This window comes from Gossypium raimondii, chromosome 12, assembly GCF_025698545.1.
Source record: "Gossypium raimondii isolate GPD5lz chromosome 12, ASM2569854v1, whole genome shotgun sequence".
In the NCBI taxonomy this organism is placed as follows: Eukaryota; Viridiplantae; Streptophyta; class Magnoliopsida; order Malvales; family Malvaceae; genus Gossypium; species Gossypium raimondii.
Genome location: NC_068576.1, coordinates 15,409,058 through 15,481,146, shown reverse-complemented (window position 1 = coordinate 15,481,146; position 72,089 = coordinate 15,409,058). Strand labels below are relative to the sequence as shown.

Here is a 72,089-nt window from a genome sequence, read left to right as displayed (position 1 = left end):
TAATAACCTGCATGTGTTCCCATAACCCCTAGAATTGTGTCCTATTTGGAAGAGGAGACACCACACACGTAAATAAAGTTTTCTGTCCTCTCTTTATCAATCTTGTTGACTTTCAACTTCATCTTTTACACCACGTTTGATTGGGATGAATGAAATAGGATTATAATGAAACAGAACTATAACCAGTAATTTAATTGTTTGGTTCAATGAAACGGAATAAAATTGTAATAGTATTCTTATGTTTGGTTGAATGAAATAAATATTGTAATAGCATAAAAAAAGAGGTTTAAATGACCAGTATACCCTTAGCAGAATTTTTTTAGGTAGATGATTATTGTTATTGTTATTAAATTTTAATAGGATTATTGTTAAATATAATTTAATAAAAATAATAAATAATTTAATTATATTTTAACATAATTATTATTAAATATAATTTAAGAAAAATAATATATAATTTAATAACATTCTTAATATAATTATTATTAAAATATAATTTAATAAAATTCATAATATATAATATTTAAAAAATAATATATAACCTACTTTATTTTAATTTCTTACAATGGTTCTAGTTAAGACTCCGCAAATATAAGTTAAGTCTAAACTGCGTAAATAATTCTCATTTGTTTTAATTTCTTACAATGGTTCTAGTTCTCGTAAATAATTCTCGTTTGTGGTTCAATAATTCGATTGCAAGAATAGTTCAACACAGAAGGCAGTATTGAATAAAGAATAGTTCAAATATATAAAAACATAAGATCACACACTTCAATCAAAGTGACCAACCCCAAAATATAAGTTTACAATCAAAGTAAAGGAAGCCATAATAGTTTAGGTACATAGAATATAAGTCCAGCATTACACTATAAGAAAAATAGTATGTAACGTCTTATTGGATATCAGATTATATCAGAAATAACACTTGATCCTAAAAACCTTTAATGGGAAAAATAATCAATAAATTACAAAATACCACTAAAAACACTGTAAATAGATGACATCTACAAATCAACACGCTACTGCACTCATTAGAAGTATTTCATTCAAAAGAAAAGTCACATATGCAGAGTGAGATGAAGAGAGCAAAAGTACCATTTGTGCATATATGCAGCTTTAAGTTTATCTTTAGGAATTCAACATCAACAAAATGTTCTTAAAGCAATTATAAGCTTAAAAATAAATCTTTATTAGTAAATTGGCCCCTGAACTATACCCCAATTACCATATTGGTCTTTAAAGTCGTTTTTGGTAAGTGTTAACTAAACTATCAATTTTATCTCATTTTGCCCAAAAAGTGTATGACATTCAAATGTCATATTTTTTATTATCAGGTATTGTTTTTTGGGGTAAAATGGGACAAATTTAGGTGCTACTTTTGACCAAAAATAACTATGAGGATCAATCAGGGGATTGGGGTATAGTTTAGGGGCCAATTTACTAATAAAACCTAAAAATAATCCTACCACCCTCCAACTTCAACCCACTTCTTCTCATTTAACTTTTAGCTTCCTATCACAAACCATTTTTGCAACTCTTGGAACTTGGTTTAAAGTAAAAGAAACATACCAACAGCATCCCCTCTTGGAGTTTGTACTGCTATATATGAAAACCCAACATCAAGAAACAAACCAATTCCATTTTCTGGCATAGCAAAAATAGTCCTCTGAGCCAGATATACCGAAAAGTACAGCATTATAGAGAGAAATTGAGAAAGATATTATAATTTAAAATGCAAGATAAATATTTCTCGGCGCAGCAAGGAGATTAGTTTGCACTTCAGTTATCACTCTGTAGCGACCGTGGCCAAATAGGCCAATTCTAAAACCCATTGTTATGCCATCCATGAATGATATATAAGGCTTCTTGTAATCTGAAATTTTGCATACTAGAGAATATTCTGTGACAAAGACTTGGAAAAAGAACAAAAGATAAAGATATTAACTTCAAATAGCACAGTAATATGCAACATGCAGAGTTAATTTCATCCGATAACCAATAGAGGCAATATTATCAACACATTATGTAAGTTGTATTACACGCGCAGTCAAGAATTTCCTTTCCCATCTCTCTCAAAAGAAGGGGGTTCACATTACATACAACTATTTGATCCCAACCATCTCGAATGTTTGTGTTCACAAGGGATATCATAATTGCATACAATTAGTACTAGGAGGAAAAAGAACATAGAAAACGGGTGAGGGTTTCAAACTAAGAAGCATGCAAGTAAAATCGGACTCATTTTCTTTTTTCCAAAAATGAGAAGGATAATTCTTTATTGTCACTGATATGAGCAATCATAAAGGTTTCTAGAAGGTTAATTGTATCATAGTCACAGCAAGAGTATATTCCAAGTTTGGGTAAACATAATAGACGTCTTGTGTGTTGGCTTGATTTTAGCAAATTACAAATGTTTGTGATATCTATTATAGAGAAAAAAAAACAACTAAGCACGGCAAGTTTGTAGGTTAGATAGTATGCATTTACAAATGGAAAGGAAAAAGAAAAACCTTTGGCACAAGAGGAGGGTTTATGTCCTTCTGAATTTCAACAACACCTTTAATATCCATTCCTACGATACCCGTGAATGGTTAGCCCCAAAAACTCCCTTAACACTAGCAAAACGAAACATAGCCAACAATGATATGTATACACATTTTTCATTACAAACACGAAAAGCTATTTACAAGTATCTTTTCCCAACAAAAGAAGAAGGCGTAATGGAAATAAAGTAATTTGGTTTAACTTTAAATCCTATTATGTCTGTATGTAAATTAGGCTGAATACCTCCAATAAGTGCTTTTATTGGATTTTCAAATCTTTTATCTAAAAGGACAGCTATAATAGGAATATCACGACCTCTTCTAAATAAAGCTCTAATAGTAATCATGATTATACCTAAATGAATATATCTAACTTGAAGATATTTCTTTCTAATCCTTTTGATTTTTCTTTAGTAAAGAGAGGATTTACATTAATCCTCCTCTTGTATCTTTAGCGATTGTGTTACCGCTAATTTTTTCTATATGTCTTTGAGTCCATATTTTGAACTTAGAGATCTTATATATTTCTTCTTTAGAAATATGATTTTATTAATCTTTTCTATCATTTCATCGAAAAGTCCTTTTCTTCTCCAATTAAATTTCCTAATTTAATATCCTGTTTTTCGAGATTCGAATTTCTTCTAATTGATTATTAGAACTACTTCCTATATTAAACATAAATATATATTCATCGTTACTATCGAATCATTTATGATATTAACTCATATAAAATTTCTTGAGATTTGTTTCCTTTTGATAACATATTTCTAAATCTTGTTCTTCAAGACTTTTTATCATTTTTCTAGCATTTTTCCCTTTATTAGGACAATTACTAGCTATATGACCATCTTCATCACAAATAAAACATTTACAAATTTGTTTCTTTGGTTTGGAAGTCTTTTCCTAACCACTTTTTGATTTTACCGAAAATTTTTATTACACGGTTTCCATTTTCTTAATTTATATTTTTACGTTTTTTATAAGTGTTGGGATATATTTGTTTACGCCAAATTCCCATTCATTTTCTAAGATTTTAGAACAATATTTATGACTTAACTTATTTTTGACTTGTTTAGCCGCTTTACTTTGCAAACAATGTAAAGTTATTCTTTCTTTTGCAAAGTTAATTCTATTACCTATAGTATCTATATTATCTCTTGAAAGCCACGAGTTTCTCTGGTGCTTATCTAAATAAGATACGTATTTGCTTATACATATCTCATCCCAAGGTGGGGTAATTTATGAAAGTATTGGTTTTTCTAAAACTCTATATTTTCATTTTTTAGTTTTGATATTCATGAAGGAATTTTTTAGAAAATTCTTTTAAATATCTAATATCACATAATTTTATTTTTGAGAGAGTGTAACTAGCTACACTATCTTGATCTTTTTTTATCAAAATAACCACAAAATTCTGTTTTTAGAATTGAGGTTAAACTTTTTAAAAGGTCTTTAGGAGTTCCTATTTGACTTAATAAAAGTTCCTTTTGTTCTTTTCCTTTCTCAGACTCTTCCCATCGTCTAAGAAATTGAAGGACATCACCTTGAAAAGTTCCTACAAAATAATTTAAGAATTTTTCTTTTGACCATGTGTTGTTGTTTACAACAATAGTCATAGACTGTGCCCAATCTTCTATAGTTTTTTCATAATTTGAAATAGGAGTATTAGATAAATCTAAATATATTCCTCCTTGGGCAACATTTCTTTTATTTAAGTCATCTATTCGTTGTTGAACAAGTTAACTTGATGTTTCTCCTGGATATTCAGGCTTAACATCATTAGTGGCTATATTTTCAGTTTTGTTACCAAAAATCCTAAATTTTTCATTATCAAATTCAAAGTCTTTATTAGAAAATCTAAGATAATCATCTGTTTGACTATCTGATTCTATTTTTCTTTTTCTATATGGATCTGGTGGTTCAGTATCCATAGGGTCTGGGATATCTATATCTTCGTCTACTTCTTCAGATGAAGTGGTTTCTTCATCAGAATTATAAGTTGAGACTTTTATGTCTTCATCCTGATCTGTTGAAGTTTTTTCTTCATCAAATTGTTTCTTATATAATTCTGTTTTTTCAGAATTACTTGAACTACTACTATCATCATATTTTAACATATAATGATAATTAAACATACTAAAAAGATCTTTATGTTTTTCATAAAGTTCTTCTATTAGTTTTAAATATTCAACTCTTTCTAGTTGATCATTACTATTAGTAAATTTTTCTTTCCAATGTTCTATAAGGGTTTTATAGATGGAAATCATATTCATTTTGTTTATCATCTTTTTAAGTTTTTATGTTTTTATAATTTTTAACATAGATGACGACTCATCGATGAAGTGTTTTCTTCATCGAAAAAACAAAATATGATCTTGACCATTACCATAATATAAAGGACCTAAATTTACATCGAGTCGATATTATTATTATTAAAACCCGATCTAGTTTATTATTAACACTAGTTAATATTTCTTTAGACTCATGGTTTAAGTCTAAATCTTTTATATTACCTAAGTTATTTATTTTTCTTCTCTGAACCGACTTTACTAAATAACCTACCAAAATAAAAAGAAGTCATATCAACAAGACTATTAATACCCTTACTCAGAGATGAAACGTTGTTTTCATTTCTAGAGTCTATATGTGTAATATGATCACAAGTTTTATCTTTAAACTGACACTCGATTTGCTCCATAATGTTTGTCTCGGGTACCTAAGACCGGCCTGTTATCCTAACGTCTTCACACAACGCCTAACGTCCTCCCTAGACTCAACGGCAACAAGAAGACAGATAAACAGATATAGGTTTTGAAACAAACAACTGTGAAACAAATAGAAATGCAAATCAAAGATAAAAACTTACAATGAATATTACGATATTATTTCTCTAGAAACTCGTTACACCGGCACCTCTAATACCAAGCGGGGGAGTTTAAGGGATTTGAGAGTATGAGCGGAAGGGAATATAGACTCTTTATAAACAGAAGAAAAAGGTTACAAAAGAGAAAACTAAAAAGTAAAGTATTTGGTAATTTACAAGATGCTATACAATTGAGCTTTCCTCCCTATTTATAGAGGAATTCTAAAAATTCTATACAATTGTATTTTGAATCCCGAACAGTGTTTCTGATAAGGACTCGGCTTCTTTGTTAGGACAATTACTAGCTATATGACCATCTTCATCACAAATAAAACATTTACAAATTTGTTTCTTTGGTTTGGAAGTCTTTTTCCTAACCACTTTTTGATTTTTACCAGAAAATTTTTTATTACCTGGTTTCCATTTTCTTAATTATATTTTTTACGTTTTTTATAAGTGTTGGGATATATTTGTTTACACCCAAATTCCCATTCATTTTCTAAGATTTTAGAACAATATTTATGACTTAAATTATTTTTGACTTGTTTAGCCGCTTTACTTTGCAAACAATGTAAAGTTATTCTTTCTTTTGCAAAGTTAATTCTATTACCTATAGTATCTATATTATCTCTTGAAAGCCCCGAGTTTCTACAATGCTTATCTAAATAAGATACGTATTTGTTTATACATATCTCATCCCAAGGTGGGGTAATTTATGAAAGTATTGGTTTTCCAAAACTCTATATTTTCATTTTTTAGTTTTGATATTCATGAAGGAATTTTTAGAAAATTCTTCTAAATATCTAATATCACATAATTTTATTTTTGAGAGAGTGTAACTAGCTACACTATCTTGATCTTTTTTATCAAAATAACCACAAAATTCTGTTTTTAGAATTGAGGTTAAACTTTTTAAAAGGTATTTAGGAGTTCCTATTTGCAAACAAGCAAATTCAAGAAACAGAGTAATGAACTTCACTATTGTTAAAATTTAACCTCAAACCCAAAACAAACAAAAAAATCCAAAATAAAAAATTAAACTTACCAAAACAAGGAAGCCCTAAATCAAGAGAAGAATCCAAAGGGAAATCGCTAATGCACTGATAGAGCAATTAGCGAATAGAAAAAAAAATTGTAGTCTTTGCAGATACAATCCCAACAAATCCCAACCTAAAATTGAAATCCCTTACCATCTACAAAAAAAAAAAAGAAAATCATGATGAATCAGTACTGGCCATGATCATCTATAGAAAATCAAGGAAGAGAAAAAGAAAGGAGAAATTACAGGGTATTGGCGAAATAAATATTAGCTTCAAGAGCCTTGAGAGAATCCTTGAACGATTTCCTCATCTCCTCTATCTATGTTTTCTTTTTCTTTTTCTTTTTCTTTTTCTTGCTCAAAAACTCTATAACTGATTTAGAGCTCAATCAAAAACTCTATTGTGGGATGAGAATAATCGAACGGGAATAAGGAGACAGGGTTGGGGGTGTGGTGGCTTGAAGTGTTTGTTGAGGGAGAATGGTGAAGGGCAAGGATGGGAGGTTATATTTTTTTCTTTACTCGGTGGAGGCTCTTTATTGCTATTCTTTGGTTCTGGTAAGGAATGGCTATTACGGGAGAAGGTGGAACAGGGGATGAATGGGATTTTGAGGAATGAAGGATTCAGTGAACCAAACTAATGAATGACTATTCATCACTGAATTAACTAGGAACCGTTTAATTATTCATATCAACCAAACGTGGAGTTAGGTTCTTCAAGGAATTCTTTTAGGATATGGTGGATCAATCAATTCTATGTTTGTTCTTATCTAAAATTTCTCACTTGGAAGAGGAGACATCACACGTAAACAAATTTTTTATAGACCTCTCTATTATAACTAGTGAATTCATCATCTAAAATTTCATCCCTCTTCCGTAATATGGTAGCAATTGCATGGGAACACGAGATACTTGTTAAATCCCAAGCCTTACAACTGCAATACCATTTTTCACGGTCAATCACAGACATCAGTCCAACATACTACTTCAAACCTGTTAACCCCATTCTATCTTACATGATGGTAGGAACTATGCTTTTTATTTTGTTCTAATTTTGCAACAACTTTAGTGCAGAATACACCCACCTATTCTTTGGAATTTTTCATGTTTTTCTCTACCCTACCCATTATATAAACCCTCATAGCCTCTAGCCAACTAATAAAGGACACTAACCTTGTTAGAATTATTATAGTGTTAAAAGCTTTAGAGAAGTTGTTGTCCACAACATCTGAGTGGCATCTAGTGTCAAAATATGCCCTTGACCAGTGTCTTGGGGTTATTCCCAATAGACTTACATGAGCTTAATGATAAATCTTGTTAATTAGTTCAACATGCCTTTGAAATTTAGTCTCTATTATAACTTTATAGAGCTAGCTTTAATTCATCACCAACATGAACTTTATAGAAATGCCTTCCACAGGTTTTTTATAAAAATAATACAAAAACATAATTACGAAAATTGTATGAAGTACAGATTAATCATATAAATGAGCCGAAATCTACAGCGAATGTGGGTGCCTCCATACTGTTAGGCAGCACCATCCAAACTTTACCATTAACTATTAGTTAATCATACCATGGGAACAAAAGTACTTTTTTAAGTGGTGTCACTTGATATATTGGCAGCACCGGTATAACATTATTCAAAAATATCAGTATTTCCTCCTAAATACACTAGAAACAGGATACTGGATAAAAAAATATTTTTGTTGGTTTGAACATTTCTCTCCCATTTTATTAAACAAGCTCTTTTTTTTCTTTGTTGTTTTGTTAAACAATCGAAATTTTTTTTTTGGCCAGGGAAGGGGGTATATATAGGGTGTTGTAGTGCTTGGTAATGTGGCAACACCTATTAACAATCAATTTTTAAAATTTTCAAATCGGTGTCCCCTGACACGTTGGCAACACCATCTTACATCAGGTTTTTTTTTCTCTTTCTCAGTTTTTTGTCAGGAATTTTTTTAATAAAAAAACCCCACCAATGTCGCCTAGCGACACCACTGTAAAAAAATATTTTTTTCTATTTCAACTCTTTTTTCCCTGTAAGACCTTTTTAGAAGAAAAACATCAATGTCGTCAATGTGTTAGGCCAAGCCCGACGGCCCGCCCGAAATATGGAGGGTTTGGGTAAAAATATAGGCCCGAAATATGGGCTTGGGCAAAAAATGAGGCCCGTTTAGAAAACGGGCCGGGCCTCGGGTACCACTTATTTATTTTTTTAATTTTTTTAATTTTAAAATATTTTTTAAATACTTTTTTTAATTTTTTTAATTTTAAAATATTTTTTAAATACTTTTTTTAATTTTAAAATATTTTTAAAATAATTTTAAAATACTTTTTTTAATTTTTAAAATATTTTTTTAGTATTTATTAAAAATGGGCCGGATCGGGCCGGACCCGGGCTTATGATTTTTTTCCCGGGCCGGGCCTAGGCAAAATTTTAGGCCCATATTTCGGGCCGGGCCAAAATTTTTTTATGGGCCCGGCCCGGCCCATGAGCACCTCTAAGCAGCACCACTATAAAATTTTTTTAGATCCATATAGTTTATATTTCATATTCACAAAATATTGGTATTTTTTGGGTGTCGCTTGACCACTTGGCTTTTTTTTTTACCTCATTAAGATTGATGGCAACAATGAGAGAAAATCTAGGGTGATGTTGCCTAACAGTGTGGCGACACCCATGTTTACTGTAGAAAATACTCTATTTTCGTAAATAATCTAGGTACAATACAATTTTTGTAATTAATTTTTTATATTATTTTAATTAAAAAAAAACCCATCTTGCATAAAATATATGCTCAACTTTCAACAAGTATAGCATCTCTTCTAGAAATCCCTAATACATAAAAAGGGTCAAGTGGTTATACCAAAATATTAGCAACCATGGGTTTAAAAATATAAGAAATTAAATAAGTATTTTAATAATACAAAAAAATAATTACGAAAATGATATTGCACCCAAATTATTCATGAAAATGGGAGTGTTTTCTACATTAAACATGTGTGTCGCCACACTGTCAGGTGGCACCACCCTAGTTTTTCTGCTCTTGCTTCCATCAATTCTGGTGAAGTAAAAAAACACAAATTTTTAACTGGTGTCACCAAGTGGTCAGGTGACATCTAAAAAATACCAGTATTTTATAAATTTAAAACATAAACTATACGAATACAAAAATATATATTTTTATATAGTGGGACTGCTTGACATATTGGCGGCATCGGTGTTTTTTTTTTAAGAAAAAGGGCTTGACAGGAAAAAAAGAGCAGAAATAAAAAAAATTATAGTGGTGTCACCTGACAAATTGGCAACACCAGTGGCTTTTTTTTTTAAAAAAGGCCTGACAAAAAAAAAGCTGATGTGAGATGGTGTCGTCCACATGTCAAGTGACACTGATTTGAAAATTAAAAAATTACAATTAATAGGTGTCGCCACACAACCAGGTGGCACCAACACCCTATTCATACCCACTTCCCCGGTAAAAAAATTGGATTGTTTAACAAAACAAAAGAGAGAAAAAAGTTGTTACAAATCAAAATTGAATATTAAAAATATTTGCTTTTCATTTTGACCTCAAAAATAAAGTTTGAATTAATAAGGTTAGTTTGTAATTATTTTTATGTTTTTTAAATTTATATTACTATTATGTATGGTTATGTGACTATTTATTGATAATTAATAGTGTCGAAACCATTTTATTGAAAAATAAAAGTTTAGGTTGTCGACTTTTAAAAATGAAAATTGGGAGTCGCCACCAATCTTTTAGTAAGATGTGATTGGATCACCTAAAAAAACGGCTTTGGTCTACGAGTTTTAGAAAAATCGGATCCGGGAGTCAGTTACGTACGAGGAAGGATTAGCACCCTCGTAATGCCCAAAATTGGTGCCTAGTTAATTAATTAGTGTCTTAAGGTCGAGAATTTGGAAAAACGTAATTCTTAGCAAAACTTAAAAGGCTACGTATTAAGACCTTTATTATTTCAGAGAAAGAAGATACCACACCCAATGCGTTAGGGCACAGCATTCTAATTTTCCCCCAAAAATGAATTGGGCCAAAATACTTATACAATAAAACTTTAAAAGAACATCCACTTATCCAAGATTTAAGAAATCACACCCAATACGTTAGGGCACGATTCCTTTAGAATCCCAAACTCGGAATATTTCCTTTACTTTAAAAGAACGTCCGCTTATCCAAGATTTAAGAAATCACACCCAATACGTTAGGGCACAATTCCTTTAAAATCCCAAACTCGAATATTTCCTTTATGATTTTAAAAATCTTCATTTCGAGAAATCAATGCGTCACATCCAATACGTTAGGACACAACGTGTTGAATTCCCAATAATGAGTTCTTATTTTTTAATTAAAGAGAAATGCTCGGTTGTTAGATTTAACGAAGAAAATCGGAACCCAATACGTTAAGGCTCAATTTCCTTGAAAATCCTAAATACAAGCACTATCTCAATTTTGAAAAGTTTGAAATCGAGTAAAAAATGATGTGATGTTACATTAAATATACAATGCAATAATAAATAAACAAACAAGTGAAAGACATAAGCAAAACTATAAAATATAAAAAAAAAATAAAGGATATAAAGTGTGCTTATAATAAGTTCATTGAAGTTATGGAGAATACAAGACATACATGGATTTATATGAAGATATAGACTATAAGATTCATACAAAATATAATGCATTTATAACAAGAAATATATAAATATATATATTATAAAATTTGAGTAAAAAATAAATAGGTAGTTAAACATTTTCAAAAATAAATAAATAAAAATAGATATATACGTGTATATATATAAATATAAAAGAACATTCATTAAGAAAAAATAATATGTATACATGTACATATAAAATATCTATAGATTAAAAATAATTAAATAATATCTACATTATCAAAATTGAATAAAATAAATAAATATGTGGATATATATAAATATGAGAAAAATATTAATTGAAAAAATATAATATGTACATATATATATATAATAATTATATACATATATAGATTATAAAACGATAATTACATATATACAAAAAATGATAATAATTAAATTAATTAATTTAAAAATATTTAAAAATATGAAGAAAACATGTACAAGTATACGTGTACATATTTACAAAAGTAAAAATAAGTTTTGAAATAAAAATATAAAAGTATATATATATATATTATAAAAATGTTTGTATGTACATAAAATAATAATTAAATAATAATAATAATAATGATGATGATGAGGAAGATGAGAAAATAAAATTAAAAAACGAATTGCAAAAAACAAATAGTTAAAAAACTAAAATAACAAGAAATAAATGAAATTTAAGTAAAATAATCGTGAAATCGCGACACGCGAATTACATGGAGGGCCAAATCGGAAATAATCCGCCTCCCAAAACGGTGTCGTTTCGCTAGCATGATTTAAAACAGTTTTTTTAGAAAAAAACACTGTTTGCATCATAGAAAAAAAGAAAACAAAAAAAACAAAGGCTCTCTACTAGGTTTTAACCCCACCCCGACGCCACCGTTCACTCTTGCCGATGTCTCGATTATGACGAGACGGCACAAATCCGCGATTCCAACTTGAGGAGTAAGCCCTCTCCTCCTTTTTTTATATTTTAAGTAAAAATAAATAAAGAGATAAAGAAACTAAAAATATATATATGTATAAATGAAAAATAAAAGAACGATAATCCTCAAGGTAATATAGAGAAAAAAACCTTTGTATTCAAAAGAAAATTTTCCTTCTCTCTTTTCGTCTCCTCCTTTTACAATGTTTCAATGGCTTTATATAGCCATAATAATAAAAAAAATATAGAAATAAAATCTTGTTTACATTGATTTTATTCTCAATCTTTTGATTTCTTTCCATTACATTGATTTGATTCTCAATCCTTTGATTCCTTTCCATTATTGTTTTGCTTCCTTTTTTTTGTGCTGATTTGCTATGCAGGTGAAGATTCGGCTGAAATTCGGAGGGCAAGGCTAGGTGGCTGCGGCGCAAGACTCATCCCAGAAACCCTAGGATTTCTGATATTGTGTTGGGCCATTGCTTTGGGCCTCTGCTTATTTCGAGTTTTGGGCTACATAGGCCCGTTGTAATTTGGGCCCTTTAGACCCAGGCCAAAAATAGGGTATTACAGCTGCCCCTCTTTGCCCGTTATCGTGTAACGAGAACGGAGCAAAGACTTTAAAAATGCCCAATTTTGCCTGGTCTTGCTGGAAAATGAAACTCTTTTTCTTCAAGTAGCCTCATTCCTTCCTACTGCATCTTCAGAAGTATAGGAGCTAGTGCTTTCAATCTATTCCACTGCAACTGCAGGGAGATAAGACTTACAATCTTCAACCTATTCCACTGCTTACCAGGGAGATAGGATTACTGGCTTCAATGTACTCCACTGTAACCACAGGGAGGTAAAATCCACCATCTTGATCTACTCCACTACTGCTTAGGGAGATAAGATCTAAAATCTTCAATCTATTCTACTGTTGTCCAGGGAAGTAGAATTACTGGCTTCAATGTACTCCACTGTAACCACAGGGAGGTAAAATCCACCATCTTCGATCTGCTCCACTACTACTTAGGGAGATAAAATCTGAAATCTTCAATCTATTCCACCGTTGCCCAAGGAAGTAGAATTACTGGCTTCAATGTACTCCACTATAACCACAGGGAGGTAAAATCTGCCATCTTCGATCTGCTCCACTACTGCTTAGGGAGATAAGATCTGAAATCTTCAATCTATTCCACTGTTGTCCAGGGAAGTAGAATTACTAGCTTCAATGTACTCCACTATAACCACAGGGAGGTAAAATCCGCCATCTTCGATCTGCTCCACTACTACTTAGGGAGATAAGATCTGAAATCTTCAATCTATTCCAATATTGTCCAGGGAAGTAGAATTACTAGCTTCAATGTACTCTACTATAACCACAGGTAGGTAAAATCCGCCATCTTCGATCTGCTCCACTACTGCTTAGGGAAATAAGATCTGAAATCTTCAATCTATTCCACTGTTGCCCAGGGAAGTAGAATTACTGGCTTCAATGTACTCCACTATAACCACAGGGAGGTAAAATCCGCCATCTTCGATCTGCTCCACTACTACTTAAGGAGATAATATCTGAAATCTTCAATCTATTCCACTGTTGCCCAGGGAAGTAGAATTACTGGCTTCAATATACTCCACTATAACCACAGGGACGTAAAATCCGCCATCTTCGATCTGCTCCACTACTGCTTAGGGAGATAAGATCTGAAATATTCACTGATCTGTTCTCTGGGGAACATGACCTGTATAATGAACCTAATTATGCCTAATGATTAGGATGACATGATCAAAATACATCAAATGCTCCTAACTAGACATGTGTGAATGGTGTTTGCATGAATGCAAAATTTTTCGAGAATGATCCCGCTTAGGTTGTCATTACTCGAAATTTATTAAGGCTTTGTGACTGACGTGCTACAACGCCTTCTTGCTTGACTGGCTTTTCTGAAGAAACATTTTGCCAGGTTGCCCTCCACTGTGAACCTCCAAGTTTAATCCATTGGGGCGCAAAAAATTCATACCATCGTTCTCCCACTGTAACCCAAGAGTATATGGCTTTTCTTCAATCCTCTCCTATCACAATTCAAGGATACAGGATCTAAATATTTCTAGTCTCTTGCACCATTCCAAGGGCGTCGTACCAAAGGCTCATGCGCAACTGAAGGCTCTCTTCCCTGAGTTAACCTCTTTCTATTGCCTGGTGATCATTAATTGCTTGTTGACCTAGGCTTTGTCATCAACACGACATCTAATTTTTTGACAACAAAATCCAAAGAGAAAGTCCTAGTTTAGACTGTTCCTTTTCAGATTTCCAACCTTTAAACCCGGTGCGTTCTAAATAATAGTCCTGTTTCAGGCTCTTGTATTATTTAGAAACTTCTAGAGTAATATGCAAAACTTCCTTCGTGAAAGTTTTATTAGTCCATTGATCATTATTCTAATGCAACATGCTTGCAAAAAGAACAAAACGATGGATGAAATAGAGATAATTCTGAGCATAGCTTGAAATAAATAAATTATCAAAGATAGTAAAGAAGAATAACAAAGAGATTAATTGGGAATACGTATCTTGGAAACGAATGAAGTGTTCCGAGAATAATAAATTTAGTATAAATAATATGAATATTGGGTGCCCCAGATATCGCAGCTTGAACTTCTCTGTACAAACTTTTTTTTGAAGATCCATCTGAGTTTGACATGTGTTTAGGAGATCCACAGTACTCTGCCAATGCCCCAAGATGTTGCCTACCTTTTCTTGATAATTCTGGTATAACAAGATCACCACATGCCCCAATCTGGTTAAACTTTGAGTTGCTCTAATCACTTCGTGCCCCATTCTGATCAATATTTGAGCCGCCCTTTTCGGGTTTTCAACTCAAATCCCCTTTGGTCTCAAAGTGCCCTTTGCGGGTTTTCACTTTGGCCTCTCCATTTTTCCTTTTTTTTTTTTGAATCTGAACTCATAGGATTAGACAAGTCTTCGTTATCCCTTTCGATCAAAACCAATCCAAGATCTTCTTTGTGATCAAATTTCTTTCATAGAGTTTTTTTTTTTGGCAAAATTTAACTATGATGAAAACTTTGGATCTTCCTCTTCAATTAGGATGAAATCCAACAACAGAGAAATGGCAACTTGACTTCGACGGGCTAAACCCTGATGAGCCAAAGAAGAAGGCATTGCCCCGACAAAGAATTCTAAATGCATCATTCATGATGTTAATCTTGAACATACTATAAATTCTTGATATTGTATTGTTGTTCCGATTACAATATCGGTGCTTACTCAAGCATATCCTGATATGAACATATGAAGACATCTTTAAACTCTTTGAAGTAACTCAACAAGGTCATGCTTCATTTCTTCGGTTATGCACGCTATCTTAAGGTCACAATCTTCATTGTCCCCTCATGAAGTAAGATTTTATTCCTGTTCTACCATCCTCAACAAGTATGAAAATAGGCTACAATCTATGTCATCTTTAAAGTTATGAGATCCCTCTAAACACGATCTCACTCAAAAGAAACTTCGAGTCCGTACAAGATCACTCATGTCGTTGATATCCGGGGACCCATAGTAGGTACCAAAGAATATACAAAAGAATGTATGAATAATCATTTGTACAATTATGAATGAATAGAATAATATGGAAGAAGATCCGAAAGAATGAAAGTATAATTACTCGAAAAAGAATGAAAGAATATTGGCTTAAAAAAATGAATGCAAAGATGTATTTTATTAGAATAACAACGTTCAGACATGAGCCTATTTCATAAAGGAATTCTTATTGCCTCTAGGCTGAAGGCAACAAGTGTGTTTTAAATATTACTCTGAGTAATCTCTAAATACTACAGGGGCTTCTTCTGCAGTCTAATTATTTAAAACACTCCCAAATCTATAAGGGCAAAAATCTGACAAGGTCTCTTCTTTAGTTGTTTCATCGTGAACACTTCTCAACACCCCTTCATATTCAATCATGATTGGGTACTAGATGAACCATCTATCTTGACAATACCCATGTTGATGAATTTTTCAACTAGCTTTTTGAAGGTAATGCAATTTTCTATAGAATACCCCGTAATGCCTGCATGATAATCACATTGTGCACTTGCATCATACCATTTGGGATACGGGGGCTGTGGAGGCTTCACATGTAAAGGAGCAACAACATGCGCATTGAATAAGCTTTGATACTGACTCCTCAGATGACATTGGAATTGGTGTGAATCGGAGCTTTTCAAGACTGCTTCACACCTAATTCTTGTCTTGATGAACCTGTTGATTAGCAATCGATTTGCAGACGTATTCACGCTGCACCTCATTTCCCTTTTCTTTTGAGGCACGCTTACATTATTTCCACCAAGATCAATCTTTCCGCTCCTTATGGCGCTTTCAATCATTTCACCATTCATGATTATGTCGAAAAGCTTTTGTTGCACTCCCTAACATATGTGTGATGAATGGTACCTTCAATGTGTTGACGAAAAGCATCGTCATCTCTCTTTCTAGCAGAGATGGTGAACTTGGACAAGAACCTCCCTCCATCTCTATGCGCATCGCTGAAACTTTCACTAGGCTTCTTCTCCATGTTTTGCGAGTAATTCTATCAGTACCATGTCGGTCCACATGATCTGCATCGCTTTATAAACGCTTGCCAAATCTCTCCATGAGTTAATATGGGTATGGTTCAATCGATTGTACCACTTGGATGCTGCCCCTGCGAGGCTATCCTGGAAGCAATGAATCAAGAGTTGGTCATTATTGACATAACCGGTCATTCGTCTGTAGAACATGGTAATATGAGCTTCGGGGCTACTGGTTCCATTATATGTCTCAAACTCTGGCATTTTGAATTTGTAAGGGAGCACTAAATCCGGAACCAAGCTCAATTTTTTAGCGTCAATTCCATGGTAGCCCTCAGTACTTTCCATCGCTCTAAGTTTTTCCTCCAGCCACTTGTACTTTTCCTCTAGCTGTTTTGGCAATTCATAATTCATTTTCTCCTTTCTAACCGTCTCATCAAAATCAGGGATAGCAGGATTAACAAAGTTGGCTTCGGGGTTAGAGCCTGACCCCGCCTGGAAATTCATTTGCGTTGAAACGTCACCCGGAGGATTAATGGTAACAGAGGACCTACGCGGGTATATCTCAACTTGTTGGGGTGTAAAGTCCGGAGGATAGACAAGTCCCTCATTGTCACCTTCTTCATTGTTGAGCACCAATCCCTTTCCTTTGTCAACTCCTCCAGCCAATAACTGAGTCAACTTAGCCATCATACTCCCTTGAGATTCCATTATCTTTTCCATCATCTTTTGTTGAATCTTTTCTAATTGCTCATTCATTTGCTCTTGCATTTCTTTCTGCTCTAGTTTTGGATCGAGTTCCGTAGCAGTGTTTGATAGCTTGATTGGTTTCCAGATTAACTGATGAGTAATTTAGATTAATTAGAATCCCTTAACATATTTATTAATGCATATGAAACAATGCAATGCATGAAATGAAATGCCATGTCATGCAAATAAAACACCAAAAGTCAGTATAACATAGAAACACAAGATATAATCAAGAAATAGTAAAGATCCCTAATTGGATATCTACTAGGGTTTAGTATAATTCTACCTAGGGTGGATTCCTAAGGTTCATTATATGAAGTTTGGCTTCTAGAGTAAAGGTACCCGAACCAGCAGATTCCTCAATCCTCACCCATTATAGGCTCATATGGACCAAGTTCAGTTCAGGGGAATACATTTCCCTTTGGCTGCACGGAGATGAAAAATCTCACGAAGACATAGGTACGAATGTATCCCGAAAGCAATCCACTACCCTACACGGAGGTAAAAACCTCACGAAGGCATAGTTTCTCACTCCCACTTAAAAGGGTAATGCAAAAGGATGTCATGAGTTTTTTAAAAAAATATTTTCTCGACCATAAGACAAAAATTAATCAACTTTGTGGCTCGACTCTCTTTTTAAAAAAAAATTGTCCCCAGTGGAGTCGCCAAGCTGTCGAAACCATTTTATTGAAAAATAAAAGTTTAGGTTGTCGACTTTTAAAAATGAAAATTGGGAGTCGCCACCAATCTTTTAGTAAGGTGTGATTGGATCACCTAAAAAAACGGCTTTGGTCTACGAGTTTTAGAAAAACCTGATCCGGGAGTCAGTTACGTACGAGGAAGGATTAGCACCCTCGTAACGCCCAAAATTGGTGCCTAGTTAATTAATTAGTGTCTTAAGGTCGAGAATTTGGAAAACGTAATTCTTAGCAAAACTTAAAAGGCTACGTATAAGACCCTTATTATTTCGTAGAAAGAAGATACCACACCCAATGCGTTAGGGCACAAATTCTAATTTTCCCCAAAATGAATTGGGCCAAAATACTTATACAATAAAACTTTAAAAGAACATCCACTTATCCAAGATTTAAGAAATCACACCCAATACGTTAGGGCACGATTCCTTTAGAATCCCAAACTCGAATATTTCCTTTACTTTAAAAGAACGTCCGCTTATCCAAGATTTAAGAAATCACACCCAATACGTTAGGGCACAATTCCTTTAAAATCCCAAACTCGGAATATTTCCTTTATGATTTTTAAAAAATCTTCATTTCGAGAAATCAATGCGTCACATCCAATACGTTAGGACACAACGTGTTGAATTCCCAATAATGAGTTCTTATTTTTTAATTAAAGAGAAATGCTCGGTTGTTAGATTTAACGAAGAAAATCGGAACCCAATACGTTAAGGCTCAATTTCCTTGAAAATCCTAAATACAAGCACTATCTCAATTTTGAAAAGTTTGAAATCGAGTAAAAAAATGATGTGATGTTACATTAAATATACAATGCAATAATAAATAAACAAACAAGTGAAAGACATAAGCAAAACTATAAAATATAAAAAAAAATAAAGGATATAAAGTGTGCTTATAATAAGTACATTGAAGTTATGGAGAATACAAGACATACATGGATTTATATGAAGATATAGACTATAAGATTCATACAAAATATAATGCATTTATAACAAGAAATATATAAATATATATATTATAAAATTTGAGTAAAAAAATAAATAGGTAGTTAAACATTTTCAAAAATAAATAAATAAAAATAGATATATACGTGTATATATATAAATATAAAAGAACATTCATTAAGAAAAAATAATATGTATACATGTACATATAAAATATCTATAGATTAAAAATAATTAAATAATATCTACATTATCAAAATTGAATAAAATAAATAAATATGTGGATATATATAAATATGAGAAAAATATTAATTGAAAAAATATAATATGTACATATATATATATAATAATTATATACATATATAGATTATAAAACGATAATTACATATATACAAAAAATGATAATAATTAAATTAATTAATTTAAAAATATTAAAAAATATGAAGAAAACATGTACAAGTATACGTGTACATATTTACAAAAGTAAAACAAGTTTTTGAAATAAAAATATAAAAGTATATATATATTATAAAAATGTTTGTATGCACATAAAAATAATAATTAAATAATAATAATAATGATGATGAGGAAGATGAGAAAATAAAATTAAAAAAACGAATTGCAAAAAAACAAATAGTTAAAAAAAACTAAAATAACAAGAAATAAATGAAATTTAAGTAAAATAATGGGCGAAATCGCGACACGCGAATTACATGGAGGGCCAAATCGGAAATAATCCGCCTCCCCAAAACGGTGTTGTTTCGCTAGCATGATTTAAAACAGTTTTTTTAGAAAAAAATTGTTTGCAAGATAGAAAAAAAAAAAAAAAAAAAAACAAAGGCTCTCTACTAGGGTTTTAACCCCACTCGACGCCACCATTCACTCTTGCCGATGTCTGATTACGACGGAGACGGCACAAATCCGGCGATTCCAACTTGAGGAGTAAGCCCTCTCCTCCTTTTTTATATTTTAAGCAAAAATAAATAAAGAGATAAAGAAACTAAAAATATATATATGTATAAATGAAAAATAAAAGAACGATAATCCTCAAGGTAATATAGAGAAAAAACCTTTGTATTCAAAAAGAAAATTTTCCTTCTCTCTTTTCGGTCTCCTCCTTTTCACAATGTTTCAATGGCTTTATATAGCCATAATAATAAAAAAAATATAGAAATAAAATCTTGTTTACATTGATTTTATTCTCAATCTTTTGATTTCTTTCCATTACATTGATTTGATTCTCAATCCTTTGATTCCTTTCCATTATTGTTTTGCTTCCTTTTTTTTGCTGATTTGCTATGCAGGTGAAGATTCGGCTGAAATTCGGAGGGCAAGGCTAGGTGGCTGCGACGCAAGACTCATCCCAGAAACCCTAGGGTTTCTGATATTGTGTTGGGCCATTTCTTTGGGCCTCTGCTTATTTCGTGTTTTGGGCTACATAGGCCCGTTGTAATTTGGGCCCTTTAGACCCGGGCCAAAAATAGGGTATTACAAATAGTATGTGATTCAAATTATATTGTTTGATAATATTTTTTGTTGCTTTAAAATGGTATGAATTGTTTTAATAAAAACTAACGTTTTTTTTTTACTTTTAATTTATTTTATAGATTTAGTATCAAAGATAAATAACCAATTCTTCGTATACGTCCATTATGATAGGGTAATTTTCCAAACAACAATTGGTGAAATGAGGTTTAACAAGAGTGTAAAACATGATGAAATGAAACAAAAGATTAGTGAGAAAATTGCTCGATGTCGTGTAAGGAAGATTTACAGACTATTGTACAAATTTCCAATTTCGTCAAATTCGTGCAAATTTAAGGAGATGGAACTTGTAGAGGATGATGATGTGGAGACTATGATCGCACTGTATTGCTCATTTGGGAATGTTGAACCAATTGAGTTGTTCACTGAGTTAGCAGATGTTGAGCCCGTCCAAAATGTCATTCCGTTAAATCAACAATATAGAGTTGAATACCTGTATATAAATGTTCCAAGAGCCTCTGCAGATAGGCAATCTTTTGTACACAGGTTTGACTTTTATTTGAATGTTTGGTGGGTAGAACCATGCGATTATGGAGGGATATCGACATAGGGCCTCAATCCACACAATGCTCTGATTGTGTATAACAACCCTAATCCGAGTTCCCATTTATAGATACATCCATTGGTGACTGGTACTGATGCATATGGTGAGGAAGGACCCGATAATGATGGTGGTACTAATCACCAAAGTGAAGATTTTAGTGACCTCAATCTTGGTGAGGTATTAGATGATATTGACGAGGAAGACGCAAGTGATGATGATAACGTATACGCCCCTTCACTCGAGAACTTAACTCGTGGCATTGTTATACGGAATGATCTTTCAACCCACATGTTGAGCATAAATCTCGATGTTGCGCATGCATCTGAGTTCCCTGAATACCTAGATGTAATATATTCTCACAAGTTGGTGTCAGATTCCGAACCAGAAGAGTTGGTTGTAACTCAACAATTCGTAAACAATGAGGATTGTGTATTTTCCATCAAGAAGTATAGCATAGAAGTGTCAGTGGGCTACAAAATCATTGTATCTAAACCGACATTACATATTGGGGAGTGTTGAAGGTCTGTAGAAGGTTGCAACTGATTGGTATGAGTTGCATTGATGCAAAGGTCACGACTATAGAAGACTCAGAAATATGTTGGGCCTCATTCATGCACTGTTACAAAGATGACACAAGACCATCAGAAACTTGATGCAAAAACAATCTGTAATTGCCTCTTGCCACTGGTGAAAGACATTCCCACCATTCTTGTATCGGTCTTGATTGTTGACATGTAATCCCGATTTCAGTACGGAGTGTCATCCATGAAAGCATGGTAGGCTAAACAAATGGTAATGACATATTTGTACAAAGATAGGGATACGTTGTACAATAAACTAAAAGGGTGGTTAGTTGCAATACAGGAGTACATGTTAGGGATTTTGGTTGACTTACAGACACTATCAACTTACGGATCAGGTGACCAACAAAGATTGGGATGCGTTGTACACTCGATCCATGTATTAGAACCTTTACCCATTATAAAACACTTATACATGTTGATGGAACCTAATTGTATGGGAAATATATGAAAATCCTCCTTATTGTGATTGTACAATATGGCAACTGGAACATACTACTAATAGTTTTTGTCATTCTGGAGGTTGAGAACATAGAATCAAGACAATTTTTCTTGGCAAACTTTCGGAGGCATATTGTTAGATAAGGCAAAATTTGAATTATTTCCAATTGATAGAAAAGGCTAATTGCAATGATTAGGCATTTTGTTGTTCCATGGAGATATCTGTATTGCATCCATCACATTGCGTAAACTTTCACAAGGACTTCAAGAATGTAGATTGGCATAAACAATTTGTGAACATGGGTAATTCAATAGTCATATTTTTCTTTATCTTTTGAATATATTTAGAAACTTAAAGTATTGATAACATGTATTATGGAAATCTATATGCAAGGTACAAGCTGGAACAACACCATTTTAGACAAAGGATGGTGAGGCTTCAGGCTGAAACGAACTGTGATGTACATAACTAGTTCAATAGTATGGAGTCATACCAATAGACTCAATGTTTTGATGACAGGTCTCGCTATGGTCATATGATCACCAACCTTGTAGAGTCTGTTAATGTCGTGTTGAAGTGTACACGACATCAAGCGGCACTGGGCTGACACATTGTTGTCTAACGTGAGCAATCAATCACTGGCTCAGCCCCCAACCCTTTTTTTTTTCTAGCTTTCGCCTTTTTCTCCTTTTTAGCTTTTTTTTGCCAACCACCTCTTTTTAAATTAATACCGGTACTACCAATGTGTCAGGCGATATAAAAAATATTATTTTTATCATGTATCATATTTCTAGTTTCTTTAAGACGAAATACTTGTATTTTGGAAAAAATTATATCGGTGCCACCAATGTGTCAGGCGACACCACTTAAAAATTACTTTTTTTCCCACATCATAATTAGCTAATGATTTGTGGTAGAGTTTGGGTGGTGCCGTCTAATAGTGTGGCGACACCCATGTTCAGTGTAGATTTCAACCCATTTTGTAATTAATTTCTATTTCATACCATTTTTGTAATTATTTTTTATAAAAAAACTCAAATTAAAAAAATAAAAATAATAATTTTTTTTCTATTTAAGATTATTATGAAATTGCCACCATCAAATACTCCAAATTCAGCTTGCAAATTCTCAATAAACCAAGTTTATGTTGTTGGAAAAAATGGTTTAGAAAACAATGTTTTTAGGCAAAACAAAAGTTTAAGATTTTTCTTAAAATTGAGCCTTGTGATATTTATAACAATAAATTCTAAACCAAAATTATACATATGCTTTGTACGAGGTGGTTTAAAGTTGATCCCGATTTTCTATAAGACGACCTTCTCTGCAATTCTCGAACCCTAAATTGCTTTGAGTGTGAGTCCAAACAACATGAACCAAGTACAAAAAATGAAAACATTGATTAACTTTCAGTAATTCTTTTTATAACTGAAAACTATGAGCTTTTTCCCTGAAAATAGAATTTATTTTAAAAATAATATTTTACAATTTTTTGACAAAACAATTACACTAGCTCAATAATGTAAGTAAGTAGTTTAGTTCCTATTTGTAGATATAAGAGTTTTGTGTGAATAAGGTCTAATTAAATAATAATATTTTAATAAAAATATAAATTCTACTCTAAGTATAATAGATAAGGGCAGCGACAACTCAAAGGGAACTAGGGTTTGATGACCCTTATATTTCAACCGGGCCTACTTGGACATTTTGTGTATTGGATAATATTGTATGTGTTATCCAGACTTTTATCCAACGCTTATAATTTATCCAACCCAATAATTATTTTCTATTTTCAAAATATTAGTTATTTAATAAATTAATTTAACTAAATTAAATTTTCAACCCAATTCTAATTTCGTTAAGTCATGACAACTTTACTTCATTAAAATTTATGAGAATATATATTTGTCTTACTCAATAAATTCACGAAAACTAATTAATTTAATTCTTACTTTGAACTTCAATCATCTAATTACAATTAATTAAATAACAATTCAAAAATTTAAATTAATTCTTAAGTCATCTTTTGTATTTAGCGAGAAAATATATTCAAGATTTAATAATGATACATGTGATATATTTCTCTTAGTTCATCGTTTTCATTCATTCCATATTAGTTCTATGTACAATTCATTTTTGGTCATCTCAAACTACCAAGGGGACCGGTTAGACATATATAATTAGGGCTCAAATAACTTGTAATTTAGTTTTGGTGCCTATTAATTACAACATTATTTAATCACATAGTCATTTCACTAAAGTACCATGATCGAACTCTCTCTTATCATATATCATTACGAAAGTTACTTATTAAGTGATCATCCAATGGCCTTGTCATAAGTATGTTACCCTCATAGGATATCTTTAATCTTTTTGGGATAATTTTGTTATCCAAATTTGATCATATTTTATCTCATGGTAACCATTAAATCTTCCTTAATAAAAGTCAATTATTAACAAATAGTAATTAAATCATTTATATTTAAGATAAATAACTCATGATCACATTACTTTTCATTTATCATGTAATGTCAATAAAATGATACCATTTACCCTTTATTGGGTTATGAATTCCACTGTTTTGGAATGATGCCACATTATGCAGAAGTTGTAGACCCAACATTTCAGCTTTCAGTTTCTTATCTATTTGAACTTCAGCTTTCATTTGCATCAAATTATACAAGTCACACATACATAATTCATCATCCAATTAAAATTTAAGATATACCACACTATGAACGTCACATGTGAATAAATCTATAAACAAATTTAAGATCTATTCTATTTGCTTCTATTCGATGTACTGTTAGTCCAGTCAGTCACATTTATGATTTATCTTCTGGGAGTCACCTAGTCTGATACCCAAGATAAGGCATGTCCCTATTTTATCTTGATAGATAACATATTAGTCTTTCAATCAATTTGCTTAATTCTGATAAGTCTAAAAACTTTTTTAGATAATCTATTAATAAAAGTTGTCTTCTCGCATTACAACCCGACTATGTAATACCGCTTAATATTAGTTTAAACGTTAGATAATCAGTGATTTAATATTTATTTTCATTTTAATTTGCATGCAAAAACCATTGAAGACATTATTCAAAAGGTATTAATTATAATGACGATTTTTTATTAAATTAATTTATTCAAAATTACAAATCTATAGATGAAATCACTACATTAAAACATTATATTCCAACATATGTATCCTTAGTTTCAACTTCCATGATAGCCCATGAAAAAGAATATAGTTGGTCATTTCCATATCAACAAACAACGGACAAAATTTCACCCTCTTTTAAGAAGCAACAATGTAAACTGATAATTGGCCTACAATTCATTAACGCGATTCATCATTGAAAAGAAAATATAAAATTTCTTAAATCTTGGAGTATGGGCACTGGTGGCTCATTCAACCATCAATTGAATATTGGTAGTAGTTAAACAAGCAACTAAATTCAAACTTAAACCTATATTGAACTTGTTTGACCGTCCACTCACACAAGTACTTTTCTTTTGATGGACATTTAACTCCTCCTTCTCTAGCTTTTGTATCTCCCCCAACTTCAATCTTTGAAACACTCTGAAGAAAGTGTTTCTGTATGTTAGAGTACATCATTTGTAAAAGAGTTTGTTAGGTTGTTAGTATTTTTAGTGAGCTGTTACTCAGGTAGTTAGTAATAGTTATTTCTCAATAATTGTGTATAAATACACTTGTTAAAATTGTAGCAAAGCTAAGCAATAGTAAATCATTTCAATTCATTTCAATCATTCCAATTCATTTCTACTAGTTACATTGTATATACTTACATGGTATCTTTCGCCTAAGTCCTAGAGTCTTTCTCTTGTTGTGCATTCATGGCTAATTCTACTGAATCCATCTCTGCAAACACTGGTAATCCATCCACCATTTCATCTCAATTAGTTCAGTGCTTCCCTCGACATGATACTGTCAAATTAGATGAAGGTAATTTTATTCAGTGGCAACAACATAAAAAATTGATTGTTGAAAGATATGAGCTTACTGGTTTTATCGAAAGAACTTTACCTGCTCCACCGCGATTTGTTCCATCTCCAGAAGGTCAACTGGTACTGAATCCAGAGGTTTCGTTGTTTCATCAGCAATATAGTTTGCTCGTGTCGTGGTAACTATCCACGATTAGTGGTGCTCTCCTCTCTTGTTTCACAGATGCAAAAACTTCGTGCGATGTGTCGAACATTGAAAATTGCTTGTTAGTGCCATGATCGGAGCCAAGTTATCCTGCATCAAGCATGAGTTACATTCAATTAAAAAAGGTAATATGACAATTAAAGAATGTGTCTAAAATTCAGAATACCTGTGTCTTGATTGAAGTGTCTAGATCTCGGATCTCAGAGGCTGAGAAGGTTAAGATTGTTCTTACGAGGTTATCATCGGAGCATGATGTCGTTCCTACCCTTATGTCTTTCTCCTCTGAGCCCCTTCCCATGCAAAAGCTTCTAGATGTTTTGTTGGAATATGAGAATCGCCAACATCATGTGGTGCAGGATATATAGTTTCAAGCTAATCTAATAGAAGCGGATCTACTGTTGGTAGTAATGGAACCTGTGTGGATGGTCGCTCCTTTTCTGGTGGTCGTGGGAGGGGTTTTCGATCTCGGGTACAGTGTCAGATTTGTGGCCGATTTGGAAACTTGGCGCAACGCTACTATTATCGCTTTAACAGGGAGTACAACGACCCTTCTACGTTAATGGTGGCTCAGGCTTCGCCTGCGTGGGTTGCGGGTGCGAATGATGGACGGGGTTCCCATGATTTGGCCGATTCCAGTATTATAAAGCGGTACGAGGCTGCTGCCCATGGTGGTTTTTACTCTCATCCAAAGGTTCCAAGTCTATTTGGGGTATCTCTGACTGTGACTCCAACGTGGGTTCCTCATATGGTCGATGGTGGGATTATGTGCCACCAGATGTGGCCGTTTCTAATGAAGGAGCATTTAGGGTTTCATATAACCCTTATGTTGATATGGGTATTGGGTTATAAGACCCTCACGTGGGCCATTATATTGATATGGGTATTGGGTCACAAAACCCTCACGTGGGCCTTACTAGGCCTAATAATGTAGGCCTAAGTTTTGGGTCAAATGATGTTGGCCAAAGGTTTGGGCCAAATACACATGATGCTGAGCAAGGGTTTAGGTCGAATGCCAATCTTGTTAGCTTTGAGGGCCCAACTGGTCATGGAAAAAGTATTAGGCCATTGGGTGTTAAGTCTACTATTAACGATGTGAGCCTTCATAGCTGAATGGTAGGCTAAACAGTGGGTCAAGAGTCTCGTGGCTAACGAAGCCTAGGGCGTGTGTTCTTCATGGGTCAACTGCTAGGGTTAGGGACTTGGATCTAAATTTTATTTTTGATTATCCACCATGTGTTGGGTTGCCATGGGTCCCTGATGCGCCTAGGTCGGATTTCTCAAACGCTATTGGGTCCAATGTGAATACGACCTAATATAGGTACAATTTTGATAATGTTGATTCCTATGTTCCTATGCCTGTGGGAACTTCGTCGCGGTATCCTGATTTGGGAACTACGCATCATGTCTGCAAAGAGGCCTCTACCCTGAATGAATCTACGCCATACTCATGCATAACTCATCTTTTAATGGGTGATGGGTCGCATGCGAAAATTAAATGTGCCAGACATTCTACATTGACTACAAAGAATAAGTTGCTTCATTTTTCTAATACCAAACAATTTTAAAGCGATTAGGGTGGCAAGTTTAGGGCATTCACAATGATTCTAGCTCAGCATAGTATTGTTCATCAAGTCTCGTGTCCACATACGTTAGAGTAGAATGGTATGGCCGAATGAAAACATAGATATATTTTTGAAATGGGTCTTACCCTTTTGGCTCAAGTGAATCTGCCTATGAAATTTTGGGGTTATGTTTTTACCTATGCTATGCATTTAATAAATAGACTACCTAGCTCAGTCTTGAAAGATCATTCTCCTTACAAGATTCTCCATGGTAAATACTCAACGTATGATCATCTGTAAGTTTTTAGATGTTGTAGTTTTCCATATCTGGGCCTAGAATTTCAATCTAAGTCATGCACGTTTTTAGGATACAGTCCTCAACATAAAGGATATTAATGTCTTACACCAGATGGTAAGGTTATTATTTCTTGACAAGTGTTTGATGAACATCAGTTTCTATATCTTGAAAGTTCTGTGGTTCCTTCCTAGTCCGGTGGGTGTGTCTCCACGTATGTTCCTATTATGCAGTCTCTATCTAATAGGTCGACTGAATTCTCAAGTTCCAGTCCTCTGTCTCGTGACTCGTCTGCTAACACTAATTCTCATGCCACAACAAAACTGACAGATTCACAGATTGATTTAGGTGTTGCTGATTGTAATCAAAACACTCTGTCTACTACACTGAATGTAACACCCCTAACCCATATCTGTCGCTGGAACAGGGTTACGGAGCATTACTAGAATTTACAAATTAAATGCAGACATTTCATATAATTTATCATTCATATCAGAAATCAATCATATACAATGATATTTTCCTTATATGAGCCATCGAGGCCCATAATACATATTAGTGGGATTAAACCGAAAACTCAGAGAATTTTTCGCAAAACTTCAAAATTTTTTCTAAGTGTAAGGGACACACACCCGTGTGGCCAGACCGTGTGGCTCATAGGGTCAAGAGACACAATCGTGTCTCAGGCCATGTGGGCATTCAAAATAAAGGCATGCGGCTGTGTCCTAGCCTGTGTCTAATTTAGGGTGCTCACTGACTTGGGTCACATGGTCAAGCCACACGCCCGTGTGTTAGGTCGTATGAGCAATTTGACTTGCATGAATTAGGTGCAAGGGCCACACGATCAAGTCACACGCCCGTGTGCTAGGCCGTGTGGATTATTTTGATCATTTTGTTTCTCAATTTGTAATATGCAGGGGACACATGGCCAATTCACACGCCCGTGGGCTAGGCCGTAAGTCACACATGGCTGAGACACATGCCCGTGTCTCTGCCCGTGTGGACGAAAATAGGTCATTTTTCAAGGCCAGTTTTCTCACCCAAATTGTCTTCCACCTACATCAATACTTTAACACATTCACAAGGCAATACCAATCATTCAAATCAAGTTTAAACCAAGGTTAGTACATGTTAGAACACCCCATATGTCCAAGTATTCAATTTCACCTAATTACCCAAATTCACATTCATGCATATCTTAATAATTATACTAACTCAAATCAATTAGTAATAAGTCTATATGACTTCCATCATTTAACCAATTCAAAGACTCATCAAACACAATAAAACCATATATAAACACATCAAAACATGACATTCACTAGTCATTCCAATGGCTAGTCATAACCAAACATTTACATTGCCATAATTGGTTATATTTAACCTATACATGCCATTGTAACCAAAATTAGTTTGCTATATATACCAAAAAAGTTCGAAGGGTAGTGTGATGTGGCTCCAACAAACTTCCAACCTTTACGAGCTTCCGAGCACTATAAGACAAAATAAGCATTTAAATGCTTAGTAAATTTGTATAACGGGAAGTTAACTTACCATTCATTTAAATTTAAGGTAAGCATGCAAAATACATCTAGAGCAATTTGGCAATTTTCCTAAACTCACAACTTCGTCCAACATGTTAGTCAATTATTTCTCATGAATATCAAGAATCACATATGAGCTCATCAATATCAAATTTCCATGTATTTCGTGTATACACAGGTAACAATTCACTTTGAATTTATTTATTTTCTCATATCAGGATTTAGCCCGTTGAATCATATAAAATATCGATAGATAACCGGGTAGTACACACAAAGTGTACACATCTACAATCTGTCAACTTATATTCGGGAATGCTCATACAAGCACATAATCAAGAAGCTCTTTCGAGCCTTATAACAGGAAGCTCATGTGAGCCATGTAATGGGAAGCTCCAGAGAACCATTAACGGGAAGCTCATATGAGCCAGTATTGGGAAGGTTCAAGCAAGCCAATATCGAGAATCTCTGGAGATCCATTAATCGGGAAGCTCATGAAAGAGCCTTTAATCAGGAAGCTCCGAAGAGCCATATATCAAGACGCTCATAATAGCTGCGGTGTGTCCACAACATATGTAGGATCACAACCAATCGAGATGCTCCGAAGAGCTATTAACGGGAAGCTCGCAAGAACCATATAACGGGAAGCTCATAGGAACTAATAACGATACACTCTTTTGAGCTGTGGTGTGTCCATAACACATCCAGGACCACAACCAATTTGGGAACCCTATATCCATCGAATTTCGTTTATTCAAATAGGACTTAATACTTATCGATCATCATCGGATATGTGATTAACTTCATATACATGGAAATAATACAATCACATACATACAATTCAATTAATACATATAAATTCTCAATTTAGTTACACGAACTTACCTCGACAATATTCGTGTATGCAAAATCTACTAATCTGACACTTTTTCTTTTCCTCGATCTAACGACGTATTTTGGTCTATCCGGATCTATATGAATGAATTTAATATTAATTTAACACAATTCATACTCAATTTTATCTAATTCACATCTTTGGAAAAATGACCATTTTGCCCCTATACTTTTAATCAATTATGATTTCGTCCTTAGGCTCAGAAAATGAAATTCATGAAATGTAATCTTCATTCTAAGCCTAGAAATTTTCGTATATAACAATAGCAACCCATGAATTCTATAAAATTTAGAATTTTTCCATGAATTCAAGATCTTTTCAATTTAATCCCTAAATCATGATTTCATCAAAATTCTTGAATAAAATGCTTTTAAATACCCATAAACATCTCAAATTCATCATCTAATAACTAAAATCATATGAACTCATCAATGGTAACTTCCAAGATTTTCAATAAAATCAAAAACTAAGGTAAAGGTTAATTGGACCTAATTGTAACAATCTTAAAAACATAAAAATTTCAAGAAACGGGTAAGAATTGAACTCACATGAAGAAAAAATTGAAGAACCAGCCTAAACCCTCTTCAATGTTTGCTCTTAGAACCGAAAATGATAATGAAATGTCTAGAAATCTTTAATTTTCCATTTGTTTTAGTTTAATTTGGCCATTAATTGATTTTTATTTTATTAATTTCCCAGGTTATGCCGCCTCATCCACCTATTTTTCCTTAAGTCCTCCCCTATTTAGTAGTTAAGCTATTTAATCACTTAACTACCATAATTAGCAAGTTTTGCACCTTTTTCAATTTAGTCCTTTTTAACTAATTAGACATGTAATCGGTAAAATTTCTTAACAAAATTTTCATACGACATTCCTATTATACCATAGACTAAAAAATAATATTAAAAATAAATTTTTCTTCTGACCTTAGATTTGTGGTCCAAAAACCACAATTCTGATTTTATTGAAAACAAGTTGTTACACTAAAGGATTCAAGTCATACCACTACAACTGTTCCTTCCATAGCTTCGCCTATGGGTAATACACATCACATGGTTACACGATCCAAAGCAAGAGTTTTTAAACCCAAAGCTTTGTCTGTTGAAGTACTTGAACATGAACCGCGCACGATTGCTGAAGCATTTGCCAGTGAAGAATGGTTGTTGGTAGCACAGGCTGAGTATGATGCATTGCTTAAAAATTCCACTAGGAACTAGTTCCCTTGCCACCTGGATGAAAGGCGATTGGTTGTAAATAGATGTTCAAAGTAAAAAAGAATCTCGATAGTAATGTGGCTCGACGAAAGGCTCGATTAGTAGCAAAAGGGTTACTCTCAAGTACCATGGTGTGATTTTAAAGAGACGTTTAATCCAGTTGTTAAACCTACTACTGTTCATACTATTTTATCTGTTTTTGTGTCCAAGAATTGGCAGCTGAATCAAGTTGATGTTAACAATGCCTTTTTGAATGGTAATCTTACTGAAGAAGTATACATGCAACAACCCCCAGAATATGTTCAATATGGTGTGAATGGAGAGTCTTTCGTACGTCAGCTGACTAAAGCTTTGTATGGGCTACACGAGGCTCCACGAGCATGGTTTGATAAGTTGAAATGGTTTATTGTCTCACTAGGTTTTGTTCTATCAAAATCTGATGCTTCATTATTTGTTTAGGTTACTAATGAGTTGAGAATGTATGTGTTAGTGTATGTGGACTATATTATCATTACTAGAGATGCACCTAAAAGTATTGATGAGTTTTTTCCAACAGTTATACGAAGAATTTTCTCTTAAGGATGGGAACCCTTCATTATTTTTTGGGCATTGAGGTTACTCGGTCAACGAATGTGATTCTTTATCTTTGCGAACGTAGGTATATCATTGATCTTCTTGATAGAAGTTCTTTAGCTAATGCCAAGGGTATCCACACACTCAAGATTAGTTTTCCTATGTTGTCTAAGAATGAAGGAATTCTTCTTGATGATCCTACTAAATATAAGTCTTACTGGCACATTGCAATATGTGGTTTTCACGCGGCTTGACATTGCTTATGCAGTCAATCGTATTTGTCAGTTTATGCATGCACCCACTAATACTCATTTGATTGCTCTAAAACGTATTTTACGGTACTTATGTGGCACAGTTGATTATGGGTTGGTTTTTCGACCCTTTGAAAGACTATCACTGGTTGGCTACACTGATGCTAACTGGTGCTTGGACTTTGATGATAGATGATAGACTACTGGCTATTGTGTGTATTTTAGAACTACCCATATCTCTTAGTATTCTAAGAAGCAACAAGTTGTGTCTCACTCCACTGCTGAGGCTGAGTGAAGAAGTTTGGTTACTGCAGCTTCTGATGTTACTTGGTTAGTTTCTTTATTGAAAGAATTACGGTTGTGCTCTGCTAATGCTCCGATTGTTTGGTGTGGCAACTCCAATGCTTTTGCAGTAGTTGCTAATCCAATTATGCATTCTAAGTTTAAACATGTTGAACTTGACTTATTCTTTGTTCGGGAAAAAGTGGTCAATGGTTCTCTTGTTGTCGATAAAGTTCCAGCGTCCGATCAAGTTGCAGATATTCTCACAAAACCTTTTTTCGCGTCCAGTTTTGCTCGTTTTCGTCATCTTTTTCAATTCTTACTGGTTGGGAAGTTAGGTGAATGTTAGAGTACATCATTTGTAAAAGAGTTTGTTAGGTTGTTAGTATTGTTAGTGAATTGTTACTCAAGTAGTTAGTAGCAGTTATTTCTCAATAATCAACCATTTCAATTCATTCCAATCATTCCAATTCATTTCTACTAGTTACATTGTATAGATTTACACTGTACAAACTTATAATTGGTGCTTCTATTTCTAAAAGTGACAAAACACTAATAGTAATTAACTAATGTCTTAATCTTGAAGAAACCATTTTTGTTATCCCTCAGCTTTACAGCTTGCTCAAGTCCTAATCTTCTTATTCCTTTCATACTTAAAATCGAATCTCTTCGCCGCAAGGCTTTCTTGAATTATTGAGAACTATCAAAGATCATCCCAAATCAGAAAATATGTGTTGGATCTGATAAATCGAAAAAGACATGTTTGGATTTCTTGTAGACTACCCATACCAAGAAGGCTATCGAAATCAATTTCAAGAGGTATGTTAGAAGCCAAAACAATTTTTTTCTCTAAACTCTTTATATTTTACCCTAATTTCTTGAATCTCTTCATCATCTAATTCATCTTCTTATAAGACTATTTCACTACCACCCACTTCTACCTTATTTTCTAACCCATGAAACCCACTAATGTTGACTTCATTAACCCCACTAGGCCCACCTACATACTTACTCCCACCTTCCTCTACCTCCACATTATATGTCCCACAAAAACCTCTTGTATCATTACTATCACTTCCCCCAAAGTTCAAATCACTTATTTTGTCCATCTATGCAAAATATAACAATAACAACAACTTAATTAATTTCAATCATGTTTAATTTTTCAAATATAAATTATTTCTATTTTTTATCTCATTGCTTATATCTATTTTCAAAAATTGTATTAGGCCCATAAATGGAACACATATAAAAATATGCATTTTGCCTTCATGTCAAGTACTTTATATTGGAAAGAAAGGTGAACCAACTCAAAATATTATGACAGTTTGTGACTTTCAACATGTGCTTTATTTTTGCATTTCCTGGTTGAGAAGAAACAACACATGACATTAATTTTTTTTGTAAACACTTAAAAAGCAAGAATTAAAATTTTCACACCCTAGACTAGGTTGAAGTTTATTTTTTTTAATTAATCATTACATAAAATATTATTTTAAACCCAATTGAGTGCAAAAAAAAGGGGGACTTAATTGCTTTTTTGAAAATATTTGAAGTTTTATGCATTTTGAAAGTTCAAGTACCCAAATGAATGAAAAAAAAAGTAGGAGATTAATTTATTTTTTTTGAAAAAATTGAGAACTTTTGCACCCTTAAACTAAAAATTATCTAGGTAAATACTTCAAAATTTGATTCAAATTTAATGTTATTATTTGTGAAAATAATATTTATCATTGTTATAAAAATAAATAACTATAAAATAATAATTAAAATAATTATCATTTTATCTAGTAAATAATTTAAATAGATTATATAAATAATTAAAATATTTATAATAAAATACGGGAGATGCTTTTTAATATTTTATTAAATGAATTTATAAATTCACATATTTTAATTTCAGAAAGGTAAAATAATTTTAAAAATTCTATTATATATTATTTTCAATCTAATGTACTTAAAAGTCATTTTTTATTTTCATCTCAATGCTATAAGTGCGTTTGAATCTAAACACATACTTCATTATCGTTTCTAATCTCACTACTATAGTATCTAATCTCATTGTCGTTTGAATTCACTATTTTTAACCTCACCCAAATTAAACGTACCGCAGATTAATTCTTAGTCAATTCAATCCGAGCATACACATTGGAAGGTGAAAGGGAAGGGATTTCATTACCTGGGTTTAGGTGCACATGCACAAGTTCGATGATCTCCTCTGGTAGCACTGACAGTGAAGGTTAACTTTGATGCAGGCTTTAAGAAGGCTACAAAAGAGTTTAGTTCAAGTGTTGTGGTGAGAGACGATGATGGTTTGGTTCTGGGATCTTGTGTTCACTTTGATTAGAACATTTCGAACCCTTTTGCTGTAGAGGCCTCGCATGTGTCCATGTCGTGCGTTTCGCTTTGGAGTTGGGCTTTTCTAATGTGTTGGTCAAGGGTAACTCCAAAACGGTGATTACTAAACTCACCTTAGAACAAGAAGATGGATCCAATATTAGGCCACGTTTGGTTGGAGTGAATGGAATAGAGTTGTAATGGAATAGGGTTGTAATCAGCATTTCAAGTTTTTTGTTCAATGGAATGAAAGAGAGCTATAATAGTATTATTCTCTTTGGTTGAATAGAATAGATGCTGTAATAGCACAAGGAAAAAGGTTTAAATAACCAAATTATCCTTAGCAAAATTTTTTGTTTGGTAAATGATTATTGTTATTATTATTAAATTTTAGTAAGATTATTATTAAATATAATTTAATAAATAAATAATAAATAATTTAGTCATATTTTAACATAATTATTATTAAGTACAATTTAATAAAATAATATATAATTTAATAACATTCTTAATATAATATTTAATAATAATTTTAGTATAATATTATTATTAAGAATATTTCAATGTCTAAAATATTTGCTTCAATCTAGCCTCTCACATCGTCTCTTACAAACAAGTCACAATCATGAATATAGAAATGGGTTTTACATATGGTATGATAATCCTTTAATAATATTTTATTTTAATAGTCAATTTTAATAGAAGGCAAATTTTTATATTTTATTTTATCCTTTATAATAACATGACAACAACAATTAATTATAAGATATACTCTTTAATAAATTAATTATTTAAAGCAATGTTCGGTAAAATAAAAACCTTCAAAGAATAAATGCTAATGATGCATTTTCTTAGCCCCTTCTTTAATGCTTTAGCTATTTTGAATAAATGCTAAAACCAGAAGGGAAAAAGCTGAGTGAAAAAGAAAAAAATAGCAAAAGCAACAATCAAATTTGACTTCAATTAATACGACTTAAGACTACAACAATCTTTTTTTTTGGTGAAAAAACAATAATAACTAACTAATTACAGCCGAATGATCTGAAAAGGTAAAAGAGCCCCTAGACTACAACAATCTTTTCTTTCGCAGTCAATCATGTTTTTGGTTTCTTCAGTGTAAGAGCAGCATATTCAATAGTGGTCTCTAATGCAAAAGCGCAAATCAGGTATTATATGCAAACTGCCTCCATTAAGCAGCTGGCAGCAGATATCTAAGTAATTCTTCAGTTGCACTTAACAAAGACATAAGGCATTAAGGTTATTTTACATTTCTCCAAGCTCAAGCACGTTGAATACTAAACTACAACAAAAACTAATAAACATGAAATGACAACAAGGAAAGAGCATCACCATTGTCAATGGAGATTCCCATTATATTTGTAGTTTCTAAAGGTCACTTTCTCAATACAGGAAAATTCTCAGGACATGTATCATTCTGGTGATTTCAGCTCCACCAAATCTCTAAACTTGTATCTACAATAGGTATGCTGGAGAAGTACTCACATGCATCTCCGATTATGCACTTATCAGCCACCAAGTTGAATTTTTATCAGTATTGCCTTCTTGCTGTGCTTTAGAAGAATATTCTTTTTTCTCCATGATCTGTTGGATACCTTCTTGATATCCTTCCATGAAACTCTTAAGAGCATCTCTATATCCTTCTATGAAACTCTTAAGAGCATCTCCATGATCTGTGCTTTAGAGAAATTTGGCCTAAAAAATTTTAGTTGAAAAAGAGAAGCTGTACCAACAAGGTAAATGATGACAGAATAAGTAGAAAATTATCATGAGTTAAAAATTTTCTTTCTAAAATCAATTAAAGAAATAATTAACATGTTCAGAAAATAGAATGTTGGCAGATGGCACATCATGCTATCATTCTTCAGAGTGATACCAAAAAGAAGAAAAAAAGGTACCTAGGTAGCATAAGATAACGGTATGATCGTCACGGTAATGGCTCTAGACAATGAAACCCAGATAATTAAGACTGCTTGGAGATAACAGTAATTTAATATCTTCCTTAATAACTGAACCTTGGCCAGGTGAAGAAGGGATTCACCAAAAATATGCCAATGGAAGTGTAAAATATAAGACTTGAACACAGGTGCCAACAACATAATAAAACAAAATGCAGTCACAGATGACTCTGAGCAGCAAGGGGAAAAAGAAATCAAAGAATAAATTCCATTCTACCTCCAGACAAATTCTACTGAAAAAGGAAATTGAAATGAAAACCTAACTGAACTCTAGCATTACGGGACTTTGTTCCTTGACCTCCATAAGGTGTCTCAAGCACGAATCTAACGGTTTATTGCACATATAATATGCCGCATATTTTGCAAGTCATGCTATATACTTCTTGATTCATTACAGACAACTTATACATTAGAACATTTCAAGATAAGAAACCACAAAGTAAAGTTCCTCACCAATATCATCCAAGGTCAAAGGTTCTATCTCTGTACTCCTACTCTTATCTCCATTGGATATACCTTCAGTCCCATCATCCTTCTTATAATCGTTTGGTCTAAGATCAGGACCAATATCCCCTTACCCAACTTGCAGCATAAAGCCTAGAGGCCTCCTTCAAGACCTAAAGAAGGATGACAGGTTTTTACTAATTATATACTAAAAATAAATGCCTCTTATTCCCTAATGCATGGGCAAACAATAGGCTCTTGAGCATTATTTGACATTCAAGTGGTTAAGTTAACCATCAAGTAAGCAGAACAGTACATAAAAATCATTTGATCATTTCAATATCCCAATGATGTAATTTTCACCCTGATCACCAGCTAGCATCTGTGAGATTTCAAATTTCCATTATGCTTCTTTAAAATTTGTTAAATGGAACAAAAGCAAAAATATATATTATAGAAAGGAAGTGGCAAAATCATCATATTTGAGTAGAAATTGCTAATAGTTAAAACGTAAAGTACTTCCAAACATACGTTCTTGATTTAAAGTAAAAAAAACCATGCATTTTTTTCTTCCAAAAAAAGGCTTCAGAATTCTGAAATGTTTTGCTTACAGCAATAGCAACGACGCAAAAAAAAAAAAAATACAAACCAAGCTCACTATAATGTTTTACCATGATGGAGAAATAAAAGAGCCATGCTCTTTAAACTGGAAGTAATATCTAAACTACAATCCAGTACTAATATAGCTTCTCCATCATAAACCATCAAAAAATACAATTATATAAAGGAAGGGGGGAAACCCAGAATCTAACAGCATTCATCATTAAAACCCAGAAAACAATAAGCAAAGAAAACTCTTACTGCGGAAGAGAAATTGGAAAAGAGAAGTACCAAGAAGTGCTCGTGCCAAGTCAATTTGCGGCGCTTTTTTATGTGGGGAGGACCAGGCAATGAAGAAGGGAAAGCTATTTCTTTGAGATCGTATCAGACGTAGTCATACAGCTTCTTGCACACAACTCTTATTTTAGGTTGATATAAGAGATACCCAATTTGATTAAGCTAATGAATTATCTTTGTTGTTCCACGGTATAAATATTTAGGGGAAGCAGGCTATTAACAGGGTTCGGTGGTACTGAGGCCTGAGTGCTTTTGATTTATTTGATTTTCTTTTTCTAACCTTTTCAAGGTTTTCAGGCGCTAGCTCGGATTTTGGAAGGTAAGCTGTTTGGTCCTGCTTAGATCAAAGTTAAAGAAACCAAAATTAAAGCATGAAAAATAAACAAAATTCAAACAAAGAAGAAAAAGAGGTAATGCTTTCTTCAATATCAAAAGACGATCGTAAAATAAATAGATGAGGACTTTGATTCATCACAGCCAGAAAAACTGGAGTTACTAAACTAAACTTTAAGAAGGAAGAAAATGAAAAACAAAGTAAAAGAATTGCAGACAGTTGGTGAGGGGCAATGGTGTTTAGGGCTTTGTAAATGGAGAAGGTAGTGAACATGGAGGCTGTAGTTGAAACTGCAGAATGGAGATGATGATGATGAAACAATGAGGGCAGAAATGAAAAAAAAAATCTTTCAGCATTCCTACCGTGCTCTGAATGGCAATTCAGAGGGTGAGGCAAAGAATGCTATTCAGCCTCTATTCAGTGGTTAGTGGGAATAGAAAACTAAACAGCAACATCCGTAATAAACATTTCATTGAACCAAACAAGGGTTTGTGGTGGGCTTACATTGAACCAAACAGGGTGCTTATATTGCAGATGCACAAAAGTATTTCTGAGAACTTTAGCAGTTGTAGATTCCACCATATTCACAGAGAAGGAAATCGAGTTGCTCACCTCTTGACTCTAGAAGGCTTCGACGGAGGGAAAGGGTTTTCTGGGTCGAGGAGGTCCATCCTGGTGTGGAACCGGTGGTGGGTGGACCCACCTGATTAGCTGTGAATAACATTGTTGAAGCATGAAGGAGATGGCGATGTTGTTTTCTGAGGCCCATCTCTTCCTCCTTATCCCTGCTCTTTTTGTTTTGCTGCGTTTGAGCCAAGGCGGTGCTGAGTGGGATTCCGGGGGCTACTGGCGGGATTAGCTGCAGGCACTCGTGGATTCTTGAGCTAGGATAGTGTGTTGAGCTGACTGTTCCTTTTTCAGTTGTAGCGTAGCTGGTTTCTTTTATTTTAATTTAACTAACTTTACCATCAAGAGATGATTTAATAATTTTAAAATTTACATAATAATAAATTTCGGACTCAATGTTTATTTATTATATTAATTTGATTATTATTTATAATAATTTAATTTTTAATATTTACGCTCTCTAATTTAATCTTAGAAAATATTAAAATCTATTCAAAAGTAAAAGGTTATTCTAATAATATTAAATATATAAATAAAAAAACCATTTAATTTTTTTATAACTTTGAATAATATCATTTTACATCATCTCTTAAAAGTATATACTTACTTTCCCACTACACCTAGCGTGATATTTACTTTTTGTGTATTTGACATGGCTTTATAATCTTTTAGTTGTGCCTTTTTCAAGCGTTATTTTGAGAAAATTCTTCTTGAGGTTTTAAAAGTTTAAATTCTTATATTTTTCAAATTTTAAATATTATTATAGGTGTAATATCATATCAACTTATAATGTTCGCATACTACTCATTGAAAACCTAGTTAATGGATAGTGATTGTATTTGCTTCAAAATTGAAATTTAAATCTTTAGAAAACCTACAATTGTGCGCATAACATAATTGAAATTAACCAAACAACTTTATTTGTTAAGACTAAAATTGTTGTTTTTGAATTACTCTAATTATTAAAAAAATATATTTGTAAATCTTTTTAAATTACATTCTTACTAGTTCGAATTTCAAATTTGCAGGAACTGAAAACTAGGCCTAAAGTTGCCATGTGTAAAGCAAGTCAGCTCATGAAGAAATTGCTTGGGGATTTTAATTTTTACCTTTACATTAAGCAAAGAACAAGGTAGAAAAAGTGAACACAATGTTTAAACCATTACAAACCATATCCAATTTCTGTGTTATTCCAGGACTACAACATTTACTATAACATAAGCAAAGTTGGTCAACATCACGTGTTGATCTAACATCCCTCACTTCGATTAGGTTTGGATGAAACAAAGACCTGATCAAATGTACATCATTAAACAGATGGCCCTTTTAATTCTTTCTATTTGATAGAATTAAGCCCTAAATGAATACCTGATCATCTTCCAGGGTCGGAATCCAGTCATTAGTTGCTGGGTTGCTTTTGAAGATAGGCTTGCTGATTGCATCCTGCCCACTTTCCAGTTGAATATCATATCCATTTCCTTCACCTCCTTCTTTCATCACTCTTATGAACCCACTTCCTGTCTGTCATCCATAACCAAAAAACAAAACCCAATGAGAAATACAATCACAAAGACACTGCAGTGTTCAGACAAAAACAACAACCGTGTGATGCTGTTTGTCAATGGAATTCATCTCCCTGTAATACTGTGTCTCCACAAACTCCTCTTGTTCCACTGTAGCTCCCCCCTCTGAGATCTTCACCTATGAAAGCAAAACAAAGAGCTGAACCCAAAACTTGAAAGACAAAGATGAGGGGGGACAAGGTTAAGGAATTGCGTACCTGAGATTGAGATTGAAGGGACCGTAACTTGTCAAGCTCGGGTATGTTTTGGTCCACATCTGAAGGGGGATTGGAGGATGTCAAATCCGGTTCACTCCGGTTGGGTTTGGTGGGTCGTTTTGGGACCATCGAATAGAACTGAGCTCTGACCTGATTGGTGATTCGTTGCTGTTGATCCGAGTCCAAAACTTCATCGCTCCGGCTTGGTTTAGTCGCCGTCCATTGACCCACCATCTTGATCTTTGATTATGTTTACTGCTGATGTTATTGATTGAATGAGAATGAGACTGTTTGTGGTGGAAAGGGTCAGCAACCTAATTAATATAGAGTGAATATAAAAATCGAAACTATGGGCTATAAATACCAGGTACATCTTTCTTACTAGATCAGGCCGAATGTTTAAATTTACCTTTTCTTTTATAATATCATTTTCATTTGAAAATTAAATATTTTAAGCAAACGACACCTCATCTTGACAATTGTGAAGGATCTCTTTGATCCTAAACACTTCACCAACAATCATATAAACTCTTCTTCAATTTCATCGGTCAAAGCTTCAGCTTCTCCATAGCTATAATTTAAAATTTGTTGAAAAGAGAGAGAGATTGAGGATTTTCATGAGATGAGATTGTGTTTTGTTGTAAAAATATATAAAAATAAAAATATTTATGTATTTATATATTAATTTTTTTAAGAATTAGAATCAACATGATTAATTGTAATTTTGAGAGTTATTTTTTAAAATTATGATTAAATCAATATAATAAGTAAAAGTTAAGAGCTAAATTTGTTATCATATCGATTTTATAACTGTTACGTCATACTCCAATTTTCTAATAGCCGAACCTGTAATTGAATCAGTCTGACCATTGGTTCTCGATCCAACCACTTTGATCGGTTCAACTACTAGACTAAAAATACTTAAATAAATAATTAAAAATTCATAATTTTTTTAAAAAAATTATTAAATTGGTTCAGCCTGTTCAACTACTAGTTTTTGTCCTAATTTTCAATTTTACCAATTTTGAGCAATTTCTGATTCAGTCAATTCAACCTATTTGTTTGGACCAATATAGGGATCAATTCTCGGTTTAATCGATCTGGCCGATCAATTCAGCCATTTCCAAGAATACTAGTCACATCATCAAATCTTGATGGAATCCAAGTCCAAGGATCAAAATGGATCTAATTGTCAAGTTTGGGGGCAACTAATTATATTATCCTTTTTTAATTTTTCAAGAAATCAACTTATATTCAAGTTTGACATTTTTAATATGGTATTTGTGTTCTTTTATTCATTGTGGTACTTGTATTTTCAAAAGTTATATATTTAATATTCAAAGATAACGGTGTTAATATTTTACTGTTCAATTGAGTTTTAAGATTAATTTGATGAAAATAATTGTTAATATTATTATGTTTGATTTTTATGATTTTGTTAATAGAATAAATTAAGTGTTAATTGTGATTTTTTTATTTTGTTCAATATAATATGATTACCACAACTTTTCAAGTTTTAGGTAGATTTGATGAAAACTAATTGCTAATATTATATTAGTTAATTATGAATTTTCAATACATCAACCATAAAGCTCAATTAAACACTAAAAAGTCAATGTTGTTATTTTCAAGTATCAAAATGTATACCTTACGTGAAATACATGCACCACATTGGACCAAAAACACATATACCACATTAGAAAAAAATATCAAACTCAGATGCCAAATGATGTATTAAACATTTTGAATTTAATAGAGCATTTTAACCATTTTCTTAGAAATATATATTTAATAAAAAGATTAAACATCTAGGTCACATTTTAAATACAAAAACCCTCATTAAATAATTAAAAGAAAACATTTAAGTCTCTAAACAAAAATCGTAATCAATTGAGTCCTTAATCGAAAGTTAAAAATCAATCAAGCCATTGAAATTTAGTTTTTTTCAAAACCTTTACCGAACAATTCTTATCACCTCTCCTCAATCTATTCTTATCAACTCCTTTCGCATCACCTCTCCTCAACTAAAATCATTACTCATCACTTACTTTATGTAACAACTCGTTTTCAGTGGAACCAGAACAATGGTTTTGGGACCACAAATCTGAGGCCGGAGGAAAATTTATTTTAATATTATTTTATAGTCTACAGTATGATAGAAATATCGTATGAAATTTTTGATAAGAAATTTTACCGATTTCGTGTTTAATTTGATAAAAAGGACCAAATTGCATAAAGTGCAAAAGTTGAATTCTAGTAGCTAAAGGTACCAAATAGCTATGGAATTCAAAATTGGAGGTCCTTATATGGAAAATAGACCATTTAGTGGAGTTAGTAGATAAGGATGATTATTCATCATGAGAATTTAGTAAATTATTAAGGGCTAAATTGGAAAGATGATAAAATAAAAGATGATAAATGAATTAAATAATGAAATATCATCATTTTTATCATCTTTCCTAAAAATAAAACATGGAAACCCCAGTCATGGAAACCTAAGTTGAAGCAAGCTTATTTTGCTTAATTAGGTAAGTATTTTGGTCCTATTTTTAACGATTTTTATGTTTCTGGGATCGTAATAGCTTAATTTAGCTATCTCGGGGATTAATTTGCAAAACTACTAAAGTGTTAGGGTTTTTCCATTGATGGGTATGTACAAATTTTGAAGTTTTGTGGTAGAAAATGAAAGGTTGTTGATAGATAAACAACTTTTGTAAAGAGAATTTTGATGAAACCATGATTTAGGGACTAAATTGAAAAGATGAAAAACTCACAGAAAATTATGAATTTTTATGAAATACATGGGCTGCTGTTGTTATATATGAAAACCGACTAGGCTTGGAATAAGGATTAAATTGCATGAATTTTATTTTCCGAGCCTAAGTATAAGGGCAAAATAGTAAATTTTCCAAAGATGTGTATTGGATTGAATTGAATGTGAATTGTATTAAATTGAGCTAAATTCATTCGTATAGATTTGGATAGACCTAGTACGGAATTGGATCAAGGAAAAGAAAAAGTATTGGATTAGTAGCCTTCGTATCTACAAAATTTATTGAGGTAAGTTCATGTAACTAAATTGTATGTTTATATGTTTAAATTGAATGATATGTATGTGAAATGTATAATTGTCATGTATAAGTATTGATCACATATCTGAATAATTCTGAAAAATACTAAGTCTCGTTTGAATCTAAGAAATTCGATGGATACAAATGGCATTGTCATTAAGGGTTCCCGATTGGTTGTGGTCCTGCATGTGTTGCGGAAAAACTACAGATCTCAAGAGCATCCCGCTATTTAGCTCTTATGAGCATCTCGTTATATGGCTCTCACGAGCTTCCAGATTAATGGCTTTTCGGAGCTTCCCGATATTGGCTCTCACGAGCTTCCTGATAACTAGCTCTTATGAGCTTCCTGATTAATGCTCTCCAGAGCTTCCCGATATTGGCTCGCATGAGCTTCTCAATTACGACTTTTATGAGCTTCCCTTTATATGGCTCGGAAGAGCTTCCCGTTTACATGTTTGTATAAACATACATGTACATGAATTGATGGATTACATTTTTGTACACTTTGTGTGTACTACCCATGTATCCATCGAAATTACAAATGATTCAACGGGAAAAGTTCTAATAAGAGATAATATGAATTCGAGATGAATCATTACGGGTGAAAGCTCGTTAAGGTTGGAAGCTAGTCGGAGCTACATCACACTAGCCATTAGACTTTTCGGTATATATATATATAAATATATATATATATATATATATATATATATAGCAAATTAATTTGGTTGTAATGGCATGTATAGGATAACTTGGACAATGTTGGTATGTAAATGTTTGGTTGCAACTAGCCATTGGTATGGCTTGTGATTGGTATACTTTGATATGTATATATATGACCTTAATATGTTTGATGTGTGCTTGAAATGGTTGAATGATGGAAATCATATAGGCACATTGATGATTGGTTAAGGTAGCATATTTGGTAAAATATGCTTATATGTGTATTTAGTTATTTTAGTAAGTTTGGATACTTGAATATATATGATAATATGTTATGCATAAAACTTGATTTTTGCTTGAATTGAAGGTCTTGTTGTGACTTGTGAATGTACAAATTTTTATGTTTAGGTTGATACCAAATTTGGGTGAGAAATATGGCTTGATAATTGCCTATTTTCGTCCACAGGGGCAGAGACACCGGCGTGTGTCTCAGTCATGTGTGACACACGGTTAGGTGTCACGGGCGTGTGTCCCCTGTATTTGAAAATTTTGCACAAGTCAGTATACTCAAAATTGATCACACGGGCATGTGGTTTGGCCGTATGTCCCCTGCATCTTATAAATTGCAAAACAGAATGCTCAAATTATTCACACGGCCTAGCACAGGGGCGTGTGGCTTGGCCATGTGACCCAAGTCAGAGAGCTCCTAGGTTTGGACACGGGCTGGGACATGACTGTGTGTCTCTAAATCGAATGCCCACACAGTCTGAGACACGGGCGTGTGTCCCCTGCACCTTGAAATTTTTTTTTGATGTTTTTCGAAAAAATTTCTGAGTACCCAGTTTAGTCCCGACCTATTTCTAATATGTATTTTGGGACTTGATGGCTCATATAAGGGACTTTATGATTGACTTCTGATATGAATATTATATGATGTGAAATATCTGTTTACTTGATTTGTAAATTCTGGTAATACTCCGTAACTCTGTTCCAACGACGGACACGGGTTAGGGGTGTTCACTTTAAGCTACCAAACACTAACAACAAGTTTAGTTCGCTCTAGTTGAATAGAGTCAGAACTGAATAGCTATTCGATGTGAATGGAGTAGAGAAGTAATAGATATTTCTTTATTTGTTCGGTTGAATAGAATAGACGACAAATAATATTACAGAATAGTAAATGACAAATGTGATCTTGGATTAGAAGTAATATTTTATTTATAATATAATATCTTATAGATTTTTTAAAAGCATAATATTTATTAATAAAATGAAAATATTATGATTAAATTATTTATTAAAAATTAAAAATATTTTATAATTAAAATATATTAAAATATTTTCAGAATAATGATATGTAGTAAATAATAATTAATATTTAAAGTGACAAATATAATATTATAATATAGATAAATATGATTTACACTATTTATTATTTATATAAATATTGTTTTATTAATATTAATGTTAGCTTTTTATTTTCAAATATTCTCGTATAATAAAAATAAATTCTTAAAATTCCTTTAATTAAATTAGCAACAATTAATTTAATTACTTTAAAAAAATTTCAGTGTTTTTAAAGTCAACAACAAGTTTATCTATGCCTTAGAAAATATACAAAAGGTTTTTAGTACATTTAATTTCTTTAAAATAATTTAGAAGTTAAAATATTGCAATTTTTCAGCAATTTCTTGAGATATAGGGCTTTATATTTTGCTGCGAGGGTGCAGTGTCTTAAGACACTCCTTTAAATTCTTGAGACATTTTTCTCGATCTCTCAAGACATCTTCTTTAATGTCTTGAAACATTGAGTTGCAGGCTAAATTAAATGCACGAAATCACTGTCTCAAATTATTTTTCTATGTAAAATGTGAACCAAATATGCCCTTTACTAAGTGTACATGCCTTAATTGATTTTGAACATTTGGTTATTTGGTTGAAAAATGCATTTATGCCTACTTTCACAAGTCGCTTAGTGATTTTGATTTTTAAGCATGTTTGTAACTCTTTAATTGTTTATATATATATATATATATATATATATATATATATATATATATATATCTTATGCTTATTAACATGTTATAATACTTATATAGATTGTTTGTCACTATTTTTAAATGATTTTTGTTCAATTTGTTTTTGAGTTTTTAATAATGTCTTAGAACTTGAAGAACATGTTTCGAGTCATTTGCTTAGAAAAGCCAAAGCATACTTTCGATGTTTCTTGTCTTGATTCATTTTTCAAATTGACTCTGTAACGCCCTCCATTCGATTTGATCAACCAGATTTGAGTATTGGGTGTTACCTCCTAAAACAAATATAGCCTAGACTTTTGTATTTGTCGATGAACTAGACAAGTATGACTTGATAAAATTTCTTTAATCTCCTTTACTGAAATACCTCATTTTACTTATTATGTATAACTCCTTGTGTAGTGTAAAATCATGTTTAAGATATGAATAATACAATCATTGTTTTCGCCTCACTTCCATCACTAAACAGAGTATTACATTTTCTGCGCAAACTTAATCTTCGCCATAAGACTTCTCATATAAACTCGTATGTTATCAATACTTCTAACTAGTCATATGACTTTCTTAGTTCTTCCTTGGGTGTGGATTGTAACCCTGTCACAATTTTTCTCTTCTCTGTATGCATATCAACACGAGTCGCTACTCCTCTAACGTAGCCTTGGTATCGTCTCTCTCGCCTTCTATCTTTCTAACATGTTCTACAATAAGAGGCATCCATAATAAGTTCACAAGAACTTATTGAGACATTATCATGCATTCATTTATCATAACATATGAAAACTAACTTCGCACTTCATTTTATAAAACCAGACGGATACTTACTAAGATCAGCACTACATATATTATACATTTTCTGTAACACCCCTAACCCCTCTCCATCGTCAGATTAGGATCACGGGCATTACTAACAAATCAAAACAAATAATTAATCATAATTAAACATGTAAGGCAACCATTAACATTATAGTAAACAGGGGCAGGTCACGTCAACTTAATATTTTCATACTAGAATCTTATAAAATCGAATAGTGTATCATGCTATGCAATGCTAAACTTGGTCTTCCACTGTCTACACTCTTATCACTTTTTATCCCTTCTTGAATGCTAGAAGTCGAATACATACAAGACTATTCCAATTATTAGCATTAGAGTATTGGTCCACACTCTGACTATTTTTTTTTATCTTCGATGATGTTAGTAGAATGCACTTAATTTAGGTTTGCTAATTAATTCATTCCAAATCAGAGTAAAAGTTACTCTTACAGCCCCTATTTCGAGTCTATGGGACCCTAAAAATAGTTTAAAAATAGGATGAGACTACTTTGAAACAATTCTGAAAGTTTAGGGCCATTTTCAAAAAATTCCTAAAAACAGAGGACACATGGCTGTGTGGAATGCCCCAGGCTGTGTGACTTTCGAAGTTGGAACACACGGCCGTGTCCTAGGCCATGTGTTAGCCCCTGTGGAAACCAACCCTATACTATTTTTCAACACGCCCATGTGTGTTACCCGTGTGTGGCACACGACCGTGTGCACTTAAATGTACCTTAAAACTCAAGTTTATCATTTCCTACTTACTTGGACACTAAGCAACTCAATTTCCAATCATTTAACCTACTCAAAACACGATTAAACATGCTCAAAATATACCAAATCCATCACCTAATATGCCTAACCAATGTACCCTCATTGGTACCACATTTTATATGTTCAAACATTTCAACAATGCATCAACCATTCAAGACTTTCATCCATACCAAATTTACCAATATTGAACTAAAACCTAGCTACTTAGGATATCAAGCTTTAAAACTAAATACACATACCAAAACCTAACTTCAACCATAACATATATACATATAAACATTAATTCACTTGAAATCCAAAATATCATCACACTATTAACAAAAAGACCTCCTAGGTACATGCCATTACAAAATATAACATCACCACACTTGAGCTCGGGATTTTTCGTTTGATATTGAGACAGAGATGAGTCGAAGATTACCTAGCTTGATTCATCTCTTTGATCAATACTTGAATTCATTTCAAGTTTCACATCTCATTTCATCATTTCATATCACATTTCTCATCTCATATTCATTTCTCATCTTTGCCAATTCAACATTTCTCATCTCATATTCATTTCTCATCTTGGCCATTTCAATATCAATCACATAAATTATTATTAAAAATTTCCCTATTAACACGACTCGAACTTGGACGGACACACAGATCGAACCAACACACCAGTATGGCACCCAGTGCCTCATTGGATAAATTCGAAGTAATAACTGCTCTCAGTGCTATATAAATTGACACCCAGTGTCTTATCGGTTAAATCGAAGCAAATTAGCACCCACTGCCTCATCGACTCGAGGTCGAAGAAATCCCTGAACTGTTCCTATCCTATGGCATGCCATCTATATTCGACTCAGCTCGATACAGTTAATAGGGTTCCATTTCACTTTTCAATACAACCAATGTCTCAAATTCACATATATATACATTATCACATATAAACATATATTAAATTCAATCTTCATATTTTTAATAAATTCATAATATACCAAATCAATCCATTTCAATCGAATATGAATTCAATTCAATTTCAAAGTACAAAAGTCCTCACCTCAAATGCTTACCATATACAACAATTCAAAATGCAATAATTTATGACTTAGTTCGAATTATAGAAACACAAATCGTGAATTCTGAGCTATTCGACGTCGATTTCATCCTTCCCTTTTTTACTTGAGGATTTTGATATGACGTTAGCTACGGAATAAAACAATTAAAATACATTAATATTGCACAATTCAATTTCACATTAAAATTTTAATTTTCACACTATATTTTGCTTATTCTTCAATTTAGTCCCTAAATCGAGACTAATTTTAACCTCCACATTTAAACTCAAAATTTTATACTAATTTCACTCTAAACTAAACTTAGCTTCCTCCTTTCCAGTTAGAACCCTTAATTTTGATTTTTCTCAATTTAGTCCCTATTGCTCAAAATCAACAATTTATTCCACAATTTAGTCATTTTCCATTTCTAACTTAAAAATCTATCTATTTAATCCTTAATATTTAAACTTTTCAACAATGTTAGCATCTAAAATCTAGAACAATACTAAAAATTACAACATGGGTCGAGTAGCCTTCGGTACCAGGATTCCAAAAACGTAAAAATTACAAGAAAAAGACTAAATTGCACTAACTAATTTGGGCTTGATAAGGTCCTAAGTGTCGTGCGTTACTCTTCTTCTTTTCTTTTTTCTTTTCTTTCTTTTTTTTTCTTTCTCATTTTGCATGCCATTCTCTTTCTATTTTCTTTATTCTTTCTTTTATTATATGTTTCTTTTATTATTATTATTATTATTATTATTATTATTAACTTTATAATATAACACATATTAAATATATACATGCATTATACTTAACCATAACCGACAACCTATACACAACCATTTATTAAATGGTATAATTGCTACTTTAGCGCATTTAGTTTATTTCAATTTATAATTCAACTTTTAACTCATACGCGATTTAGTCCCTGTACCTTAACAACTTTTAATTTTAAGAAATTATTACTCAAAAAATTAAGTCACTACTAAAATAGCCTCATAAATATTTTATAAAAATATTTATAGGTCCGATTTACGGCTACGGAGTCTCAAAAACACACTTTTCGACACCCCTAACTATTGGGTCATTACAATTCTCCCTCGTAAATAAATCGTCCCTGAAATTTACCTAAAAAGAGGTGGGGATATTGAGATCTCATCATCTCTTCTGGTTCCCAAGTCACTTCCTCGACACTATGACTATGCCATAGAACTTTTTCTGACGGAACACGTTTATTACAAAATTCTTTCACTTTGCAAGCCAAATTTTTGACCGGTTCTTCTTCATAAGATAAGTCAGGTTGAATTTCAATTTCTTCCATTGAAATAATGTGAAACGGATCCAATCGATACCTTTTAAGCATTGACACTTGGAAAACATCGTGCATTTTTTTAATTACTCTGGTAATGCCAAACGATACATGACTGGTCCCACTCTTTCAGTGATCACATATGGTCCAATAAAATGAGGACTCAGTTTCCCTTTTCGGCCAAATCTCAAAACCTTTTTCCATGCTGAAACCTTTAGAAATATTTTATCTCCAACCGAAAACTCAATATCTCGACGTTTCAAATCTGCGTACGATTTCTATCTATCAAAATCTATTTTCAATCTATCTCGAATCATTTTAACAATATTTTCCATTTCTTGAATCAATTACGACCCAACAACTTTTCATTCACATAATTCCATCCAATAAACAGGTGTTCGACACTTATGACCATATAAGGCTTCGTGTGGAGCCATTATACTCGATTGGAAACTATTGTTGTACACGAATTTGGCCAAAGGTGAATAACGTTTCCAGCCTAATTCAAAATCGATTACACAAGTGCGAAACATATTTTCCAAAATTTGAATAACACGTTTAGATTGTTCGTCTGTCTACGAGTGAAAGGTCATGCTGAAATTAAGTCTCGTACCAAGTGATTCATGCAACTGTTTCCAAAATCTTGAAGTGAAACACGGATCTCGATCAGAGGTAATCGACATAGGGACTCTATGCAATCTCACAATTTCCTGAATGTAAACTTTAGTAAGCTTTTGAAATGACCAATCAGTCCTAACTGCAATGAAATGAGTCGATTTTGTAAGTCGATCAACAGTCACCCACACAACATTTTTCTTGCTCAAATATAAATGTAACCCCGTTACAAAATCCATCGTAATGTGTTCCCATTTCCACTCAGATATAGAAATAGGCTAAAGTAATCCTGTGGGAACCTGATGTTCGGCCTTAACTCATTGGCAAGTTAAGCATTTAGCTACATACTCAATTACTTTTCTTTTCATTCCTGGCCACCAATACACTTCTCGCAGGTTAGGATACATTTTCGTTCCTCCAGGATGCAAAGCGAAAGAACTATCATAAGCTTCATGAAGTATCAACTCTTTTAATTTTGCAACATCTGGAACACATATTTGATTTTGAAATCTCAAAAAACTACAATCATCAATACTGAAACTTTTTATTGCGCCTTTTTAAACCATTTCTCTTTTCTTCGCTAACTTGACATCATCTAACTGTGTTCCCTTAATCTGATCAAATGACATTGGCTTGACCTTCAACTCGACCAACAAGCTCCTATCATCGTTGATACTAATTTAAGCAAACATAGTTCGCAATTCAATACCTGTCTTCCTACTCAACGCGTCAGCTACGACATTAGCTTTATTAGGATGGTAAGCAATAACACAATTGTAATCTTTTAGAAGCTCGACCCAACCTTGTTGTCTTAAATTCAACTTCTTTTACGTTAGGAGGTATTTAAAACTCTTGGGATCGGTATAAATGTGACACTTTTCACCGTACAGATAGTGTCTCCAGATCTTTAGAGCAAAGACTACAGCAGCTAACTTTAAGTTCTGCATCGAATAGTTATGTTCATGCATTTTTAGTTGACGAGACACATACGCGATCACTTTTCTGTCTTGCATCAAGACACAACAGAGACCATTCAATGAGTCATCACTATAGACCACAAAATCTTTTTCCAATTTAGGTGAAGTTAAAAACGACACCTTAGTCAATATCTGTTTTAATTTCTCGAAACTCTATTGACATTCCTTGTTCCAAATGAACTGGATGTTTTTGTGCAACAACTTTGTCATTGGCAAAGCTATCTTAGAAAATTCATTTACAAATCTTCTGTAATAACCAGTTAACCCAAGAAAATTGCGAACCTCTGATGCATTCTTGGTGCTTTCCACTGAACAAATGATCTCAATCTTTTCAAATCAACTCTAACTCTATCTGGTGAGATAATATGTCCCAAAAACACAACTTCTGATAACCAGAATTCACATTTGTTAAGCTTCCTATATAACTGTTTCTCTCGTAATACTTACAAAACAATTCTGAAGTGTTGCTCATGCTCGGATTTGGATTTTGAATAGATCAAGATGTTGTCAATGAAAACTACCATAAATTGATCCAAATATGGTTGAAAAATATGATTCATGAGATCCATGAATACTGTTGGAGCATTAGTCAACCTAAAAGGCATCACCAAGAATTCATAGTGGCCATAACGCATATGAAACGCCGTCTTAGGTACACCATTATTTTTTACTTTCAACTGATAGTAACCCGATCGTAAGGGGTATCGATTTTTAATCGTCAACTTATTCGATTGTTGATAGTCTATATAGAGTCGCATCGAGCCATATTTCTTTTTAACGAATAACACTGGAGCTCCCCAAGGTGCTATACTAGGGCATATAAAGCCACGATCTAGCAAATCTTGCAGTTGCACCTTTAATTCTTTCAGCTCTGTGGGTGCGATATGATAAGGGGACATTGCCACTGGAGCTCTACCAGGAAATACTTCAATTGCAAACTCAACCGCCCGATCTGGTGGTAATCTCGGTAATTCTTCAGGAAACACATTAGGAAATTTACAAATAGTTTGAATCTTATTTACTCTAACTATCACCAGAATTTGAGTTGATAACATAGGCTAGAAAGGCTTCACAACCTTGATTGAGAAGCTTATTAGCTCGAAGTCAAAATGATACGAGTTGAACCATTCGTTCGAACATTATTCACCTCAATTGTGTTAACATATTCACTCTGAACCACAAATTTCTTTTTACGACAGTCTAGAATCACTCTGTGTTCAGTAAGCCAATCCATTCCCAATATTAAATCAAAGTCTCCAAATGACATTATCAACAAATCAATAGGGAAGGTTATAATATGCATCTCTAATGGGCATCGCTTACACACCTGATTCACTATTACAGACTGTCCTAAAGGACTTGACACAATTATCGATACTCTAGACGTCTCGACTTTTAAACTTCTCAATTTAACTAACTCAGCATTAACATGAGTGTGAAGATCCCGAGTCTATCAAAGCTGTAACACCCTAAATTTTGGGTCTAGAAGAAATAGGTTTTGAACAAGGGAACAATTAGAAGACTGCACACAAATATTTAATTATGCAAGGATGTGACATAAATGAATGTCTGCTTCAGTGGTTAAGTGATTTAGGAGTGTTTGGAAGTGTCTGAGAAGTCAAGAGTTCAAGCCTTGGCTTATGCAAAATTTTTATTTTAAGTGGATACAATTATTGGATCTAAATAGTAGGTTCTTAAATTATTGTGGTTAAAATATGATACAAAGGAGTTATTGGTTTAGTGGTAAGGGGTGTGTGGAGTGTACATGGGGTCTAAGGTTTGAGTGGTGGCACATCAAAAATGGAGTATTTATTTTGCTACCTAAATCGTGTGGGTGGTAGAGTTGGATTGAAATACTGCTAAATAGAGTTTGAACTGGTCATAGAGAGAATTAAGAAGGGATATTTGGAGAGATTTGAGGAGAGAATATTAGGATTTGGGGAGGTTGTTGTTGTGGAGAGATAATAGTAGAAAATTAAGGGATAGGAAGTGGATGGAGAGTGTGTAGCCGAATTAGAGGAGTGATTCTTTTGGGATTTAGGGTTGTTGCCAATTTGGTGAGAGTTAGAATTCGAGTTTCATTCTTTTTCTTTCAACCTTGGCCGAATATAGCTTTTCTCCTCCCTTACCATTTTTCTTTTCGGTTTTCTCTCCTAGTCAGTTATCCCTTCTTCTTTTTTAAGCTCTGTCGAATAGTTCTCTGCTTTAGCAAGGGTCCGTTGATCAATTGGGAGCGTACGATTTTTCTCTTCCTCTCCCTCAAGTGCTCTCTATTGGCCTAATACTGATGATTAATCTCGATTCTCGGTTCTTTGTACACTACATCTCTGATATGCAATCTGTCTTATCGTTGTTGGTAAGTGGTTATGGTGTGATAAGGAGTCATCTGTTACTTTTTAAGAAACAATATTAAGTGGTAAGTGGGGTGCAATTGAGATGGTTTGTCAAGTATGGATCTAATATAAAGATGGTGACTTTTGTGTAGGTGGTGGTCGAGGTTGATTGGCACATTTCCTGGGAACTAAAGGTGCGATGGTCATTGATTTTCGAAATAAGAGTGTTCGAAACGAAGGGAATCTGCAAATCGCATCAGGTGTGTAAACACCCAACTGTAACTGTAGAACGGCAAAATCTGAAAAGTCAAAAATACGTCGTTTGAGACCACACAAGCGTGCGATCGCTCGTGTGGTAAGCCAAACCAACGAATCATGGGCGATAGACTGTGGAGGCCTCCATGAGCATTTTCATGGGCTTAGGTCGTAATGGGCCACATTAGGCTAAAATAGGCTGTGTGGGCTCAATGGGCTCATGGGCCCTACACGGGATTTGTGGAAAAAACTGATCTGGGCTATGTAGATCTCATAGTCGTGACAAAATCTAGGCTGAACGGGCTGTACGAGCGTGTAGGCCCACTTGGGCCGAGTAATGGGCCTTGGACCCATTTACATTGTTCTGACCATTAGGGTACCTGAGTCGCATGAGGCGACTGCGGACCTTTCGAGAGGTCGATATCTACACTAAGGCCCCAAAATAGGATAAAATGACCGAAATACCCCTATAGGGTAAAATAACCGAAATACCCTCATAGGGTAAAATAATTGAAATACCCCCATAGGGTGAAATAACCGAAATACCCCCATAGAGTAGAATGATCGAAATACCCCCATAGAGTAAAATGATCGAAATACCCCTATAGGGTAAAATGACTATTATACCCCTAAGAGATGAAATGACTGTTATGGCCTTATGTTATGTATGTCTGATTTACTCTATGATATGTATGACTATGATTGAGCATGACATTTTGCATACACGTATGATATTATGTCACGCCATAGTGCATGGGGATGGGTTGTTATATTTGGAGGAAGTGTACCGTACTAATAAGGTTGCATGGGTCGTCCAAGACGACTGTGGACCTACTGATGGCTATATGCTGTTTATCTTCTAGCAGCTTTGCTGCAATACTGTTTAGTGCTGTAACCGGTGCTAATCTTGGTGTGCCTGGCTAGGTGGTCGATTTTATCCCCACATTGTGTGTTTGGCGGGACGGAGTGGTGTGTAGAGGTTGGATTGGGTAGGACTTCTAACTGCATATCTGCATTGATTAATGATATTGCTATTTATCGCTCGATTAATGATATTACATCTTGTTCCTTTGCATGACCGGTATCTCATTCTTGTTATGGTTCAAGGCCCCACTGATACTATTACTAAAATTAGGCAAAGGCCTTGCTGATTACTGGCATTGTGATGGGCTAAAGCTCAATCGTTCACTGTTACAGGAAAGAGCTTAGGCCAACTGAATTAAACTGTTATTAAATTGGGTTTAAGCCCAGACTATAAATGCATTGGCTATTTACTTTTATGGGGTTACACACTGAGTTATCGTAAACTCACCCCTCTGTTTATCTTACAAGTAATCCCCATTCTTAGGGATCGGTGTTGCGAGGGACTCGGAGGTGGCCATACAACTGCACTTACTTTTACATTTATTTTTTTATAAGAAATTTATTTTAGGTATTTGTTCTATAATAAGGCCTTTTAAAATTTTTTTAAAAATTTTAATTTAGGGATTTTTTATTTTAATTCATATCTGATAGAAGTAGGACACGAATTTTCAAAAGATGAATGTTTTTTCAAAACACCACATTTTCATACTATAAAATAAAAGCTTTCGCATCAAAACAATGTTTTGAATATAGTAACAACAAATAAGATCAGTAAACTGCTAAAGGCAACTTAAGTTTCAATAAACGAGAATTAATCTATAGCGTGTTTTTCATTGAATGTTATTCATTGAAACTATGTTTTCGAAAAACACTTCAATGTGATATTGCCAGATTCGGCCATAACGTCTAGGCCGGGCTTGGGGTGTTACAAAAGCATAAATAGGTTTTGAATGTAATAAAAAGATACCTGCCACAACGTCGGTAGCATCACCACCCTCATGTGTCCGTACAACATAAGCTCGTGCTAATGCTTTGGCCTCTGCCTGGTGAGTAATAGTATCATTTCCCTTCCTAGCACCACCTTTAGTAACAGAACCACCGTGACTTGTTTCGTGGCCCCTAGATTCAGGCACAGACCTTTGAGAAGAAATAGGAGTAGCATTATCATTCTTCGAACACTCTCAAGCAAAATGTTCCATAGATCCACAACGAAAACAAGCTCAAGTTAGCTTCCAACATTCACCACGTTGGTTTTTTCCATAATGTTCACAATTCAAAATATCAGCGTCCTTGGATGGATCTCACACTACCCGTGGACACAATTGGTTGTTGATCACAGTTTCTATCAGATTTGTCAGACTTAAAAGTTGAATTCTAGCCACCATGAAATTTCTTTGTTCGTTTCAGTTGTGGATGCGATCTAGCAACTCCAAACCGCTTCACAAAAGTGCAAGTACCCTCAACCTTTTTATCAAGTCTCAAGGCTTGTTCTACCATCTTTTTTCGTTCGACTAGATCAAAAAATTCTATAATTCAATGTGATACCAACTGTACTCGTAGTTCCTCTCGTAGCCCAGGTAGAAATTACTTACAACTTTTTATTTTAGATGGTACAAATTTAGCACCGTACTTACTGAGTCATACGAACTCCCATTCATAATCAGCCACTGACATCCCACTCTACTTTAACAGTAAAAACTTTTACCTTTTATCTTTTATGTACAATTCTTCGATGTATTTCTTTTGGAATTCCTTTTGGAATAATTCTCAATTGGCATGTTCAATAGGTACGTGGTGTGTTACTGACTACCACCAGGTATACACTTCTCCTTGCAGTAAAGAAACAACACAAATTGCGCTTTTGCGTGGGTTACATTCAAGTTGTTGTAAAACACACTTAGTGTAACACCCCTTACCTGTATTCCTTAACGGAACAAAGTATGAGGTATTACTAATTTTTTTTTATTTTTCGACAGCATTTCTGCTTGTTTTTACATACAACCCCCTGTAAGTTTTCAATCACACTTTCAAACAGATCCAATAATCCAACCAAAAACAATTGTATGACCAAACACAATTTATTTAATAATGAATACCAACATTTTAAACTGAAACATATATATATTAGTTTACGCCACGATACATAAAGTCGTCTATACATGCCATGTTTCCAAAATATGAGTTGCAAAATACCCAAGCGTTGATGATAGTGTGGATGATTATCTGACTTCGTCCAAATTCCGAGCTGGCTGATGTCACTATAATCAAGGGAAAATAAAAACGAGTAAGCATATAGCTTAGTAAGTAAACATATGACAAATAAATAAATTTCCCACATGATTTCATAGCAACATAATTTTAGTCACACATAAATTTCAAGGTTCGTTTAATTTCCAGCAAACTGTCTTTCTGCGTCACAGACGCTAATTTATTTTTATCTGGAGATAAAAGACTCCAAATTAAATTCTGTAAATTTTCCCTAAAACTAGACTCATATACCTTTCCACCATAAAATTTTTAAAATTTTTTATTTATCCAATTAGTACAGTTTATTCTTTAAAGATTCCCCTGTTTCACTGCCCAACGGTTCTGACCTCCCTTTACTAAAATTTACTTAACTCTCTGTAAAAAATTCAAACAATGGTCTCGTTTGTTTCTATTAAAAATAGACTCAATAATGAATACAGGCATATAAATTTCAGGCCATAATTATTTTTTCACAATTGTTGGTGATTTTCCAAAGTTGGAACAGGGGATTTCGAATTCAATCCAGCCCTGTCTCAAATAAATTCAAATATCCCCAAGTATACAACTCTTCTGCTTGCTATGTTTCTTTCATATGAAAATAGACCCACTCAGCTTTAATTTCATATATTATTAAACCTCCAATTCATTTTCCACCATTTATGGTGATTTTTCAAAGTTGCCCAACTGCTGTTGTTCGAAACAGTTTTATATTTAATTTGCTCTTTTGTAGTTTTTGATACTTCCTCTTACCTTATACATGGGTTGACTATGTATCAAACCCAATATTCCTCCCATAAATTTGTCCACCATACATAAATATTCACCTTCCCAATTTCCTCGTTGAACACTCGGAATGTTAACCGTTATCGGTGGATTCAACACTTAGCAACCACCAGTGATTCGGGGAATCAGCACTTAGCAACCCCTTTCACATTCAAAGATATCGTGGAATCAGCACTTAGCAACCACCAATCATTCGGGGAATCAGCACTTAGCAACCCCTTGGGGGAATCAGCACTTAGCAACCCCCTTTATATTTAAAGATACGGTGGAATCAGCACTTAGCAACCACCAATGAATCGGGGAATCAGCACTTAGCAACCCCTTGGGGGAATCAGCATTTAGCAACCCCCTTTATATTTAAAGATACGGTGGAATCAGCACTTAGCAACCACTAATGAGTCGGGGAATCAACACTTAGCAACCCCTTCATATTCAATGTACTCCGGCTTATTCCGAGTGTTCAACCGAAACCCATATTTTCAACACTTTACCACATTTCCCAACTTAACCACATTTTTAGGATCTTGCCAAATATTTATTCTATGTTCTATTAAATACTAACATATATTGAATAATATCAAAATAAGGCATTAAATCACATGTTTACTTACCTCGGTGCAAAATATCGAAATTTTGCAATTTACTCCACTACCTTCTCTTTTCCCCGTTTGAGGTAGTCTTCTCGTCTTTCTTGATCTATAATGGAAAATTTAACTCATTTAATGTCCACATTTATTAAAATAATGCACCACCCAACTTTTTGAAAAATTACAATATTGCCCCCAAACTTTTGCATAATTACACTTTTGTCCCCAAGCTCGGAAATTAAACTTCATCACTTATTCTTATGTTTTATGACATGCTGAACATTTTTCTCTTCTATGGCAATATCAAATTCTCACTCTAACACATACTTTTGAACATTAACTATTTTTACCGATTATGTCAATTTACCTTTTGTTTAAAATCGCTTAGCAAAAGTTGTTTAACATAATTTCTAGCTTCATATTCCACCATAAAACAGCAAAATAAACACTTTTCACCTATGGGTATTTTTCCAAATATAAACCCTAACATGAATTAACAGTAAAATAAGCTAAACCGAGCTACGAGAATTTCAAAAATGCAAATAACATTAAAAACGGGGCTAGGATGCACTTACTATGAGCTTGAGAAAGCAAAGAAACCCTAGCTATGGTGTCTTCCAAATTTTGGCAGCAACTTAATGAAGATGGACACCATTTTTCCATCTTTTTCCCATTTTAATTCTATTTATTTACTAATGACCAAAATGCCCCCATTTAAAAAAAAATCTATTTCACCCATTTCTTATGTCTATTTTTGTCCATCAATTAACTAATGGTCTAATTACCACATAAGGACCCCCAATTTATAATTTTATATCAATTAGACACTTCTAACATATAGAACTCAACTTTTTCACTTTTTACAATTTAGTCCTTTTGACTAAATTGAGTGCGCAAACGTCGAAATTTTTGAACGAAATTTTTATGAAATTTTTCCGTAAAATTGTAGACCATGAAAATATAATAATAACCATGTTTTTCCTCGTCGGATTTGTGGTCCCGAAACCACTGTTCCGACTAGCCCAGAGTCGGGCTATTACAATTAGAGGATTCAATCTAAACTTCTGCTGCTGAGGGATCAACCCCTTTCAACCCCAAAAACTTAGTCGCACCATATCTCCGTATTTCTTTTATCGGAGCCTGTCAAACAGTAAATGCAAGCATTGTAGTAAATGTAGTTCTCGCAACATGTTGATGCTTTGAATCACCTACTCTATCATTATTATCTCGCTCAACATTAGGTCGTTGAGCACTCAACATTAGGTCGTTGAGCACCAGTTGTGTTAACATTCGGAGTTACCGACTCCGTTTCCTTACAATCATCAGTATGCTCATCACTAGAGTAAAACTCTTGTTCAACTTTATTATCAGATTCGTTTGCCATCTTTTAACTATAAAACAAAAAAAATTACAATTAGCATCCAAATCCTGACTCAACTCGACTCAACTGTGGCATGTACATCTAGACTCAATTTTAAGCTCGATTTAGTCCGAGAATTGGCTAAACCTGTAGCTCTAATAGCATTAAATGTAAGACCCCTAACCCCTCTTCGTCGTTGGATTAGGATCATGGGCATTACTAACAAATCGAAAAAAATAATCAATCATAATTAAACATGTAAGCTAACCACTAACATTATAGTAAATAGGGCAGGTCATGTCTGTCTAATATTTTCATACTAGAATCTTATAAAATCGAATAATGTATCATGCTATGCAATGCTAAACTTGGTCTTCCACTGTCTACATTCTTATCACTATTTATCCCTTCTTGAATGCTAGAAGTCAAATACATATAAGACTATTCCAATTATTAGCATTAGAGTATTGGTCCACACTCCGACTATATATGTTTTTTTATCTTCGATGATGTTAGTAGAATACACTTAATTTAGGTTTGCTAATTCATTCCAAAAAAGAGTAAAAGTTACTCTTACAACCCCTATTTCGAGTCCTAGGCCTAAACTTTTTACCTAAAAATTCTTAAAAATAGGGGCTGTAACTTACAGCTCATGTCCCAGGCATGTGAACGTAAAAATTTACCTAAAATCAAGCCATTTCAAGTTCAATTTATACCTAAACATTCAAACCATTTGGGCACAAAACATACCATCTCAAACATCCTAAATCATCTAACCAATATGTCATTCAAAGGTACCACAATTGCATCAAAACATCATTTACCAAATCAAGTTAACATTGTCTCATTTCATGCATAGACCTAGTTCAAATATTTACCAAACATGCTATAATAACCATTTTCAAACCATCAACAACATACCAAAATAACCTGTAACATAATATCATGCATGTAAACAGAGCATACAGTATCAAATCATTGGGACATCATCAGGCTTAATCATATCAGTCATATAGTCATTTCAGTCAATTAGGGGTCTAGGTAAACTTGCCGTCCCTACAGTAGGTTCATAGTCGACTTGGGCAACCCATGCAACCTTATCAATTAAACAGTGAAACTGGGCCTCCAAGCCCATAAAGTTTGCCCGTGTGGGCCTACACGCTCATGTGGCCCACATGGCCCAAATTGGCATTGGCCTTTTGATTTATTTTAGTGCAACCCATGCTAGATAACTATTCATATGTGTTTCCACTATTTACTTATATAATCCTTCAAAGATATCTACTTGAGTCACTATTACTCATTTATTTGTATCTTAAGCTACAGAATTCCAAATTAAGATCTGCGAATTTTCCCTGAAAATAGACTCACATATCTTCTTACCATGAAATTTGTAGAATTTTTGGTTTAGCTAGTAATTATAGTTTATTCTTTAAAGATTCCCCTACTCCGCTATCTGGCAGTTTCAACCTTTCTGCACTAAAAATTAATTATTTTCTCGTACAGATTTTGGACGATGTTTTCATTTGTATATTTTGAAAATAGACTCAATCAAGATTTTAAACATATAAAATATAACCCATAATTATTTTTATATAAATTTTAATAATTTTCATTATCTCATAATATGAAATTCTTTTGCTTATTTCGTTTCTTCTATGAGAAACTAGACTCAAATATCTTTAATTTCATATTTTTTCACCCTCTACCTAGATCCCCACAATTTATGGCGGTTTTTTTAAAATTAGCCTACTGTTGTTGTCCAGACAGCAAACAATATTGGCTTTTTGCCGAATCTCTTATTTTTGTGTTTCAGGAACACACCTGGTATCGATTGATGATACAACGATCCCCGAGCTCTCCAGAACCTATAATTGACCAATTCCACTAAATTTATCACTTAATCGATCGAATTAAAACTAAATCCGTAATGAGAAACGCATCCCTTAAGTGATGAAAAGCTTACCCCAGCACCCCGAAATAGTTGGTTACGCAATAACACGATGAGACCCTTAATCCATGCGAGATGCTACTGCGAAACGTCACAAACCTTCGAATTAAAGATTGAAAAAAAAATCGTAAGTTAAAGAGAGCAAAAACTCTATTTACCAGAACGTGCGACGAAAATTAACCCAACGGAACGAATGTGTGGTGGCCAACAAAAGAGACGGAAACATAAAGAATAATGGAAAGAAAAAATTCGAGTTTGACAACAGAAAACAAAAGGTGAAGAAGAAAGGGAGAAGAGATGGCATCAGAAAGGTGGGGAGTTTTGGGAAAATCAAAATTTTACAAAAAGGAAATGATAATGCTCAAAATATTTGATAACCCCAAAATCCAGTCCCCTAAATTCTCTCTACCAAACTCCCACTACTCAAATTTCTAATACAACTCAAACTATCGAACTGGCGAGCAAATAAAAATATATTTGTCCATAAACTCATGCAGGGATTTAAACTCCTGACCCTCTACCAACCAACACTCCCCTTAACCACCAGACCAACAAGCCCATTCTAGTAAATACTTAGAAACTTTTAATGAAAAGCCTACTAGCCAGAAATAGGGATTAAGTCAGAAAAATACTAGAATTTGCCAAAGTCGGGGCTTGCACTCAAGACCTCCCAGACTCACCCAGAGCACTTAACTACAAATGCTGATACACAATTGTGTCACATTTTTACAATAACAAAAATAATAATTTTAGGGTGTACAACTCTACCCTCTAAAAGAAAATTTCGTCCTCGAAATTTACCTGGTCCAGAAAGGTGAGGATACTGATGGCGCATCACATCCTTAGGTTCCTAAGTAGCTTCCTCAGGGCTATGATTACGCCACAGAACCTTAACCAACGGGATGGATTCTCTTTTTAGAACCTTTACATCAAGCTCCAAAATCTGAACTGGCTCCTCCTTAAAGGTCAGATCTGGTTGAACCTCAATTTCCTCAATAGGAATAATATGTGTGGGATCAGAGCGATAGGGCCTCAACATAGAGACGTGGAACACGTCGTGAATTCGATCCAATTCTGGAGGTAACTCCAACTGCTAGGCAACTGGTCCCACACGTTTCAGTATGCGGTAAGACCCAATAAACCTAGGGCTCAACTTACCCTTACGACCAAACCTCAATACCTGCTTCCTTGGCGAGACCTTGAGAAAAATGAAGTCTCCCACAGAATACTCAATCTCTCGATGCTTTAGATCGGCATAAGACTTCTTCCTATCAGATGCCGCTTTCAAACAATCCAGAATCGGTCTAACTTTATCCTCGATATCAAAAACTAGTTCAGAGCATAGAACACGCCGCTCACCCAACTCAGTCCAACATGAATGTGTACGAAACCTACGACCATACAAAGCCTCGTAAGGTGCCATCTGAATGTTAGACTAATAGCTGTTGTTATAAACAAACTCTGCTAGCGGCAAGTAATCCTCTCAACTGCCTCGAAAATCAGTTACACAACTTCTTAACATATCCTCTAGAATCTGAATCACCCTATCTAACTGGTCGTCAGTCTGAGGATAGAACGCAATACTAAAGTGGGCGGACATGGTCAATCGATCCACGATGACCCATATAGAATCCTTCTTAGTAGGTGTGAGGGGTAACCCACTGACGAAGTCTGTAGTCACTCTCTGCCACTTCTAAAGCGAAATCTTAACTGGCTGCAACAAAGCCGAAAGTAACTGATGATTAGCCTTAACCTGCTGGCATGTCAGACACTTAGCCACAAATTCGGTAATTTCGCTTAAGACCTGGCCACCAGTATAACTCATGAAGGTCGTGGTGCATCTTATTTCAACCAGGATGCATAGCATAAGGGCTACTATGCATCTCTCGTAGTATAAACTACCTCAATTTAGTATCTTTCGGTACAGAAATTCTTCCACGAAAACAGAGCACCCTTTCGCTATTCAGTCCAAAATCCTCAATATTACGACTAATTACGACTACCTCGCTGTCTAATTACGACTACCTCGCTGTCTTCCGTAGTTCTTAGTACAACTCTTTTCGAGGTACAATCTAAGCTTACTCGGTGTTTAACAACCCACTCCATTCCCAGTATCAGATCAAATTCCTCAAAAAATAGTTTAATCAGATCAACCAAAAAGATAACTCTTTAAACCTCTAGAGGAACATCTCTAAACAGTTTGTTAACCCTTATTGACTGCCCCAATGGACTCCGTACAGTGACCTCACTCGTAGTGCTCTCAATCAATATACCCAAGTTTTCAGATACGGTACAAGCTATATAGGAGTAAGTGGATCGAATATCTATCAGTGCAGTATATGATACATTATAAATAAAGAACGTACCCGTAATGACGTTTAGAGCTTCTCCATCCTCTCGACGACGAATAGCATAAACTAAAGCTGGTTACCTTGCCTCAATATGACTGGCACCTGTACCTGGTGCCCTCCGAACACGGCCTAAACCCTTACCATCTCTGGCTTGGCCCCGACCTCTCGGTGGCTAATGAACTACCCTTGGCGGCTGCGCAGTATTACTACCCAGAGCTTGCATTTAATTGGACCTCCGTGGGCACTCTTTAATACTATGCTTTAGAGAATCGTACTTTAAACATGCCTCAGTTCTTTTCTAGCACTCGCCCTGATGGCGCCTACCACAGTAAGTACACAACGGCTGTCCAGTAGCAGTAATGGGAGCCTCAACTCTCATCGGCCCATCAACTCTGGCCTTTTTCTTAGGCCTCAGAATGGAACTCGAGGGCACCGAATCCCTCTTATTCCTACCTCTTTCTGTCACAGTTCTGGCGCTCAGTGCACTTCACTTCTTTAGCGTCTTCACCTTATCAACCAAAGTAGCAAAATCTCGCTCCCTCTGTGGAGCTATCAGAACCCTCAGATTATTCCTAAGGCCATCCTCGAAGTGAACACATCGCTCGTACTCAGTCGTTACCATACCACGAGCATAGCAGCTCAGTCGTAAAAACTCAGCCTCATACTCGGTCACTGATCTATCTCCCCGAATCAGATTTAAGAACTCCCTCCTACTGGCATCCACATAACTAGCCCCCACATATTACCCTAGAAAGTAGTTTTAAAGAACTCCCAAGTTAGTCAATCGGGCTGAATGCCCTCCTTAACAGTAAGCCACCACTGATACGACTCATCACGTAGCAGCTAGAAGTGTCCATAGGTCAGGCAGCCTGGCCCGACCCGACGGCCCACTCGAAATATGGGAGGGTTCGGGTAAAAATATAAGCTCAAAATATGGGTTTAGGTAAAAAAATGAGGCCGTTTAGAAAACGGGCCGGGCCTATATTTTTAAATATATATATAATAAATATATAATTTTAAGTTTTTTAATTTTAAAATATTTTTAAAATACTTTTTTTTATTTTTTAATTTTAAAATAAATTCCTGGTGTTTATTAAAAAAATGGGTCGGGCCGGACAGGGCTCGGGCTTAGTAATTTTTTCCCGGGCTGGGCCTGGACAAAATTTCTGGCCCATATTTTGGGCCAGGCCTAGGACGTAGGCCAAAATTTTTCTGGGCCCGGCTCGACCCTTGGACACCTCTAGTAGCAGCGATAGAGTACCCTTTAATTTTTGCTCAAGGGTGCAGTCCAGGTCGTCCATAATTCTCTCTGTGACCTCTATCCAGTATTCTGCCACATTAGAAACAACTCCAGTAATACCCCTGAAAAGCTCAGCTCCGTTAGATTGGAGTCGTTTCGTAATCGACTCATGGCCTCCGACTACAGTGTAAGGTCCAGCAACCCTCTCTAAAATCCTTAACATGGCTTGAGACAATGCGTCGTCCCTAGCCGCTCGGTCTTGTGACCCAGTCTTAGTGGCAGGTGACACCGGCATCTCTCTAATGTCTAGATTTGGTATACTGCCTAGTGAAGAGGACTCAGGTCGAGCCCTTCTACGGCCTCTACCTCGGCCTCTAGTACCCCATCCGCGAGTACCTCGTGCACTCATCGTCTAGTCACGCTTATCTGTATTAAAAGTTTTATGAATTAGTTTACAGTTCAATAGTTATTAGTAGATGTTTTATGGAAACAGTTCAGTAATTTAGAGTTTGTTTTCGTACGGCGCAGTGTCTACTAGTGTTTATCGGTTTTACTACAGTATCATTATACACTAACCTGAGTGTTTTCAGTACAGTCTATCGATAGTAATCTCATTATATACTATCTTCTGGACTTTTAGTTTTTAAGCAGAAATCAATTCAGAGGACTTACAGGATCTGCGCACATTTAGTAAGAACATTTCATATCATAAAAAAAATCAGTTCTTAGAAAATTGAATCTTAAAAATCCAAATCTACAGCTGAATTTTGCAACCTGACTCTGATACCACTAAATGTAACACCCCTAACTCGGCCTGGACGCTATGGCCAAATCTGGCTGTGTCACATGGTAGTGTTTTTCGAAAAATGAGTTGTCGTAAAAAACCTCTTATCTGAACCACCTCTTTACACTCTCTTATGCTTAATTCCAAAACTTGCCGATCAATTTCAACATGATTTGTATTCAAAATTTATTCTCTTTCAAAACATTATTAATTTTCAAAACGTCATTTATTGCGAAAGCTTTTTAAAATAGTTTACATGTTTGAGCGAATTTTGTTAAAATGTTTGATCCGTTTTGAAAACTCGATTATCCCTACTACTAGCAGTTGTAATCAAAACAATAAAAACCCCAAATTAAAAATAAAAATCCAAAAAATCCATTATTACAGTAAAATACCCCAAAATAAAATCAAAATTATAATTAAATACTAAGTCGAACTAGATAGGTCGTGTGGCCATCGCGGAGTCTTCCGTCGCACCGATCCGCCTATGTCTGGGGATTACTTGTACAGTCAAATCAGAAGGGTGAGTTTATGAAAATTTTGTGTGTAATCCCATATAAAGCAAACAGTCAGAAGGCAATCGCAATCTGGGCCTAAGCCCATTTCAGTACAGTTTCAGTTTTAATGAGGGCCTTAGCCCATTACAATACAGAAGCAGTCATGCATTTGGGCCTTGGCCCATTATAGTATCAATATTCAGTACAGTAATAGATATACAGTATCAAATCTTACCCAACCAGCCTCTACACTCTAACTCCGTCCAACCCTACACTCTATGTGGGGATATAATCAACCCACCCATCCCTACAATCCAAAAAGTACCGAATGCAGCACTAAACAGTAGTTTGCAGTACAACTGCCAATAACTTAGGCTTGACGCCTTTCAGTATACTTCCTCCGAACATTATAATTCCCTAACCCAATGTAATGCAATATACATATATGACATGCTGTAACATAATATCATGTATGTAAACAAAGCATATAGTATCAAATCATTGGGAGATCATTAGGCTTAATCATATCAGTCATACAGTCATTTCAGTCAATTAGGGGTCTAGGTAAACTTACCGTCCCTACAATAGGTTCATAGTCGACTTGGGCGACCCGTGCAACCTTATTAGTCAAACAATGAAATTGGGTCTACGAGACCATAAAGTTCGCCGGTGTAAGCCCACACACCCATGTGGCCCACATGGCCCAAATTGGCCTTAGCCTCTTGATCCATTTTAGTGTAACCCATGCTAGATAACTATTCATATGTGTTTCCACTATTTACTCATATAATCCTTCAAAGCTGTCTACTTGAGTCACTATTACTCAATTATTTGTATCTTAAGGTACAAAAGTCCGAATTAAGATCTGCAAATTTTTCCTGAAACTAAACTCACACATCTTCTTACCATAAAATTTTTAGAATATTTGATTTAGCCAGTAAGTACATTTTATTCTTTAAAATTTTCCCTACTCCGCTATCTAGCAATTTTGACCTTTCTACACTAAAGTTAATTATCTTCTCGTACAGATTTTGGACGATGTTCTCGTTTGTATATCTTAAAAATAGAATTATTCAGGATTTTAAACATAGAAAATATAACCCATAATTATTTTTATCAAATTTTTAATAATTTTTGGAAGTCAGGACAGAGGATTCTGAAATCATTCTGACCCTGTCTCACTAAAATTCCATTATCTCATAATATGAAATTCTTTTGCTTACTTCGTTTCTTCTATGAGAAACTAGACTTAAATATATTTAATCCCATATTTTTTTACCCTCTAACTCGATTCCTACAATTTATGGTGATTTTTATAATATTAGCCTACTGTTACTATCCAAACAACAAGCAATATCGGCTTTTCGCCGAATCCCTTATTTTTGTGTTTTGGGTACACACCTGGTATCGATTGATGTTACAACGGTCCCCGAGCACTCCATAACCTATAATTGACCAATTCCACTCAATTTATCACTTAATCAATGGAACTAAAACTAAATTCAAAACGAGAATGCATCCTTTAATTGATGAAAAGCTTACCCCAGCACCCCGAAACAGTTGGTTACACAATAACACGATGAGACCCTTAATCCATGTAAGATGCTTCTGCCAAACTTCACAAACCCCCGAATTAAAGTTTGAAAAAAAATTGTAAGTTAAAGAGAGCAAAAACTCTACTTACCAGAACGTGCGAAAAAAATTGACCCGACAGAACGAAGGTGTGGTAGCCAACAAAAGAGACGGAAACATAAAGAATAATGGAAAGAAAAAATTTGGGTTTGACAATAGAAAAATAAAAGGTGAAGAATAAAGGGAGAAGAGATCGCATCAGATCCACTCCTCTAAATTCTCTCTACCAAACTCCTACTACTCAAATTTCTAATACAACTCAAACTCTCCAACTGACGAGCAAATAAAAATATATTTGTCCTTACACTCACGCAGGATTCAAACTCCTAACCCTCTGCCAACCAACACTCCCCTTACCCACCAGACCAGCAGACCCATTCTGGTATGTACTTACAAACTTTTAATTAAAAGCCTACTAGCCAGAAATAGGGGTTAAGTAAAAAAATACTAGAATTTGCCAAATTTAGGGCTTGAACTCAAGACCTCCCAAACTCACCCAGAGCACTTAACCACAAATGTCGTACAAAATTGTGTCTCATTTTCATAATAACAAAGATAAGAATTTTGGGGCGTTACAAACACGATGTTCTTACATGTCCTTGCATTAAAAATCCTTAGACAATCTTAGTTTTATTTAATCTTACCTTAGCAGTTTGGCTTTAGAAGCTTTTAGACAATCCTTGAAATGTATCAAAAAGTCAAACATGCCACTCATAAGAAGCCCCTCAAACTGAACCCAGTTCATCCACTAACTAAAAACGGTATCGTAAATTCTCGTCTAGTCTAACCAATTCTCTTCTCTTCTTTCTAAAATTCCTCTTCTTTTTCCATCTTTTGACAATTGTTTTCATCCACCTCAAGATAAAAACAAAATTCTATTCTTATTTTGCGACTCACCTTTTATCTATCGATCGTCTTATCAATGTCTATTTCCTAAGAAAATTTGGTTTTGTGCATCTTACCACATTTGAAAATTAACGTTAAATTGAGTTTCTAAATTATATAAAATGTTTGGTTCACCCAAATATTATCCACGTCTTTTATTTTAATGCAATCTTTGAATCTGATCCGAACAATGATGAAAACATCACCAACATTTCCTCTTACTTTATGGGACAATTATTTAGCTTGTCCAAAACCCAATTTGTAGAATATCTTATAGGAAAAGATATTTTTTATTTTTAATTAGACTTAATATATTGTGTATTAAATATAATTATGTTTGTGGATTTATGTCTCGTATTTTTTAGCTTTTCTTCTCCTAGTTAAACTCTATTTTTAGTTTCTCACTTAAACTCTGATTAGTGTAGGTTATTTGAATATTATTTGACCTATAAATTTAGCCTATAAATAGACCATTTTATACCCTAGAAAGAATTGAACCCATTACACATTTAGGTATTAACTATTACAAGCTTTCAGAGAATTTCGTGTTCACGTTTTAAGGGTCTTATTTTGGGGTTTAGTTTATTTCCATCTTTTGTACTCTTTGTTTTTGTCATTTTAGTGAAATTATATTTGTTTGTGGTTTTTTATCTTCTTGGGAGGGATTTTTCTGCTTAAAATATCTGTGTTTGATCTTTTCAATTTCTTCGTCATTTTACTTGTTCGTTGCTTAACTGGGTTTATCCCCAACAAATTGGTATCAGAGCTAGTTCAATTTCCACAATCAACCCGTTCAGAGATGACAACAACAAGTTTTGATATTGATAAGTTTGAGGGCGTCACAAATTTTAATCTGTGATAAGTTCGGATGAAGGTAATTCTGATTTAGAGCAATCTTGAAAAGGATCATATAAAGAAGAAGCCCGTAGACCTAGATAAATTAGAATTTGATAGGATAGTTAAAAACTACTCTATCCATGATTCAATTATATCTAACAAATAATGTGTTACAGGAGGTTTGATGGAGAAAACGATATTCACATTATGGAAAAGGTCAAAAACCCTCTACGCGACCAAGTCTTTAGCTAATCGATTTGTGTTGAAACAATGTTTATACATATTCCGCATGGATGAAAGTGAGCACATTAAAGGTCACATCAATCAATTTATTACTCTTTTGAATGATTTAAAAAATGTTGAGGTTTAGATTGACGATGAAGATCAAACTATGCTATTATTGTGTTTTTACCCCCTTCATACAAGTCTTTCAAAAAGACCTTGATTTATGACAGAGATAATCTCTCATTCGAGGATGTGAAGGGTAACCTGTTGAGTAAATACAAACTCAATAATGAGTTTGGTTCAAATAACAAGTCAGATAGACAAGCCTAACTTTTGGCAGCATCAAGGAAGCGAGACAAGATATGTCGCTATTGTAAGAAGTTAGGTCACGTCAAGACAGATTGTTATAAACTGCGAAATAAAAGGGTTACTGAGAGCAACGAGGAAGATTTAACTGGTGTTAATTTGGCCAATGACAAGGGTGATGATTTCTTGTTGGTGTCAACAAGTGAAAGCTCTGAGCTTACGTCTAAGTAGATCCTAAATTTGGGGTGTTCTTTCCACATATGTCCCAACAAGGACTGGTTCTCCACATATAGTTCAGTTAAAGGTGGAGTTGTGCACATGGAGAATGGTTCACCCAGTAAGGTAATCAGTATTGGTACTGTTTAGATTAGGATGCA

General features: G+C 33.9%; 2 protein-coding genes, 1 long non-coding RNA gene and 1 pseudogene across 4 annotated transcripts; all 4 read right to left on the bottom strand.

Annotated features, from left to right (window-relative positions):
• Positions 1-25,260: 25,260 nt before the first annotated feature.
• LOC105763397 (uncharacterized) lies at positions 25,261-27,070 on the bottom strand. 2 transcript variants are annotated; one of them, XR_001124190.2, is made up of 4 exons: positions 26,435-27,070; positions 26,146-26,358; positions 25,908-26,046; positions 25,261-25,680 (listed from the first exon to the last, which is right to left on the bottom strand). It is a non-coding gene; the product is annotated as an uncharacterized LOC105763397 (long non-coding RNA). The 2 variants fall into 2 exon arrangements; XR_001124189.2 differs by lacking the exon at positions 25,261-25,680 and having other exon boundaries at positions 25,833-26,046; positions 26,435-27,067.
• Positions 27,071-36,364: 9,294 nt separating this feature from the next.
• Positions 36,365-39,452, bottom strand: LOC105763395 (uncharacterized; annotated as a pseudogene).
• A 1,122-nt stretch (positions 39,453-40,574) lies between these two features.
• On the bottom strand, positions 40,575-41,604 carry LOC105763392 (uncharacterized). Its single transcript, XM_012581625.2, has 4 exons — positions 41,278-41,604; positions 41,100-41,198; positions 40,866-41,018; positions 40,575-40,788 (listed from the first exon to the last, which is right to left on the bottom strand). Exons 1-4 carry the CDS (start codon positions 41,509-41,511, stop codon positions 40,747-40,749), a joined length of 528 nt encoding a protein of 175 aa, XP_012437079.1. The 5' UTR covers positions 41,512-41,604; the 3' UTR covers positions 40,575-40,746.
• A 22,201-nt stretch (positions 41,605-63,805) lies between these two features.
• LOC105762009 (uncharacterized) lies at positions 63,806-64,378 on the bottom strand. Its single transcript, XM_012579933.1, has 2 exons — positions 64,136-64,378; positions 63,806-64,045 (listed from the first exon to the last, which is right to left on the bottom strand). The coding sequence occupies exons 1-2, from the start codon at positions 64,376-64,378 to the stop codon at positions 63,806-63,808; spliced, it is 483 nt and encodes a 160-aa protein (XP_012435387.1).
• Positions 64,379-72,089: the final 7,711 nt, after the last annotated feature.

Bases quoted from the DNA above. Each gene is read 5' to 3' on its own strand.
- LOC105763392 (XM_012581625.2), bottom strand. From the start codon at position 41,511: ATGGTGGGTCAATGGACGGCGACTAAACCAAGCCGGAGCGATGAAGTT. The intron at 41,199-41,277 runs GTACGCAATTCC...TTGCTTTCATAG, and splicing joins CCCTTCAATCTCAATCTCAG to GTGAAGATCTCAGAGGGGGG. The intron at 40,789-40,865 runs GTATTCATTTAG...ACATTTGATCAG, and splicing joins CGACCCTGGAAGATGATCAG to GTCTTTGTTTCATCCAAACC.
- LOC105762009 (XM_012579933.1), bottom strand. From the start codon at position 64,378: ATGGCACCTTACGAGGCTTTGTATGGTCGTAGGTTTCGTACACATTCA. The intron at 64,046-64,135 runs GTATTGAGGTTT...GTTGCCTAGCAG, and splicing joins AGGTCTCGCCAAGGAAGCAG to TTGGAGTTACCTCCAGAATT.